At 39.6% G+C, this 72089-nt stretch overlaps 2 protein-coding genes across 2 annotated transcripts in view; one reads left to right on the forward strand and one right to left on the reverse strand.

The window, feature by feature from the left end:
• The first annotated feature begins 15484 nt into the window (after positions 1-15484).
• LOC139711177 (DNA polymerase zeta catalytic subunit-like) lies at positions 15485-55868 on the forward strand. Its single transcript, XM_071623092.1, has 33 exons — positions 15485-15625; positions 17371-17534; positions 17941-18127; positions 19568-19642; positions 20180-20261; positions 20677-20797; positions 22364-22570; positions 23482-23586; positions 24212-24305; positions 24968-25107; positions 25801-25917; positions 26383-26514; positions 27767-27895; positions 28589-28710; positions 29968-34685; positions 35169-36276; positions 36727-36855; positions 37425-37864; positions 38509-38624; positions 42050-42168; positions 43209-43327; positions 44148-44289; positions 45472-45716; positions 46766-46909; positions 48251-48320; positions 48983-49090; positions 49749-49858; positions 51050-51164; positions 51711-51848; positions 52386-52576; positions 52895-53198; positions 53578-53739; positions 55710-55868. Exons 2-33 carry the CDS (start codon positions 17396-17398, stop codon positions 55866-55868), a joined length of 10287 nt encoding a protein of 3428 aa, XP_071479193.1. The 5' UTR covers positions 15485-15625; positions 17371-17395.
• Positions 55869-70864: 14996 nt separating this feature from the next.
• Positions 70865-72089, reverse strand: part of LOC139711178 (organic cation transporter protein-like) — a 14311-nt gene continuing 13086 nt past the window's right edge. The window contains exons 11-12 of the mRNA XM_071623093.1: positions 71510-71719; positions 70865-71009 (exon numbers count right to left, since the gene is read on the reverse strand). Of these exons, the coding sequence (XP_071479194.1) occupies positions 70865-71009; positions 71510-71719 (355 nt within the window). The remainder of the gene's footprint in view (positions 71010-71509; positions 71720-72089) is intronic.

The raw sequence follows: 72089 nt of genomic DNA on the forward strand, positions 1-72089 counted from the left end.
TTGTGGTGCAGGGTCACATATATCAGTTCTTTATAACCCTATATAAATCAGACTACTTCAACCGTTCTCAGCCCCAAACTCTAAATTTGCAAAATATATAACTTATATAAAAAAATTCAAAATGACACACATACATACATACACACACACAAAAAAAAAAATGACTAACATGAGTCTCAGTTAGCAATTGTCATAACAACCAGTAATATCAAACATAACACAACTACATAAACCCTCTGATGTTCCCTATAGGGTTAAGTAAGTACATCAAATCACTTCAAACATATTGTATATAATACTATTTCAACATTTGTACTTACAATATATACCCAAAGCCCTTTGCTCCATAACCCACACAAGAGAAGGAGAGAGACAGAGAGAGAGAGAGAGGGGAAGAGAGAGACAGACAGACAGGCAGACAGAGAGGGAGAGAGGAAGAGAGAGGAATGGGTAATTTGTCCCTGGCCCATAATCCTGTTCCCTGGAGCACGTGTGTGCAGATGAAACAAAACAAAACAGAAACTTCAACCCCCCCCCCCCCCCACAATTCAAAAATGTCAAAATATGAGCTACAAACAAAAACTAACAACATCACACCGGTAAACATTTTGGTCAGAGCAATAATGTCAGACACTGCCAAATATACAAAATGTGAACAGCAGCTATACGACTGTTTCAAAATGTGAGTTACAAACAAAAACTACCAACGTAGGCACCTACCGATAAACATTTCAATCATGCAGAACAATAATGTCAGACACTGCCAAATATACAAAAAATGAACTGCGGCTATAATAGACCTGTTTCAAAATGTGAGTTACAAACAAAACTATCAACATACCGGTGAAAATTTCGATCAGGACGGTAATGTCGGGCACTGCCAAATATGCAAAAATGAACAGCAGCCAACTTAGCAGCTATAATAAAACTATCCACACCCAGGTCTCATGACAATATATCTTTACACTTCAAGCCCTACTGCAGAACTCCCAAATATCAGAATACTTTATAACACAACTGACCCAAAATTACATACATCAAAAATCAATGTGATCATTTAAAGATCCATCCAATAATCGCTCCCATTGACAAACAATACCTCCAATCAACACAACCTCATCCACTCATGATAACATAAAGCGAGTCAGTGACCTCACATAATTTCTACATTGATATCAACTTCACACACAAGTATTCCCAAAACCATCAAAATATTAATCATCGTCTAACTGACGCATTGAACATTATGTATTGAGTTTGGGATAAAAGATTGCCTAAAGCGTGCTCACAAGGGGTCTTGATTCGCCAATAAATGCACAGCATGTATATAATGGGCCAAACATCAGAGCATGTGTCGTGTGATTTGCTTTTGTGTACTCAGTTACTATGCCTCGTGCGTATTTATGTTAGATAAATAGATATTATAACAATGATAACATAAAAATACTGAGAAAATCATATGAATTTTAGAACCCCGATTTCTTTCACCTAATTTGAAGCTTTTAATCAGCCGGGTCAGCTGTACGCGCATACACTAACCGACTAAGCGTACAATGTCCGATCAGCTGTGCGGTTGACTCTGAGTGGATCTGATTGGATCGCGTCAGGTCCGCGACCGTTCTATTTAGAGTAAGGGGGTGACACGTACGGAGCTCGGTGCCTATTTACGTGGCAGGGACACGAAGGCGATTTATTTACCCGGTCACGCACTGACTGCATCGGAACTGTTTCTTTTGCAGCAGATTTTTTGGCTAAATTGCAGAATACCCCGGCAATCCTTCATTCCGAGCGTGTCTCCCATAGACACTGTGCTTTATTCCGTTAGCGTACGGCCATAGAAACACGTTATTAAGGGGAAGTACGCACAAGAGAGCTGGGGTATTCTGCAATTGCTCAGATTTTCTGGCCCGCTAGACACAGCCGAGCGAACAGCGCTCGTGCTAACGTGTGCATGCATGTATACATGCATCTCCTGCCCCCTATAAAGCTAACAAAATAGGTCCAGTTATGTTTTGTTGGTGGTTACAGGATGTTTAGATACTAGTATGTGATTAGATATGGTATTTTGTGGATATTATATTTCAAGTTTAGATACAAACAAAATAAATCATTTTTACAACAAACAAGATTACAAAAGACTGAATAGCTCAGTTGGTAGAGCACTGGACTGATAAACCGAGGTTTGCAGGTTCAAATCCCATTTCAGATTTTTTTTTTGTTCACTTTATGTATTCAAAAATGATTTTTCTCAGTTACTTTCTTTCTACTTATGTGGAATTTATTCCAAAAACTTATTGTGAGAACAGCTTTACAAAATGATCTGATCAAACCAGTCAGTCCATTGACCTGCAAATGACATGGAAATATTCATAATCTTTGGAGTTTTAGATGTTGTAATTCGTGTAGTCATTCTGTATTGTCTCCATGAATCTTGGATTATTATATTGACATGTAATCTATGAATTAGAAATGAGAAATCTGGCTCAAATTGCTGCAATCTCATTTCAAATTTCTTACCCGTATAAATAAACCTTACAATTCTCTGGGAAAAAAGAGGAATGTCTTTTGTACATAACAAATTGATATTTCCAGTGTTGGGTTCCTCTCTCTCCCACTCTTTCTCTCGTTCTCTCATAATTTCATCTATCTCCTTATACTTGTCGAAATCTGCCCCCCCCCCATCCCTTCCTCTCTCCCCCTCTTGCACACACTCTGTCTCTCTCTCTCTCTCTTGCACACACTCTCTCTCTCTTGCACACTCTCTTCCCCCCCCCCCCCCCCTTTCTCTCTCAATTGCTTTCTCTCCTCTGCTCTTTTTATTTGTTTCTTCCTCATGTTTTGTTTCTGGAATGTCTACACTTTCATATCAGATAACTCGATTTCTCACTGACCCCAAGATTGCTTATTGCTTCCTCTGGCTCTCAAAATTTTGATAATTTTAATACAAATACTACACGTGGAAGTTTGGTTTCTTTTTCCAACAATTTATTCAAATGTGATAGAATTTCAATGGCAGAACAATTTTAGGCACTAAACTGAACTACATTTGGCAACACAAGCCAATGCAATAAATATACTAACAAATTCATTATTTGCTCAGAAATAGCAATACTGAATGGAAAAATTTTACAGTAGTTTCCATAACACTAAAATTGTAGCACTCATTTACAGGGGAACTTCGTTACGAGCTCCTTGGGACCACAGAAATTTCCTCATTATATCGGGTATCTCGTTATATCGGCTTGTACCGAAAGGTTGGGTTGCGTCGCGTCGCGTCACGTTGACGCCAACGCTCCCAACGCTCCCAATGCACCCTTTCAGTCAAACCGGGGGAGCTTTGGCCGAATGGTCGCGTTCGCGTCAACGCGACGCGACGCAACCCAACCTTTCGGTACAAGCCCGTTATATCAGGGATAAAAACAAAGAGTATAAAAAGAATGGGACCTGAAAAATTACCTCGTTATATCCGAGCTTGTTATAACGAGGTTTCACTGTACATATGCAGAGATGCCAGGGGTGCTATTCAAAATTTCCCGAACTACTATCTGTAACACTCACCTGTTTATAATAATTGCAATTTACCTACAAGAATGGACGCAAATGTACTGTAGTAATCATTATTTTCTTCTTTCACAGTCTTTTCTTCCCTTCTACACTTATTATTCAGGTACAAACATTGTTTAAATTTCCTGAAGTTCTGTTTTTCCTTGGAAAAATTTCCTGAATTCAGGAAATTTCCTGAAAAGTGGCATCTCTGTATGTGGAACATATTTTACAAATAATCAAATCTATTTAATGAAAAGCCTAATTACTGGCTTCTACTTGTCAATAAGATATTAATATTCATTGCAGTATGTTAGATCAGAATCATCAGATGTGTTGAATCCATAGAGTTACATACTACTAAGTACTAAAGTGCGCACTAACCCGGAAGAGACGCCCTTCATTGAACGCGCCCTGACATTTTAATAGGGGACTGTGCAACCATTGAACTCTATGCTGAAGACAAAGCTAGCTGGCTACTACTTGGCTACTGCCTACGTGACGCGTCAGATCGCCCCAACCAATGTGTGTAATTACGCATAGGTGCACACGCTAAAGGGACTGCGCTGTAGTTCAATTAGGGCTGTTTGATAACATGCACTGGTACGCGTACTACTCACTCTAGTCTTCGTAGTATGTAACTCTATGGTTGAATCGCAGTAAACAACAAACCATGAGAAACTGATCAGAAAGAAGTAATCATAGTCATGTTGCATGTTACTGCATACTTCGATATAAAAGGTATCAAAATCTTCACTAGCAATAACATCAAGTTAAAGCCTGTATCATATAACTCATGTTGAATGAAAAATATGATCTATGGGTTAAACTTCTTTTTGGTATAAAACCAATTCCTAATCTTCTCACTCGTGGAATTAGCTGAAAAATGCACGATATAATCTTCCTATGCAGGTTTCTCATACTAGTATACAATGACTACATTTTAAGAAGGGAAGGGCATTTTTTAAAGAAAAATGAAAACATTACCATGAAATGGTTTAAATATCTTCAAAGGTGAAATTCAAATTTTCCCAAAGAATCAACCGATGATAACAAAGATGTTATTGTCACTACGCTTTTGTAAGATTTGAATATTGGATACACTGTAGTCCAATATGCCTAACATTATCTAAACTTTAGCGAAGCTTTAGAAAAGGCTTTAAGTGAAGGCCAATGTTTTCCGAATTTTGCAGGCCATTAATGTGAATAATCAGTAATGCACAACTCCACATTCACGTTTGGTTGCTTTTTGTGTTTTTTTCAGGACAGGTACGCTTGTTGTGCCCAGAAACTCCACACACACTGCATGTCTTTCTGTAACCTTCACGTTTACATGATGGTTCCAGGTACTCGACTCTATTTTGGATGTTCATAACTTGTCTCAATGCTTCAATATTGCGTCGATTTGAAGAAGAAAAATACCAGCTAGTTATTCGATCGTTCAATTTTTCAAAAGTTTGTTGTGAAAACTTGCTGAGATTGCCATGAAGGCGGATTGAGTCACTGACATGTTTTGCAAATACATGCATGTATACTGTGATATCACCTGAAGTATGGACTCGGTAGAATTTGTCAACCCATGCACAAGCTTGTGACTGGAATTCCACCAACTCGTCCTCTGTCATATCCTTTTTCATCTGGTTAACTAGCTCTCCAAATTTCGACCACAAAAACTTGATATCTTCAAGCTTAGGATTATCAGAACCATAAAAATCCTCTAAACATATGGCCTTTGGAATTTTTTGATGCTGTGGCCCAATGAAGTCTTGATGAGTGAGATAACCTTGTTTATCAACATAAAACTGCCATTCGATTCCGAGGTTTTGGACAAACTGTTCGAATTTCAACATAGATGGGCAATTCAATTTGTCAACATTCTTGTCATTCTTCGTAATGTTGTCGTTTGTCCTGATGCGTAGTACAAGTTGACGGGTCAGCTGGTCCGAGATGCGGAGATACAGATGGAGGGGATCTGGTATGACGTGAGTGACTGGAATGTGGGGGAAGATTGGAGCATGCAAACAATTGTAGTTTTCCGTTTTCTTGGTTTTCTTCTTTTTGCACAGCTGGTTCATTTCGGATATGTTCCTTGCAGTTCCAGATTGGTTGAGACGGTGAAATTCCCCTTTATGTGTTTGGCACCACACACAACAATAATTTGCCGAGCAGGCACCTAAGCCAAGGATGATATTAGTAAATTTCAAATCAGCACAAATAATGTATTTCAGTTTGATAGTTCTGCCATGAACTGTAATTTCCTGAAGTGACTGGGTATCTCGTACTATGTCTTGTAGTGCATCTGCCAATTCGTTGTACTTTTCAGGGATCTTTCCAATTGCTAACAATAGGTCATCCGACCGCCAAGAATCTGTAATTACTGTCATTCCAAAATTGGTTACATGTAGACGGCCAACCGATGTTCCGTCACCTGTGATTTTGATTACAAGTTCATCATCAGTTATCGGCCAAGCACTTTCCAAGAAACGTCTGAGTTTTACTTCAAGTCTCTCTTGAACACCTTTTTTGTTTGGAAGTAGCTGTACAGAAAATGTGGCATTTAATTCTGCCCTGCGTTGTTGAATTGCATAAAGTGATGGATAATTGGTTCGTATAGGCAGGTGATCTTTGAATTGGTTTAAGAATTGTTGATTTTCTATGGCTAGTTCTTGGTAGGCATCATCTGAAATAAGGTTTGAGTCCTTTATGTATAGCATCCGATCCACCGAGGGTCCAGAGGGCAAGTCGTCTGTTGGATAATCATGGTAGCCTACAGTATTTCCATAGTGATCTTTTACAAGCATTTTCTGGATTTTGATGTTATCTTCTGCCAGCAGGTCACGAGCAAAGTTCACACTTTCATTAAGGTTTTTCTTTTGTACACTTTTCCAGGTTGGCCCATATTTTGTTTTAGGTAGGACTTTCCTTTTGTTTGTGCGTCTTTTAAGGAGTCTTCCTAATAACACATGTGCTGTTTTTGCACTCTTCTGGCATTCTTTCGCTTGTCTTTTCTGGCCTCTAACTTCGTCTTCTGCTACCTTCCTACGTTTCCTTTCATTTTCTAGTTCATGTTCCATTTGTCTTTTAACTCCACCGAGATTTAATTTATATATGGTGCTTTTCAACTTGTCCAAAAATTGTTGACCTTGCCTGCCACCAGCACTCAAAGCCTTTGATGCAGGTCGCATAATATATCGTATTTTGTCATCGAGACGTTTAACAATGCCAGCATCTGCATATTTTGCATCAATGCTGTTCAAATGAAATATTTTCTTTAGTACAGATTCACTCTGTTTGAGTCCAGGTCCCATATCACTTTCGCGTACTAGCTGGTACAAAGTAAAGCAATTGATGTAAATTACCCACGATTCTGAATTTGTTCCAGAAGGTGCACCAAATACTGCAGGTAGAAAACTTACACTAAATACTAAGTATAGTGCCAAAGAGGAAAAAATTAGCTTCACAGTCAACAGTTTCATTTTTTTATTATTTTTTTTTTTTTGGGGGGGGGGGTTTAAACAGTAATTTTTAGCACAATAGTCATAATTCAATACAAAGTAAAGTCAGCTGGAAACTTAGGTTTTTAGATTGAAGCTTACACAATTCAGGCAGTGTAATTCTCACTGTAAGTACTGTGTGTCCAAAGTTGAATCGACCAAAATGAGTCAGCGATGAACACAATCAAAAATCTAAATCAGTTGGAAGATTTCAAAACTTCCACCCAGTTCAAACACCAGTGTAAGTTACATCATTGTACACACACAGTTTGAACTCAGATACACGCATATCTGGAAAAGTTTCAATTAAATATGAATTTGAAAGTTTGATGAGCTAAACAACCATATGAATCGGTCCGAATGTGTACTTGAATTACTTGAAAGTCACAGTTTGAACTCAGATATATCTGGCAAAGTTTCAATTAAATATGAATTTGAAAGCCTAATGAGCTACACAACCCGAATTTGTCCGAATGTGTACATGAATTACTTGGAAGTTACAGATGAGATAACAAGCCCATGCTTTATAAGGTGACCCCTACTTTGCCTAGTTCAAACTTGTTTCCTCGATCTTTCACGAAACGAAAAACAAGAAGATGTCCACGATGGAGTAGTTTTTTGTCAAGTTGTTTTGTTTCCACATTAACAACATATTGTTCCAGGCACCTTCTTTCATGTATCCATATCTGTATAGTGCTCTCCACAACATAAGCAAAGTCTCCTGCTGCATTGACTATGCGAAAAAACCAATCAGTCCCTAGAAATGTGGCAACGGATGCCCAATCAGCTGTGAAGATGTCTTTCCTTTTCAAACGGACTGGATGACCATTTATGACCTCCACAAACCTATTGAATGTTTCTACTTGTATGGGAATATGCAGAGTAACTTCGGTGTCCTGAACACGGGAAATATTGAGGTTTTCTTTCACCTTGACAAGCAAATCCTTTTTCACAAGTTCCAGAGCATCTGATTTTTCCTCATTCACATCTACAACTTCACTTTTAAGTCTCCATTCATTGTACTTATCTTCCCATCCGACATAATGGACTAAAACTTCATCACCTTTATCAGATATTCTTTCATCGAGGACTTCCAAGCGGAATAGCGTAGCTGTGGACCATTTGTCTTTCTTTTCGTGAAGACGTTCATTTAAGTTCACACTGACATCTTCAAAGCCATGGTCGTGAATTGAAGCATAATCCACACGCCTCTTCTTTCTCAGATCCATAACCTGAAAGAAATATTTACAAAAAGAACACAATTTTTGGCTCTGTGCATGGTCCCTAGTACATTTTATGAAGACCGAGGTGAAGTGGAACAGGAGGTGAAGTGGGACGGCTTAGTGCAAAAAGCGCGGCGCGTTAAATGGCCCGTCAATCAGCGCGTTAAACGGCGCGTTGCAAAAAGCTCAATTTTTTTCCGAACAATTGGTATTTGCGCTGTTGGTATTCATACAATGACATGCACTACGTGTTACAAAAAAAAAAACATTTCCCACTTTTGATCCTTAATAGTTCGAAAACTAAATCAGATAACACTGTCATGGATTTAGCTGAATAGTGTACAATAATTTAGTTGGAGTCGATTTGAATATGAAAGAATAGGTTTCATTAAATCCATGATTAATTTTAAAGTTAGGGTCCAGATTTTGGTCAGAGTGTGTGCTTACAATGACCCTGAACAATGGACATGAATACCACTTTTTCAGAGCTCTGCCGACTAGGCTTCTTGTCTCTTGCTCCAGGGCACATAAATACTTTATTATCAATTCATGTGGCTTGCCCTGGGCTCTGCTAGTCTGAATTCATGGTATCGAAAAAAAACTATAAATTTGTCAGATTACTAGTAAACAATTGTGTTAAAAAAACTTTAGATTTTAAGCTTATACCAAATTTAGTGATAGCCTCATTGAGACAAATTTTGAAAATGATTGTCAGCTGGAATGAAACGTGTGGTATGCAAGCACATGGAAACAGGGCTTACTTTTTTGTGCGTGCATTTTACCCTTTGCCATGAATTCAGGTTAGCAGTGTCTAGGGCAATCCAACATAAATCATTAATAAAGCATTCATGTGCTTGTGAGCAAGAGACCAGAAGCTTAGTCGGCAGAGCTCTGAAAAAGGTCATGAAGGTGGTATCCATGTCCATTGTTCGAGGTCATTGTAAGCACACACTCAGATACACAACATTGCTTTCTGTGTAATTAAAGATCAAGTTTTCTACCGAGAATTAGAATTTGACCAAAATCTGGAATATAACTTTAAAATCAATCATGGATTTATTGAAACCTATTTATGCTTTCGTATTCAAATCACCTCCAACTAAATTGTACACTATTAAGCTATTTCTCATATCCACGACAGTGTCATCTGATATATAGTTTCCGAACTATTAAGGATCAAAAGTAAGAAATGTTTTTTCTAACAAGTAGTACATGTCATTGTATACATACATTTAATAGCACAGCCATAGACATGACATCGTCTAAGTTACCGACCCAAAGTTAAACGAAATTCGTGGTGAGTAGCTTTTAATACTTGTTTTGCATATCTTATTTCCTTGTGAAAACCGCAAAACTAATTCAATAGAATGTCCTAATCAATTTATTCGGCGTTGATTGATTCTAATCGTCTAGTTTTAAATAGGGTTGGCCGCTCATTTCCCTATTAATTACAGACGTCCTTATAAAATAAGAGGCCAGTGAATTTCCGACAGATTTTCATTCGGTCTATCCTACTGGCAAATCAGTTGACCGATTAGCCAGCAAACATAAAATACCATATGTGGGACTGCACTGGTATTTTCACCAAAACACGCGCAGAATGGCTCCTAAAACTACAGACGATTAGAATCAATCAACGCCGAATAAATTGATTAGGACAATCTACTGAATTAGTTTTGCGGTTTTCATCAAAAAAGAATAGAATTTCCAAAACAAGTAAAGTTACTCACCGCAAATTTCGTTTAACTTTGGGTCTGTAACTTTGACGGTGTCATGCTGACTTTCCGTAACGCTCCACTACCGCCCATCAGCTACAGTGTATGCAATACCTATGGCATAATTATGCTGTGCTAATGTATATATGTATATGTATATGTATATGTATAATGATCGACATGTATAAATACCAACAGCGCAAATAGCAATTACTCGAAAAATAGAAAACTTTTTGCAATGCCACAAAAATCTATATTTTATTCATTTTTTACGCGCCGTTTGATGCGCCATTTCACGCGCCATTTAACGCGCCGCGCTCTTTGCACTAAGCCAGTGGGACAGCTCTATAACTCAAACACTAATAAACTGATGAACAGTCTGCTTTTGAAATATCCCTTAACAGGTGTTGCTAAGCACTCTTCATCTAGATTTAAAAACGTGTCCTTTTTTCACAGGTCTTGCTGCCTTCTTGAAATGGTAAGTAAATTTACAGATACCATACAAGGCTGTGGAGGTATTACACCTGAGTTACATAATGGTCTGGTAGATGTGTAAAAGAATTCACGAAATTTCTTAGGATAATACCTAAACCTCTGATTATGAGCTAATTTTTAGTATTTTTTACCAATGGGGTAAACTGACACACCGATTCTTATTGCACTCCCTGTCCAACTTCTCCCCACGATGTCCCACTTCTCCCAAATAAGTTTCTTACTGTCCCACTTTACCCCTGCCAGTGTCCCACTTCTCCCCAGGGTGTCCCAAGTCACCCCCTAATTCCCCAAATAACAGTTTGTAAAGTCATTGATTACATACAGAGGAAAGACGAAGGCCTAATAAAAACTACTGCACAATACACCGCAGTACCCATTGTCTTTGACGTGTAAACAGGAGCTGGCTATCCTAAATATTCTGGGAGTTACAGGGTAGAATTCATAAAATTGAAAATATGTCCCACTTCTCCCCAGTCTCCCCAACATATGCATAAATCAAAAGTGAAATGACAATAACTGCCAGTATGACTAAAACTATTATTGACTTTTTTTTTTTTTATTCCAAGCAAATTATACAGTTTAAGTCCTAGCCTGGCTATTCATAACATGAACAGAAACAAAAATATAGTGCATACTTTAAGTTTATAGCACAGTGACAGAGAAGTCAAAAAATTCATGCAGTGATTTTACCAGTTATAATTCTAGCATCTTGCTGTGCAGCAGGTCGACTGAACATTCGCTTGTACATCCTGGCTGATCAGAGTACAGTAAACCTCGCATGAGTCGAAGCTCTCGGGACTGACGAAAATGCGTCGACTTAAGTGAAATTCGACTCTCGCGAGAGTCGATTTTTTTTCGACTCACAGTTATGTACATGTATTATAGTACATTTGCATGCATATGTGTGTGTGTGTGTGTGTGTGTGTGTGTGTGCGTGCGTGCGTATGTGTGTTTGCATTCAAATTTGTCTGTTCTTGAAGATAATGTTTTTTTTTTGTTCTAAATTGAACATGGAATTTGTATCAATACTAGTAGTTAAACGTAGTTCTGAGAATGTCTGCGCTGTAATGTGGCAATGTGCCGATGTGCTATGTCTATGGTGCAACATCTCTGTCACCCTACCCTGAGACAAACACTCTCCCAGGCCCATCCCACCTCCATTGAACAAAACTATACAGCCAGCCAGGCACGCACAAACAAGCTCCGCCCACTTGGCCTGTCACTAACATATTAAAGCAGCGATTGGTTGACCAAGGAGTTCTGGCTTGACATGGATAAAGTATGGATGTGCTGTGTGTATGGATAAAGTACCGGGTATATGGATCGATGTGCTGTGTGTAAACATGTACTAGTATACATGTGTATGTATTCGACATGCGTGCAGAGCGGTACGGTGAGTGTGCATGCTTACCTGCAGCAGGCCAGGAACGGGGTTCTGCGACATGCCGATTTTTTTGTTCTCTTCTAAATGTAATGAGAATGCCAGACAAATCTTCTTCGGCTCAAGTGATGTAAACTACGTATATTTTGTACAAAAGGGACTGAATGTTTTACTTCGACACAGCCGAAATTCGACTCTCGTACTTCGGCTTATCCAAATATTTCTTAGAGAAAATACATAGGGAAAAATCGGGACTTTTTATTTTGCTTCGAGTTAAGTGATTTTCGACTCACTCGACGTCGACTTATCCGAGGTTTACTGTATTTCGTCTCTGGCTGAGCACCGACTGAACATCATGAGCCGCAGTAGAGGATGATGGCAGTGGAGGTCTGTCTGTGATATATAAAACAAAAGGAAATTGTTTTTGTCTATTGATGACTTTTAAAGAAAAAAAGAAAATTGTCTCAAATTCCTTTGGCTTGGGGCTAAAATCGTGTTTTTTGTTGTTGGGTTTTTTGGGGGGCCGAAGAGAAAACAGTAGATCTATAGGCTACACAGAATTTTTTCAAATTGCATTTTTAGGTAATTATTTTGCATACATGTAAATTTGCTTTGCAGCCAAATGAATTTCCTTTTATTCCCTTGAAGTGATGCAAGAAAACAAGAAAACAAACAAACAGAAAAGAAAGCCAGACCCAGAGTCTCTTTAAAACCAAAGTGAGAGAAAAAAAGGAAATGCAGTGTCAGTGCAGGCTCTTACAAGTTGAATCCTTCGATCCAAATTAACGTTAGACCCAACATTACCTTAATTTTAATCATTAGCATGGGATGGGAAGCCGGGATAAACATTTTTTTACCCCCTCCCCAGTAAATACTTTACTTACTTTACTCCAGCAATGTTACTAGGACCAGTGGCGGATCCAGGGGGGCGCAAACGGCGCGCGCCCCCCTTTAATTTTTCTGATTTTTTTTTTTTTTTTTTAGCAAAAAAAAAAAAAAATTAGAAAAATGGCAGATGACGGAAAGAAAATGTGTTGCCTATCCCCCCCCCCCCCCCCCATTGAGAATGATTTTCATTCAAGATTCTCTTGCTAGTCAGTGTGCGGTGACGGGAAAAAAGTTCCCCCCCCCCCCCCCCCCCCCCCCCCCCACTGAGCATGATTTTGGAGATTCTGCTGATGGCAGCCGACGATGGAAAAAAGTGAGCCCCACCCCCCTTTAGTTTAGGCTTTAGAGGTTTCTACTAGAATTAGGGAATTCCTGGATCCGCCGCTGCTAGGACTAAGTCTAAGCCTGTTCATCGATCAAATGAGTAAGATTAAGAAAGATGATGAATCATTAATATAGACATACAAATGCACACACACACACACACACACACACACAGTTCAATACAATTATTTTCCTTCTGTATGCATGCAATGCACGAGTTCTGAGAGTACCCAGTAAGCGCAGCCAGCTGATCCGCGTTATTGAAACCCCTTGACTTCCCCTGAGCAAGGATGGTACGACCCGGTTCGCTGGCTGCCTGCAGATTTCAGTGTAACGACATCGTACCGAAAGAATTATGGATTTTATTCAATCATCCCTTTTAACGATTCTGTGCATGCCATCAGGCTCAACATACTTTACAATGTTCCTCAAACGTTTATTTATAAACAGGTATAACTTTGATGATATAATATTAAAGAGAAACAAGTTAAACTTACCAAAATTTGCGGCTATGCCCGAGCCAGACAGGAGGCAACACAACCGGTGGGCAACGTAACACACGTAAATCAGTGCAATTCCGGTTTCCGCGGAACTCATAGCAAACTTCCCAAAATGAGACAAAGCTCCCAATTGGTTTAATCTTTTGACGGGGGTATTATTCATCCAATGGAAATGCTTTATATATCAAACTGTTCAGAATAACCTGAAGGACTTCAATCTTTTTCCGGTGATGAAAAATAGCCCACTCCCGGCAAGAAACCGCTAGATATAGTCGGAAGAGTTCAGTAAGAAAGATCGATACCACAGAAATTTTGACCAAATTAATGAAAAGTGAGCAATAAATGACGGTGCAATGGAACAACAAAAAATCTTAATTTTTACATCATCATAAAGAAGAAAAGTTAAATTTTCTAATGCTCTTTCCGGTGGTGAACTAGGCCGATCGAATCAGAAGATATGGTTGAAGAAAGGAGGAAATTACACCATTTTTACTGCTATTTACTGCAGCGCGCGGTGGGTTTAAAGAGGTTGATGCTTAAGTGTATGGGTAAAATCCATATGGTAATTAAATGACTAAAGAAATCATTAAGAATTGAAGTAAGATGAAGTGAATGAGGTAAGTAAATTAAAATGAAACGACATTTCATGAGGAAATAAAAGGATGTACGTGAAATAGAATGAGATTATAATTGGGGTATGGGCATTTGAATAAATACGGTTTAGGCCTACTTTTAGGCCTATTTTTATTTTTATTTTTCAGGCTGAATTTTCCAGTCTTGTGTATCTGGTGTTTTTTTTTTTTTTTTTGTATCTCTAAATAGGAGTTTCTGCAATTTACAAGCTTTGCTTCTCAGCAGGACTTCTATCTTTTCCACCTCATGTATATGTTAACTCTTTTTAGCTATCTGTCATGTTTGTGTAATCATTGATTTCTTGTCTTCACCCAATATTACAATTTCTGTGATTTGTTTTCTAGATGGAATTGAACAAATAGAATAGAATTGAAATTGAATTGAATTGAAATTGAATTGATCCTGTAGGCCTAAAATGCATATCAGGTAGCAATTATGGGTTAAACGAACTATTTGTATGTAATATACGAATGCACCTCATCATACGTAATCGTACAGATTGTACAAGTGCAATAATGGGCCTAAAACACACACGATTCCTATGTAAAAACAAATATGTAGAAACTAAGCAACACATGAATTGATATCAAGATGAACGTGCATGCGCCTGTATGTGCTCACCTGTATTAGCAAAGACGCTTTTTGATATAAACATATTATTATGTTTATAATAATTCATATCCGCTTTGTTTGATTTTAGGTACACAGGCGTCGCGCCGAATAAGCTCCCCCTCCAATTTAACCAAACGCTAATTGGCGGAAATGTGACGTCACCAAGCTAAAGATGGTCCGTCCCTTTGTTGGAATCTGGAGTATCAGCTGTTACGGAAGACAAAGACAAAGAAAAACAGAAACAATAGCAGCGACATCTTTCGTCCCAATCAGCGCGTGTAATGTCTACACTATATTCAACTATCTTTTTCACATTGATAATGATAATGATTTAATACAATGCGTGAAACGGTAAGAGAAGCTATATAGAAAATCGACACACACTGGTTTGATTCCCGAGAATCAGACATATTCCGACCTTACGAGTCGGAATTCACATACCCTCTACAAATTCTTCTTTGCCCATAAAAGGTAAATTGGGGTAGCTGATACGGTCTTTGTCTGAGGTTGGTAGTGAAAATTCGCATACGGTCATTCAACACAACAGCTGGACGTGTGTATGCGGACTGGGGACTGAGCTAGGCTCTCATTGCATCTTGCACGACAGATTCAGATCATATTGATTGCCCGCCATCTATCGTCGACATTTCGTCAGTAGTAGTGTGTATGACTCACAATGAACTCAGCCGGAGAGTTTGTTTTGGAATTTGGCCTGTTTTGACATGCCCGAGCATCCAAAATGTGAATGTTTCACGGCAAACCTCCAATGGATAAGCCAACTTGGTAGTTTTGAGATCATCTTGGGCTCTTAACTAAGGTAAATATGCGTTAACGTATGTAATATGATCTGGAGTATCAAGGTAATTAAAAATGCAGACTATCTTTCGTGGCCAGTCCCATATGTGCTAATACGCGTTAGAGAAATGGGTAGAATCTCTACTGTAAAATTATCTCGACAACGAAAGCCAATCGCTGATGATCCCTAACAAACTAGCTAAATACGTAGGGTCTCGTAAGAGAAATTAAAAGCAAACTGGTGCTGAGCATACTATTGTTGACCATTTTACACCATTACGAGTCGCTAATTTGTTATGCTTGTTTCGAATTTCTGTGGCCTGCCTGTAAATTAATGCTGTATGAAGACAATATTAAGTCACATCTGCTTTATCATAGATTCCAGAATCCTTTTAAATTTACTCAAATATTGAATTTTGACGCGATGCGCGATGTCGACGACATTGGTATTTGTACTTGTAATATCAATATTAATTTCAAAATGTAATCGTAAGTGTATTTAGGAGCACATTCACAGAAGATAGATGACAATATTTACTTTTAATACACCTTTGACTTTGTAGAATTTGGTTTTGTACCTAACCTAGTTTTCTATACAGGTAGGCCTAGACAAATAAAAAAAAATATGTAAATTTAAAAGTTTAAAGTTATCTACATGTACAATATTGCAATTTAATCACACCAGATTTGATTGAATGTCATAAACTTTAATATTTTCTTCTTCTTAATATGCCTCCTTCACTCCTGAAGATTCTTGCAGATGAAAGGGTGTGTGTGTGTGTCACAAAGGATGTGAAGTGTTAAGTGTCCTATAAGATGCAAGTAAAAAAAAAAAAAAAAAAAAAAATCTTCCAGTCTGATTCTATAGATGTTTAGGTTTAACCAATGCATTTTGCCAGTAGTCGATGAAATAATTTTTCCTATGGAGCCTTTACTACAGTACTGTACACTGTTCTGTATACTTTACTACTAGAAAAATGGAGCCTTTACTACTACATACTACTGCACGTCTGTTTGTAAAATTTATATTCTAGTATAGCTTGCATGTGAAATCTATGCAAGGCCGTGACTCTCTTAGCTCAAGAAGAAAGCAAAAAAAGAAAAAGAAAAAAAAAGAATTTGCAATTGTATGCGTCTTACCTGTATTTATAATGATCATTGTATTCTGGAATAAAACTTCTACAGATTATTTTTCTCAACTATTGCAAAGAGTGGAAATAGATTAATGCGTAAAGTCTTCACCCAACAACAAAGAAATTAAATTCATATCTTAATGATTACATAACACTTCAATTTGCTATGTGTTTGAGTGATGTCAAGTCAAGGCAAGTGTACGGGTACCTTTTATTGCAAGCATTTTATTGATAACATTTGTGCTATTTGAATGTCCCCCCCCCCCCCAGAATCATGTTACAATGTAAAACTGCTGTATGTTACCTGAATACTCCATGGACTATCAGTACCATTTGATGAAGGAAAAATCACAAGTTTGTCAAAAAGTTAGTATATTAACCTTCTAATAAAGTCAGCCTTGTCTTCCATGTCAAATATTAACGTATTGCTGAGGTAAAATGCAGCATTGTAGTAAAACAGCCTGTACTATCCTGAGCAATGTCTTAATTTCATACCAGAACATGCGATAATGAGGTTTGTTTATGTTTATGTCAGCACACTGTAATGATATTATAAATTATATGTGTCAATGTGGCATATACAATGCATTAATAAGGACAATGATAAACACATAATTGTTGTTTTCACACACAGGAGAGAATCGCAAACAATCAGGAAGATGTTTTCTGTGCGGGTAGTTACAGTCAACCACTATCAGTCCACTCCCATCGATGATTTGGATGTGAAGGTGTCAGACTTTAGAGGAGCTGATGTCAATCAAGTACCAGTGATTCGCGTCTTTGGGTCTACACCATTGGGTAAGATATGAAATAGATGAATGACAACACTGCTAATATGTCACATGAGCATACACTTGTACATTAGAATATAGCCTAACTGCTATAAATAAGTTAATGAGAATTCAAACCAGCAACCAAGTGTTTTTTGAATAAAACTTGACAAATCAACAGAAAGTTGTTAGCTGTTCACCCGTTGAGGACGAGTCACGAATATACTCAGGCAGGTGTCTATGAGAAATGCGTGTTGTAGTTAAATCAAACCATCCTCAACGGGTTAACTATCATGTTAAAATATGTTGTCCCTTGGCACATAAAATGTTATCTGAGTCAAACCATCTTTAATACCATTAGATATCAATCTACCCTGGTGATGTGTTTTGCATCTTGTTGATGTTGTTCTTGTCATTGCTTTTTTTCCCACAAGGCCAAAAGACTTGTCTGCACGTACATGGCGTGTTTCCTTACATCTACATTCCCTACGATGGCACTCAGCCTGCTGACCACTACATGCGCCAGATGGCCACCAGCCTGGACACTGCCCTACAGGTGGCCCAGGGCAAAGCCGCGTCCACTGTCCACCATGTCTTCAAGATCTCTCTCGTCTCCGGCTTGTGAGTATTACTCTTTGGAGCATTGAAGGTTAAAGGGGAGGAGCATTGTATTGTACATTGTTAACCCGTTGAGGACGATCCGATTGTGGTAAGACATGCATTTCTCATAGACGCTTGCCAGAGTATATTTGCAACTTGTCTTCAACACGCTTCGTTGAGCCGCTGAGTAGCCCTGAGAGGGTAATTCAGGTTTCAAAATTGCGCACATGTGCCTAAAACAAACACACAGATCCAACGTACTTGGCGCGTAAAAGACCCTTTCCGAGAGAATCCCACTGGCATAGGAAGCAGTTCAGTGAGAGCTTGAAATAGTGACCAAAAACAAAGCCAATGGGCCGAAAGCATAAAAGCACAAGCTCGTCTAGCAAAACGTCTAGCTCAAGCAATTGCTTATTAGAATCCATATGCATAACCTTTTGCTTGTGTGTATACCTTTTGCTTGTCCCGCACAAGCAATTGCTTGCGTTTTCAACAAAAGGCACGTCACGCCTGTGCGAACACAAGAACAAAGGCGAGTTTGACAGCATGTATTTGAAAGGGCGTGTGTGCGGAAACATTTCCTGACATAGCAAAGGAGCTATGAAATGAGACTCATAAATGCACACACAGACGCACACACACATCTATACACACACACACACGTACTGACTGATTCCCATCACTGCTTATAGTAGCCCGGATGTGCCAGATCGCACGTGGAGCGAGTTCTCCTAAGTTGCTCTCCACCAAAGTAAGACATCCTACCTGTTTTTCATCACATTTTGCTTGCTAACCACTGGACATTTCCGTTTTTGAAACGAAAAGGTTTCTTTCACTACTTAGGAGTAATTTCTTGTAGATTTATACCACTCCTGCACAAGTGTGGTCTTTCTTTTATGAATATAAAAATAATACTCAAAAGGAAACGTCCCAGCTAAGCAAAAGCTCGAGCTCATTTTACAGAGCTTGGAAAATCGTAAGCAATTGCTAGTAAGAACAAGTAAAAGGTATGTTTTATGCATACGTTTTTAAGCAAATGCTTGGTCTCTAAGCAATTGCTTGGGGGCAGCAAGGAATTGCTTGTGCTTGCTAGCAAAAGCTTCTGCTCACAAGCAATTGCTTGTTTTTATGCATACGGATTCAAGTAAAAGGCTAGCACAAACAATTGCTAGCGTTTATGCATCCGGCCCCATGTCAACATTCTGGAATTTGTGAAAGCACCTCGTCTATGTAGATGTTGAAATGCCAGTGCGTGAAGGTTTTTTCATTTTCATGTTTTGACATTGCATCAAAATGACTTCTTTCGGCACCCCCTACATTCGTTTTGATTTATTAGAGTGACTAGTATATCTTTTACTCTTCAATTATACTTTTGGAAAGGGATGTCCACTTCTTTTCTTGTCTAGTATGATGTGAATATGACATATATTAATTATGTTCTTCTCCTTTTTCTGTCCACAGACCTCTGTATGGATACCACAAGTCTGAAAGGCAATTTCTCAAAATCTACTTCTACAATCCTGCTGTTCGGAAGAGGTGAGACATTGCACAAATCATCAAGTGTAATTGGAATTCAACCTTTAACACTGAAGTGTTAAAAATTAACCCAATCCACCAAAATGTTGGGGTTCTAAGAAGATTTCTTTATAGTAAATGGAAAATGAATCATGTTCTATGTGTCGAAGGACTTAAGTTGAGATGTGCCTCAATATTGTAGTAACCATGGAATTCCACGTAGAACAGATTTGCAATATACAGTACATATGTGGGCGTTTTCCCTTTTTCTGTGTGTGTGTATCATCTGATTGCTCTGCATTTTTTCATGTATGAGGCACACTTTTATTCAAGCAATATCATGGCCAGCAAGCAAAGACAATGTTGATGCTGCTTAATCTGCTTCACTTCTGTTGTCCTAAAATGATCCCCCTTGGAGGCAGTTAGTACAGTACTGATCATGAACAAAACAATGTTTGTCTTGCCCACTGTAAAGATGCATTGCATTTGATTTTTTTTTAAACAGTGAGATATTCAATGTTTTTGTGTTTATTTCTTCTTGTTTATCTTCTTCAAAAGAGCTGTGGAGCTCCTCCAAAATGGTGCTGTCATGAACAAGGTTTTCCAGCCGCACGAGTCACATGTTCCATTCAACCTTCAGGTTGGTATGATGTACATTACATCTGTGATGTACGTCGATATTATCCATTTTTTAGGGAAACCAGAGAGTCACATTCTACCACAAACTTACTATTTACCTCGTTTAAATGTAGTTACCGCAATTGACTGATAATCAATTTGTCCATACAGATACAAACAGCATGTAGGTTTTTTAGTCTATCAGCACATGTTGTTGTGTCATTTTGTCGTACAGTATTTATTCTTCTTGAAACCTGAATCCTGTACTACCAAGTATATAAATAAGCTTACTGCTGTAACGCCCTTTCTTCATGATGGCATATCAGTACATTAAGCACACTTTTCATGACTTCTCTTTGCTTTTAATATGTTCTTTTCTGTGATACAGTTTTCGTTCTTTATTATCGTAATATATTACCATGCTAAAAAATGTGCAGTTCCTGATTGACTACAACCTCTATGGAATGAACATGCTCAACCTGGCCGCAGTCAAGTTCAGAAAGTCAGAAGCATCCAATTCTTCTGAGGAGAAGATGTTGTCACCAGGATCATCCACAGGTAACGATGGAAATGCTCTCCTCATATAACATCACCACCACCACCACCATCATCATCATTATCATCATCATCGTCATCATTGTCATCATCATCATCATCATCATCATTATCATCATCATCATCAGCACCCTCATCCTCATATAACACCATCAGCAGCAGCATTATCACCATCACCCTCACCATCATCATCATCATCATCATCATCATCATCATCATCATCATTATCATCAGCATCATCATCATCATCATCATCATCATCATCATCATCATCATCATCATCATCATCATTATCATCATCATCATCATCACCATTATCATCATTAATTCATGAATACTCACCAGGGATTTATATTTTCATCTTCTTCTCATGACTGTCCACCTTCTGCCCTGTGCATAGTGCACTCCACAGTCTACATCCTTTCCATCATCCTTCATCCTTCCATCTCTTCATCAGATGTCTTCCCATTTTTCTGATATTTTCTAAATTCCCACAATCATCTGCCCATCATACTGAGCCATTTCTCATCATCTTATCTTACATGCCTCCATGGGGGAATGTAAGACTGGGTCTACTTCCCTCTAATTATCTCTCTGATTCCTGTCACTGCCAATTTCACTGCCCCTCCCCCCCCCCCCCCCCCATTCTGCATTCTGTTCCTCCTGGTGACCCCTCCAACAGCTCTTGGACCCCTTCTGCCACTTCTTGCAAAATTATAATGCTGACAGTATCTAAATCTTTCCTCCTTAGCTGCTGGGCCAATTCTGTATGAATTTTTATTCCTTCAGAAGAATTCAGTTGAATTTTAATAATATACTGATACCCAAACATCCTATTACAGAGAATAAATGTTCTTAATTGCAATTGACTTATTATGTAGTGCATTTAAAAAAGCACATGGCATGTGCCTAGTATGGTTTGCTTGAATATTTTATACATCCAAAAAGAAAGGCTGTTTCTCACCATCTTCAGACAATGTGAATAATAAATTTCAACACACCAATTCCACGGAAGTGGTGTGGAGAAAGGCCACCAATAAGAGCTTGTTTCTCAATGTACGGGGAGTGAATATATTTTGTATTTCTTTGAATCTTAAAGGCATTACTTACTATTTGCAGATAAAACAAAAACATAGCTTTAGTGCTTTCAAATAGTTCTAAATGTGAGTTAGGGATAGAAACAACCAACATTCTTTTAATCAGTATAAACAATGTTAAGTGTTGTTAAATATACAAAATGTGAACAATAGATATAATAAAATTGTTTCTAAAATAAACCATCTTCAGTTACGTTTTACTCAGAAAAATAGTGATATCTCCTTATATTTTAGGCTTTATTGCAAAATTTTTATATGGTAGGATGTTTTGTGATACAACCAACCAACACATATGCATCAAATGTGATAACTCAAATATTTCTTAAATCACTGCTCCCAATGGTAAACAATACCTTTAAAACAGTCACTGGTTGGTATTGAAGTATATGAATGCAAAATCTCATTACTCAAATACTGCAATAAATGTATATTTGCTGATGTTATGGTTTGCAAATATGATCGTACCCACCAGGCTTCCAAATCAACAGCCCACCGGACCACCCAACACCTCTGCGGCGGAGGCACAGCAGTGGCAGCATGAGTGTGTGCACCCAGTACTGGGATGCTGAGGCCATCCCCGCCTCCCAGTTGCTGGGAGAGGATGTGGCCAGACAGAGTACCTGTGAGCTGGAGGTGGATGCTGTGGCAGCAGACATCCTCAACAGGATGGACTTGCAAGGTAGTAGAAATTGCAGTAAGAGTAGTAGTAGTAGTCGCAGTAGTAGTAGAAGAAATAGTAGTAGACGTAGTTGTACAATGTTGTATTAATTTTGTCAGCGGTATTAATAGAAGAAATAGTATTAGCTGAAGTAGAAGTGGTGGTAAAAGTGTAGTAGTAGTTGTAGTAGTAGTAATAGTAGTAGTAGCAGTAATAGTAATAGTAGTAGGAGAAGTAGTTGTAGTAGTAGTAGTACTAGTAGTAGTAGTAGGAGCAGTAGTTGTGGTAGTAGTAGTAGTAGTAGTAATAGTAGTAGTAGTAGTAGTAGTAGTAGTAGCAGCAGCAGTAGTAGTAGTAGTAGTAGTAGTTGTAGTAGTAATAGTATATAGTAATTGTAGTAGTAGTAGTAGTAGTAGTAGTAGTAGGAGCAGTAGTTGTGGTAGTAGTTGTAGTAGTAGTAGTAATAGTAGTGGTAATAATGATAGTAGTAGTAGTAGTTTTAGTGTCACCAGTAGTAGCGATAGCAGTAGTAGAACTTTTAGTCTGAGTGTTTTTATCAGTAGTGATGTTTAATAGTAGAGGAAGTAATAGTAGTACTAGTAGCAGAGGCAGCAGTAGCAGTAATAGAAGAAGAAGGAGGAGGTGGAGGAGGAGGAAAAGAATATTTCAAAGAAAGAAGAGCAGGAGGAGTAGGAAGAGATGGGGGGGGGGATGGAGGAGAGAATCAAAACAAGTCAATGCTAAAAAGAGCCACCAAAGGGTGCACCAGTAGGGACTGTGAAATCTTCAGAATTGAAATAGCCACTGATAATGGGAAGAGGCCCCCAACTACAAGCAGAAGAAAAACAAAACAAAACGTAGCCCAATAAGCAATGTCGGCACCTTGAGAACAGCATCTGATTTCTATGCCTGGTTTTCATCCATTTTGTCAGATAATGCGGAGACGAACCCAGGACTGGTGGGCATCTGGGAGGATGAAAGGCAGCGGCGAGAGCAGCTCAATCAGATGGACCAGCTGCTACCACCCTCTACTCCTGGTATGACTGAACTTTTTTGATCAGTGTGTCTCCTTTGCTTTGAGAACTTCATTGTGGGTCATCAAAATTAGATTGTGCATGGGCATTTTACTTGCAGTATATCATATATATATATATATCACTTGCAATATTTGCATTTAGATTGAGATTAGTGGAGATTATACAACTTGTACCAAAGTACATTGAATTTCTTATTTTATGTTGTCCTAATTCCAAATAAATAGAAATGTTTGCAATTTGCATGTTATATTTTCTTATTTGTAATACATGTGTTTATCTAATTAAAAGAGTCTTGTGGAAAAAGATTATAATTGGAAATATTTATAATGACTTTACTTAAAATTAGTTTAGATGATACCAAAGTGCATTGGATTTCTTGTTCTATGTTGCCCTAAGTCCAAGTAATTAAAAATGTTAGCAATTTGCATGTTACACTATCATAATCATTTGTTTTGATAAGGGATTCTGGATTTGAGGGTGTACAGATTTATGCAATAATTTTGATTAATCAGTCAGACATTTGGTTATGTTCCCCCACCCCCTTACCAAACTGTGTACTATTCATAATATTTCATCTGTGTGCCGATGTAACGATGAGCCAAAATCATGGTTTCCAAATCTTCAGATCGTGGAGAGATGTCCCTGTTGAATGCTGAAGAGAACTGGAACGCCAGGTTGCGAGAAATTGTTGACAAGCAGCTTCAAGAACTTCAGGAAATGTGAGTCACTGATGAATTCCGTCAAGAGGTAGCAATGTGGCCCACTTATCCCTTACTGTGTTTCGTGTGCTTATCGGCATGCACATACTGTATAAGGGGAAATTTTCGCGGTGTTGAAATTTTCGAGTATTTCGCGCAACCAGAAATTAGCGCGAAAATAAAAGCCCACGAGTATTTTTGCTTGCTATATGTTCCAGTAGTTGACATCTTGATCCCGTGGAATTAAAAACATGCGAAACTCTTCTTACCCGGCCGATTGCGAAAAATTAGTCGTGCGAAAATATCCACTTTTACAGTATAATTCTGGAAACTAATTGTCAATAACTAGAGACTACCTAGTTCCCCTATTTCCTATTGTGTCACCATGACCTTTATGTTGGACTGAGGCACATTGCTAATCGTGAATGGGCTTGCTAACTTTACAACTTGGTCAAGTTAAGATGGATTATGGAACGCTGATGAAAGAGCTTAAAATAGCAAGTTAACCCGTTGAAGACTAGTTCTGAGTATACTTGAGCAGGTGTCTATGGGAAACGTGTGTTATAGCAAAATCAGCTCATCCTCAACGGTTTAAGCTCTTCTATCGTAGTGCTTACTCCTAGAAGGAAGCTCAATTAGATGTTTGCATATCTTTGATTTTCTTTGTAATATTGACTGTGTAGGGAGAGCCAAATCATGGACAGTGATGAGGTTGCCATGGAGACTGAGAGCAGTGAAGAGGTGGGGCCTCCATCCTCCCAATTGCAGAATGTGCCCTGTACACCAGCCAATGAGCTAGAGATCCACATGTCTGAAAATCCAGGTAAAACTCTTGAATCTCCTTCTCATCTCTTCAACTTGTCTGCCTTCCATGATTTTCATCAACATAATGATGCATTTGTTTGTAGTATCGTTATTTTTTCCATGTTTGCTTTATGCAGTAGTTAATCATTTGTCCTTCTTGTGTCCTATTTCCAGTTCCCCCAGTCATTCATTTTCTAAAGCCGCTGACATTGTATCAACAATGTCCTTATTTATTCTTGTTGTTTGTTGCCAAGTATTTATTTTTCATCCCATATTTGTACTTCTCACATTCTATTCATTTCTATTATAAGTTGTTTTGTTTCTTTGCTGAAGGTACCTCAGTATTCAGTAGTGTCAATTTTTCATGTTAAAGTGTGAGGTACTGTACGTTGTACAGAGATTGAAGAGAGTTGGATACCACCAGTGTGTTATGCTTACAGGCAATGTTTGAGAAGTATCATATGTAAATTGTTGTATGACCTTCGCCCTTTTAGGCCAGCAGTTTGTATTGCGTGAGCATAATAGAGATGGCTTAAACCTTAACTATTGTGACTGGTTGTCCATCTCCAAGTAATGTTCATTTAATTGTGTACTGCTGAAAATGTAAAGTCAGATTTCTTTACTTCTACGTGGTACATGATTTGCGTAGCCATCTCTTCCGATAGAAGTACAGAGTGATGACCATTTTCTTCCCTTTCCTCACATATAGCAGACAGCGAACCATCACAGAGGCAGGTCTTTAGTGGGGATGTTTCACCAGTCGTCAATGAAGAGCTTGTGCAGTCAATTCTGGAGGCGTCCCAGAGGTTGTCCCAGTCTCAATCTCAAGGTACGACTGAATGGTTAAAACAGAGCAGATACATAAGTCTGTCATGGGGTGTCACCTTTCATCTCTAGAGTTGAAACTCCTTTTACACCAGTATCTCCTTGACACCAGTAGTAACAATCCGATCCTATGCCTACCAGAGAAAAAGGAAAGGATTGATTATAGTGGCAGGTTTGAAAAAAACAAAACAGGAAAAGTTAATTAGGATGGATCATTACAACAACAAAAAAGTATGCCATGCAGTGATGGAATTTCATGTGATTTCACAACAGTGTTGATACATGCTTTGACATTGAAAAATTGTTAGCTGTATTTTCCATTAATTAAGGTGTTTTAAAGAAATTAGACAATTTAAGGATTTTTTTTTTTCATTGGGTATACACCGTAAACTACAATTTCCACATTTGAAGTACTGTATGATAAAGCCATTTTCACACCCTATGTCATATTCTCTGTGTCATGCTACAGACACTCAAGATGAGGAGCTGGCAAACCTCCTCGTCGATCTCGTCCACGATGAGGACGACGATGTGGACTTGGCTCTTTCGGGCAGGAGGAGCATGCAGTCCTTGAGAGAACACCCTGGGCCGTCTGGAATTGGTGAGTACAGACAGCACTAATATAAATCAAAAGGGATGAGGTGACAAATACATGAGCTATGTCTTTTTAGATTGGAATATGGCACACTGTATTCGGATGCTTATTTTGAGCAGATACACTCAGCCTACTGAAAGATATTGTAGTCAAGACATCATGAAATAGCGCTGATGCCAGTGTAAATGCATTTTGCTCATTCTTTAGAAAAATATACAGTGCACTGCCATTTTAACCCATTGAGGATGGGCTGATTTTGCTACAACACACATTTCCCATAGACACCTGCCCGAGTATACTCGGGACTCGTCCTCAAAGGGTTAATGAACTCGTTAATGACATAATTTCAATATAATGAAGTAAGAAGTCAGTACTCAAGATTATTTTCCATAATCATGTGTTTTATAAACTGTAGTCTTTTTTCTGCTACAACAAAAATTTCAATATAACAAAAGAAAACTGCTGGTCCCAAAGATTTCCTTGTAATGGGGGTGACCTGTGTACATAAATTATGTACTTTGTCACTTGGTTTCTTTGGCTAAGTAGGGCTACAGAGTTATCTTCTACAGGAGAACTGATATTAGGTAGGAGCCTGAGAGACCAACAAATCGAACCCTAAATGAGCAATCTTCCCCAAACAATGCGAAGAGTCGTGAGAACCAAAGATGTATTATCCCTGGCAGACAGTGTAAATCATAATCAAAGCAGCATTGATTTTGTGACCAATGCAACTATATCAAAGTCCTCATATCAAAAGCACTATGTTATTTGAGTTTGTTTTTCTAACTTTATAAAGAGAAAAAAAAAATTGCCCTGGTTTGATTATTATTAACCCTTTTTATCATTTGCTGTAACATGCTATCTCATTGATGACAACTTTTCTTTTCACTATTAAAGTTCTTTGTCGAAAATACTTTACCACTATGAGTGATGTAAAAAGGGAAGGGCTGGGAATTATATGCTTGTACGTTTTTGTCAACTTGACTTGTCAAACTTCAAACTGAGGTGACTTGGCTACCTGAAAAGGCTTTCTTCAAGAAATTCCACTTTTGATGAAATCCACATATGCACGGATCCGGCTTGGCAGCAGGACCCGCCATGACTCCGTTGTCCCACGCCTGTGGTGAATGCATGATAGATATCGCGGCATGGCGTGACCGGCTCGCGGGACGTCGCAGTAATGTTGTACACAAATCGATCCCATGATCAGTGTACACAATTATTATCATTATTATTTTTTTTTTTTACTTTGTCACAGAAATCTCAGACTCGGAAGAAGAAGACAGTCCCGAGCTGGAGGCTGAGGAGGAGAAGGAGATGTCGCAGGCGTGGCTGGGTGTGGACAATGAGTGGGAGGATGAGGAGGATGAGGATGCTGCTGTTGCTGGTAGCGACGATGAGGATGGGAGGATGGGGAATGGGGAGACGCAAGCTGGAGAGGATGTTCAGTAAGTTGGAAGTGCAGAGATGCCACTCTATGGGTACTACCACCATCGTTCTTGCCTCTGTGGTATCTGTCGTATTACTTCTCTAATCCTTCTAATTGGAGGCAGTCTTTGCATATTCACAACCATGCTAATTTCTTCCTCAGGGGTGTCATTAGGTTCCAGGCCAATTACCCCCTGGACAATTACCCCAAACCCTTCCCCTTCCCCTGTACCTAATCCAATCCTTAACCTCTAACCTTATCACTAACCAGTATTTAGCAGGGGGGGAATGTAATTGTCCTCTTTGGGGGTAATTGCCCTGATACGATGACGAAAATGTTTGGTGACACGACATCACTAACTGACCTTGTTTTTCTATGTTTTTCAAATAATGTTCAGAATTGAAATGTGGGATAACTTTGAAAATACCCAGGGTTTTCACATATGCATGAATAATATTTGTAGCTTCCTAAATCTAATTTCTTCTTTAAATAATGTGATCAGATGGCAAGATGTAATTATCATCGGACTGTGCCAGGGAGAACCACCTCTGATGATGTGTCAGTAATGATCGAGGTAAAATGCATTCATGAAGGCTAGTGAAACCTTTCTATGATATTCTTTGTGTTTCTTGTTCTGCGCTCACAGGCTAGAAAGATTAATTGGGGACATTGAGGATGTCGGTGCTGGGAGATCTCAGAAGTCAATGGAGGAAGAAGATTACTTGCCCCAGCTGGATGGAAGCTCTGATATACCACCAAAGGAAGGCAAGTCTGCAAACGACGCTCCTTTCTTTCATGTTTCTGCGACCAATTTTACACAGTCTATTTTTTCTACAGACTGTGTTCATCAGACAGAACACCTTTTTAGTGTTTTACCTACTTGTGTTTTGTCTGCTTTTTGTCATCGCAATGATGCAGTCTTATCCCGCAATTCTTGATCTTCAATCCTTGTTATATTTTCACTTTTACTTTTGATGGTTGTGATGTGTGGGTATTTTTGCTGCAGATATTTGAGAAGAACTGAGATTAATTGGTTTTCCTACTCATTTCTTATACTTCAAAGTGAAAGGAAAATGTGCACTGCTAAATCTGTTCTGATGAAAAACTGAGTTATATATATCACATAAATCCACATTAACTCATAGATATGTCTTGCTTAATACTATTGATGCAAAAACTAAAAAATATCTGCCTGAGTCTGTTTTTGCCCATTCACTTACTGTATACGCCATATATTTCGCGAGTCTAAATTTTCGCGAATCGGGAATTCCCGATGATTTAGCGAGTAGTTAAATTCGCGATCGTGGAGTCTTGTGCTGAACGGGGAAACGTACACGCGGACGTCACATCCACATCGGGATCAGAGTCAATATTTTCGCGAGTAGCACCTGACTCGCGAAATTCGCAAAAATAAAAACCTCGCGAAATATACGGCGTATACAATACTTGATGACAGTCTTGCACATTGAACTTACAATTTTGTAACATGTAGACAACCTCATTGTGTGCACAGACTTATTGTATGAATGGTCTGAGCAAGGAAATAGAAAAGTAGGCAAATTAGAAATGTTTGTTTGTATTTTGTCCCATGTGTGAATACTGTGCAGGCATTATTTTTTTCCCCCATATGTTCTTGATTTTACAGAACTTTCAAGTTGGCATGTCCTCTTTGTACAGTATGGAGGGGCGTTGATCCATCAAATTAATGATATCAATCAAATTGCTATAGTGCTGTCCAATTACAACGAACTCGGTTTAACAAAAGTCTTGTTGCAATGAAGTAAAAGTTCAGGCTCCAAAATAACCATTTATATATCCTTACATGCTTTACTGTTTGGTCATACCAATATTTTGATATCTCTAAAGAAACTACTGTTCCCAAGAACTTTGTCATAACAGGAGTGCTCTGTATTGCCAACTGTGACCTATATCATACCTTATGTGGCATGTTAAATGAAATTTGTATATCGTTCATCTGTCCCATGTCCTCCTGACAAATTTGTTTCACACTTCACTTTTCAGACGGAAAGAAGTGTCAGACGAAGTCGCTGGTTGGCAGAGGAAGGCTTGGTGAGAAGAGTCCCAGGAGGGCACAGAATGGCTTCGTTCACACCAGACCACTAGCCTCCGACAAGATTGCCAGGACTCCCCTCAAGCATGTGGATGGTCCCTTGAGAGAAATTGGAGATGCCATCGAGGTCTTGACAGAGGGACCTTGCAATGGGGCGGTGTCCAAAGAATCGGCATCCAGGACCAAAGGCAGCAGGCAGAACAGCACTGCAAGAAGTCCGAAGACCACGATGAATGGTAGTCACAGGGGTGTGCCATCCAACCTCGGAGAATCTTCGAGGAGGCCCAGGCGATCAAACAGTGTTACCTCAAGGTCTCTCAAGGGCAGGGGGAAACAGTCTCCTAGTTTGAAGGGAAAGAGGAAGAAGATGGCAAAATTCTCAAAACGGGCTCCAACTCTTCAGATTACGATTCCTGTAGGAAAGGGAATGGGAGGAATTAAAAGTCCTCGAACCTTACAAAAGCAGGTAGACAAGCCATTCTTCACAGAAAAGATGGCCAGAAGCCCCCACAAAGAACTCACAGGCCCGTTAGAGAGATATGCCAATGCTATTGAGTACAATATAGCTCCCAGCTTTCAGTATGCCGAGGCAATAAAACCCAAAAAGCGTCTACCTCTGGCAACAACTGCTTCATCAAGGACGGCCTCTATGGATGGTGGAAGGTCGTCACCCGAAAATGTGAAGAGAGATTTGTTTAGGCACAATTCAGTGAACCAAAGCTGTGATGTTCAAGAGCAAAGTGATTCTCCGAGTATGGCGAGGTCAAGGAGGAACAGTGCCAGGTCAGTTGAGGATGATGTCAGCAAACCCAGGAGACGAAGTAGTCAAAGGGATGAGAGCACTGCTTTGAAAGGCACAAATGTTTCAGATAGTCCAGGAAGACTTCGGAGGAGCAAGTCTCTGACAGCTTCTGACGTATCACCACAAGGAGAGCCTTCAGCTTCAGACAAGTCGGTGAAGTTTGCAAGGCAGAGTTCATTCTCAGCTGTATCACCTGTAGCAAGGGCCTTGAGTGCAAGAAAACCATCTGATGATGACTTCAAGGTCATCCAATCTCCAGTGTCTTCAAGGAGAGGGTCGAAGTGTGGACAAGCAAATGTTAAGAAGAAACCAGCATCTGGAAAAGCTGCAAGGAAAATGTCACAAGGTAAGAGATCTAGGAGAAGCTACTGCCAACATGAGGAGCAAAAGGAAGGAAGTGATCCCATGGAAAAACAGCTCAAAGCTCAAACCTCTCCTCATTTTGCTGGCTGTGGCAGGAGTGGAAAGAAAAGCCCGAGGGGATCAGAAGCCAAAGATCGTGGAAAGCCGTTTGTGTCAGACAATATTATTCGCAGTCCTCACAAGCCCATGGAGGGACCCATAGCTGTTTACAATGATGCAATAGGATTTAAGATGGCCCCTAGATTTCAGTATGCAGAGTCTGTCAAACCAAAGCCCAAAGTGATCCTTTCTCCCATAGACATTTCAGCAATTGCATCAGTCAGCGTGTTGAAGAGCCCCAAGACCCGTGTAAGAAGTACGAGTACAGTTGCCAGCGGCTCAGCAGAGTCCAACACGTCCCCTGCCAAAGTTCCAGTGAGAAGAAACTTGTCAGTGCCAAACAAAACTAGTCCAAAACCCAGGAAAACCACAAGAGTCCGAACAAATACCAAGCGCTCATCTAAAGATTCCATGTCGAGTCATGACCCTACTCTCATCATGGAGCAATCTTTTGTTTTCGATGCGGTTCCTCCTGCCAACTGTACACTGGGTAGAGGGCACATGGGCTCTAGGAGTCCAAAGGATTTGACAAAGTCAGAGCCCATAAAGGACATACTGAGCTCATCAAAGTTGGCCAGGAGCCCTCTCAAAAATGTGCATATTCCTGATCACCAAGTTAGTCCTTGCCATGACAAAGCAGCTGGGGAACTCTCAGAGTTCAAACACGGAAAGAAAAGAAGTGCCCAATCCCTAAGCAAGTCCAAAGCTCGCAAGAATATTCCTCAGTGGCTTGAAGCAGAATTCCCTGACAGAGCCAAAGTGAAAAGTGTTTCAACAAAGAGATCTAACAAAGTGGCAGGAGAGACTTCTGGTGGGACCAGGAATCAGAAAGGAGGAGTTGCTCATGGGAGTGAGAAGGGGAGCAAGTCAAAAGTTAAACATGAGAAAGGGCTTGAAAAGAAAGCTAGGCAACAAGCACGAAGCAACGGAAAAACCAGCCAGAAGGATAAAGTGAGCAAAGCAGTCACGAACAAGAAGGGTAAGACTGAGGACAAAGTTGAGATTAAGCCCAAGAAAGGAAAAAAGCCATCTCCTCTGCAGTTTGATCCTGTCTCAATGCCTTACTTGAAGCTCAATGCATCCAATCTGGTTAAGCTCAAGCTGTGCAAGGAGTTGAATCCTCAGCTTGTTCTCAGAAAGTTGTGTCTGGATGAAGAGAGCTGGGGTGAGGTCATCAGGAACGCCCTGTACCGAGACCTTGATCGGCAGGTGAAGAGGAAGCTCAGTGAGGAGAATGATCAGACGGATGCCAAGAGGGCACGCATGGATGACACACCCCCAGGATTAAGAGGAGTTCAGAGGGTGTCTCCACGAAAAGAACAACTTAAATCTCGCATGGCGGCAAAAGAAGCCAAATACAAGGGGGCATTGCAACCTTTCAGAAGATTTGATGTACAACAAAAGAGGAGAACCAAAATTGTAGATGTGTACGGTGGGGGTCCAGACAATAAAACTTGGAACTACGTTCCCCCAATTAAACCCCCTATCGAAGAAACAGCGCAGAATCCCATTATTGAAATCTGTGAGCCTGGCAAGGATGAGTCAAGAGATGTGATGTGGAGACTTGCCTGCTACTCCCCTCAACGTCCAGAACAGATAAGCTCTCCTCCAAGATGTTGGTCCCCACTTGGCAAAATTTCTGATGCAGAAGAGGAAGAGGAGGAGGAGGAACAGGAGCAGGAGGAGGATGACAAGAGGGAAGAAGAAGGCAGGCTAGCTGTTGAGACTATTCCTGAAGAGGATATTGAAGAGGATATTGAAGAAGAGGTGAAGGGAGAGATAATGGAAGAAGTGGCCACTGATTCCACCAAGAAGGAGGAGACTGCTGCTCCTGGCCCTATTTCAGATAATGAAATGGACATCATTGAGAGAAATCTGGGACAAATATCAGACTTCAGCGTGTATGAGAAGATGCTCCAGGTGACCTCCGATGGCAAGGCCAACCAGCAAGAACCAAAGTCAAGACACGAAGAGTTCACGTTGGAGCACTTTCCGGAAGATGTCTCTGGGATCGATGACCACTTGCATGGAAACTCAGATCTTGATGCAATATCCAATGAGTTTGCTAAACTGGATAAAACTGACCAGGTCCCTGGGAATCATGGCCACGTCATTGAGAGGTGTGGTAAGGAAAACCAGGAGCCGAACTTGCAAGGGCAGCTTAGGGAGCAGCCAAAGATTGCTCATGATTGGAGTCAAAGTGACACACACACCAGTGTGGACCTTCCTTCTCATCCTGTCCCTAGCAATGACTTACATCCACAGGGTCAGCACCAGCTCAATCACACAGGGATACCCCCAGTTCCTGACAATGGTCCTCTTGTGGCGCAGAATGCTGTTCCTCAGGGGACATCTCACTCAAATACAAGTTCCCAGGTTGACAGTAATAGCTCACCTGGAATTGCTCCAGGACAGGGGAACCAGGCATACTTATCCGAGGTACAAATATCAAGATCTTCCTCATATGGCTCACATTCACAAGTCAAATCTCACTCTTACACAAATTCTCCAGACGAAAGCAGCAACTCGCCCCAAATTACACCAGGGCAAAAGGCCCAGTCTTACTTCTCTGATGTGCAGATTTCAGCACCTTCCTCCTACAGCTCACACTCTCCTCAGTACCAGAGAACAGACAGCAGCAACTCTGGCACATCTTCCAGCCAGTACCCTAGCCAGAGGCAAGATGCAGGATCTCAGGGAGCTCAGGAACCGACTTGTATACCAGAGACAGACTCTGAGCACAGCAGTGACTGCAGTCCACCTCAGGTCCAGTACAGCATGAACCACTCAACACCACCTTACCAGAATGACCCTGTTAAAGAATCTGTCATGCCAGCTGGAACCAGCAGGCAGAATGAGTCACTGTACTACCACAGCAATCTGCAGGCCAGCCAAAGCATGTATGAAATGTCTAACCATTCCTTCAATCAGTCATCGGTCTATGGAGGGGAGAGACTAGTTGATCAGAGCCAGGGGTACAACCAGTCTGCCAACCATCTTCCGTATCCGTCCCCAGGAAGCAACCAGCGTCAGGGATACCCTCCGCCATACCCGTCCCCTCAACCCCCTTACCCCTCACCAAACCATCACCACCCTTCCACCCCGAATCAACACCACCCGCCAACTCCGAATCAGCACCACCCATCAACTCCAAATCAGCACCACCCATCCAACCATGAGCACCCTTCGCCATCTGGGCAGCCCCCCTACAGGGTGTCCTATCCACAGGCACCGCACCCATACCCTGACAGTGGCACCACCGCCCCAGCAGCGAAACCAAAGATTTGGAGACCAGTTGCCATGCCTCCGACTGATTCCATGGTGCGGAGTAGTCTCCAGGAGTATGGCCTTCCAGAAGTTCATCATCAGTGTGCATACTGGGGAAATCCACAAGATCATGCAGGAAGGCAAAGGTATAACCAGGAAAATGAGTTCCTAATATCGTGTGCTAAGGATAAAGTTTGAAGTGTTTGTTAAATATTTTGTACTTAAACAAATTTTGCATGGAATTAGAAGTACTTCTACAAGTATGATACTCCATGTGTGTGATGTTCCCTGGGGTTGCAGCTAGGAAAACATGACTCTGTTCCCAGGCATAATCTCGGGGTTCAGAAATGAAATTCTCTTATATTGAAGTTTTATATAGCAGCTGCTTGATTCATACAATTAGGCCTTTATGTACATTTTTTTATGTGTGTGTATATGTGGTTTTTTTTTTTTTTTTTTTGCGGGCATAGTCTGTTCTCAGTTTTCTGCAAAATGTCCTTTACAATAAGATATTCCAATCCAAAAGGATGCCAAGTCTCAAGAGAATATACTGTCGTATGTAATGTTCAGTACTCTCTGTGGCACCTGTGCAAGAAAATAATGAGCAGCTTTCCTCTCTTTCACCACAGGGAGGGACCCAGTCAAACCCATGTGCAGAGCATGCTCCCGTCCACCTTGCAGCATGCTGAAACCCCTTGTGGCAACATGGGTCTGTCCCACTGGCAAACAGTTGTCCAGTCACAGGGGGATACCCCCACCTCTCAGGGTTATTCCACTGTGCACCAGGGGTACAACAGGGATGCTGTGTGGATGCCGTCCAGATATCCCCCTCCAAGGGATGCAGTGACCAGCTGGATGAATGAAAAGCAGCAGTGTGGGCAGAGGCACCACTTTGGTCATGAAGGGTCATCCTTGCCACAATACCAGCAACCTCAGCAGCCTGATCAACACATTGTACCACCACCTCACCAGTCGCCAGGGCGAAGCATGCCACTTCTGCCATCTCATCACAATGGAAACTCACTGGGCGTTCCTACCAGCCCGTACCCTGCCACTCCCAGCCAATCAAATACAAACAGTAATATGAGGTATGCTGGGGAGAAAGGGATCTGTGGAACTGCCCAGGTAGGCAGAGCTGGTGGCAGCAATGCGCTGCAACCGCTGCCGCACAGTGACCAGCGGGTCTTGCAGTGTCAGCAGGAGTTGGCATCGCCAATTCAGCGTGTGCTAAATCCTGCCCACCAGCCCTCGTATCAAGTGCAGCAACATCCCGGGCCCACTCCCAATCAGCAGTCCATCCCCGCAACTCAACAGCTGCAGCCACCTGCCCCCAAGGGTCCAGGGCAGGACAATAGCCAGGGCACTGCATCGCCTCATAGCAGTGATGGAAACAGTCACCCAACAGCAGGACAGGTGAATTGCACCGAGCCAACAGCTGCTATACAATGTAACCCCAGCAGCAATCCCCCCACACCAACAACCGGTCATCACTTGACCGCTCTGATGGCCACTCCTCTTCAGGCAAGCGGGAGCACACCAAAGTCCAGCAGGCTGGCAGAGAGACCAGGGGATGGCAACACCCCTCCAATGTCCAGCACACCACTTCGTCCACTGACCGTTTCCCCGCTGGCACCCCCTCAGCCAGGCGTGACCCCAATAGCTTCGCAGAAACCTGGACCTTTGTCGGATGTGGCGAGACTGAAGAAAAATCCTAACCTTCCCAACACTCCAGCACAGGTAATAAAAACTATTCATGGTCCATACTATAACAGTCCAAAGATATTTGTACAGTTTGTGTAAAGCTCGGGTCACGATCCTACAGTTGTGTAGTATAATATGTGAAGTTTTGAGTTTTCAATAAATCTTACTTTTTGGGATGTACTTTCCTTTCCTTCTTTTGATCATGCTACACTGTGTCATGTGATTCTTAGACAGAATGAAAATGATTTGTGCTTTCAAATGAAAGTGGAAACATGTAAGTACTGGGTTCATTTCAGCATTATTAGAGTTTCAATCATACGATTACCAAAAAAAAAAAAAAGAAGAAGAAGAAAAAAAAACTGCTGTGCGCACAAACTTGAATTGCTTATATAAAGAAGCAAGCAGAGAAGAAAATTTTATGTGGAAATTCTTATCAAAAGTTGCTCAAATCCATTTGTTTGACTCTCATGTTTTCATCTCTCTCAGTCTTCGCCCGTCACCCCTCTTCAGAAGAGGAAAGCACTCACCTCTCAGATCGAGGGCCCAACACCAAAGAACATGTACGGCTTCAAGGTCAGCCAGGGCAATGTCCAAGATGCAAAGGCCCTTCATGTGGTGAGTACAAGATGTCCAAGGTACATGTACAGTAGTCAACACCATCGCAGCATTTGCTCCAGTAGACCAGCACCAGATGATATGTATGGGACTGAGTGTGCTTTACCATAATATGTGTATCTCTCCGAACCTTTCCATGTCTGATTGTAATGTTTTGCCTTGTTGATTTTTCTATTGCAGTTTTCTTTTCTTTCTTTTTTTCCTTTTATAAGGCAGTAACAACTTTTATTACTGTGTGGTGATTATGTAGTCCTTGGCCATTTTGGATATCTCAGTAGGGATTAGTATATCAGCTGCAAGTTTGGTGACACTCGCTTTGGCTCTGAAAATGATTCATAGGAATACTACGTTGAAATGCATGCAATAATGAAAGCATGTCTGTTTAGCATACAACCTAATGGAAAGACGCCATGTGTATGTGTATATTGCTTGAATATTATTGCTTGTTTTTAAATAGTACAGGTTGAGTTGTATTTCAACAGCATCTTAGTAGCCAGGATCAATTTTAACATAGACTAGATTAACCACCAGAACCACACCCTTTTTTTGATCCATAAATCTTCGTTAAGGTACAACACGTGACCACCATGAGTCTGGAGATCCACACCCGCACCAGGAAGGACTACCACCCAGACCCGGACTTTGACCCCATCCGTGCCATCTTCTACTGCATCCACAAGGATGACCCCGGTGATGGGAGCCCCCACAGCCCGGCCAAGGGTCGTCACCACGGCAACCATCAAGTGGGCGACCAAAACGGGGACCATGGAGCCGGGGAAGATGGAAAGGGACAGGGACGCCATCAGGTCGGCATGATCATGGTGGACCTCTCCAGACCGGGGTCAAAGGTCAACAATCCAGGCACAGCAGCAGTGACGGGGAACCCAACGGACTCGACCGTTGTTACCCAGCGAGACTGGCTAGCAAGGTCAGGGGTCAGCGGGCTGGATGTCACCTACGTTCAAGATGAGAAGGCCATGTTTGAGGAGTTTGTCAAGCTAGTCAGAAGGTTAGTTGCAACAAAACATGAATGCTGAAAGCTTCTCCCTACTATTTACAAGAGAAGTACATTGGTAAAATGGATATCCTGATCAATCAGGCAAAATCAGACACAGTTTAATTTGAATCTCCCTTCAGAATTTGATTACAAGGTAGATGTGAAAGTGAACCGTTTTTTACAGTCTTAAAATTACTTTTACTGTTTTGAAATGTGTCTGTTGTTCCATACTTATCTTCATCTGCATATTTTTCTCAATTGCTATAATTATTTCTTTGTTTTTAGGTGCAGTTTCAGGGCAGCAAAGATTTGATTGATAAATAGATACTGTGTAAATCTACAGACCTCACAACCCGAGTATATCAATCATTCTGTGTGTGTGTGTGTGTGTGTGTGTGTGTGTGTGACTAATTCACAAGAACAACCTACTATCTACGAGAGAATTACAGTGAGTTCAGTTACGTGTCTGGGGTCTGACTCTCCCAGACACAGAACCGATGGCTGTAAGTCTCCTCCAATGATCCAGCAGTGTTTATTAAAGATACTACTGTGAGTCAAGAAGAGGAAATGACTGTAAGAGGAAGATTGTGGAGCAATGTTTATGCTGTTTATTTTCTGGAGGATTTTTTATCTTTTCTTCTTCTTTTGTTTTGTAGGCATGATCCTGACATTTTGGCAGGATTTGAAATCCAGCAGCTGTCCTGGGGCTACCTCTTCCAGCGAGCGGCTTTCCTGGAGGTTCAGCTGTGTCAGCAGATATCGAGATTACCAGGTATGCTATCACTGTCTTAAAGGGATGGTGCAGTTTTGGTTGAGATAGAGCTTCAGGTTTCCAGAATTTTTTGATGATAATTCTTTGATATAATGAAAAACCTCTTATGAAATATGAAAGAGCATGTAAATTTAAGAGGAATTCAAAGTTTATTTTATGGAAATTGGTTTTGAAATGGCTGAGATATCCAAAACAAAGCGATCCCAATAAAAGGTGTTACCCATCTTTTATTAGGATTGCTTAATTCTTGATTTTTGTCTCGCCCACCGGAGGTGAAGGCGAGACTAAGGGATCCAAATGGCGTCCGTCCGTCGTCCGTCCGTCGTCCGTCGTGTTATGGTGTTGTCGGAGGTCATGTGATGATGTCAAAGGTCATTTGAGGTCATATGTTAAAGAGTATGTGCAAGACTCTCTTTTCTACGTTAAAGTTTACCTGCAAGACTCTCTTTTGACAAATAACTTCACATAAGTTGCTTGGATTACAACCTAACTTGGGTCATAGATGCACTTGGGGTACCTTCATGTTATGGTGCCGTTGGAGGTCACAGGATAAGGTCAAAGGTCATTTGAGGTCATACGTTAAAGTTTACTTGCAAGACTCTCTTATCACACATAACTCGACACATGTTGTTACAATGGCAAACTTGGGTGATGGTAGATGTCTCTTTGGAAGTTGAAGGTAACCACAAGGTCAAAGGTTACAGACAGGGGTCAACGAACTTCTAGGGCCCAATGTTAAGTTTTTAGGCCGCATTTCGTTTATGGCTCATAACTTTTGATCCCTTTGTCCGTTTGTGACCAAACTTGGATGGAAGATGTTCCTTGGGGAGGTGAAGGTCGTCACAAGGTCAAAGGTCACAGACAGGGTCAACGAACTTCTAGGGCCCAATGTTAAGATTTTAGGCCGCATTTCGTTTATGGCTCATAACTTTTGATCCCTTTGTCCGTTTGTGACCAAACTTGGATGGAAGATGTTCCTTGGGGAGGTGAAGGTCGTCACAAGGTCAAAGGTCACAGACAGGGGTCAACAAACTTTTAGGGCCCAATGTTAAGGTTTTTAGGGCGCGATTTGATTGTGGCTCATAACTTTTGATCCCTTTGTCCGTTTGTGACCAAACTTGGATGGTAAATGTCCCTTAGGGTGTTGAAGGTCACCACAAGGTCAAAGGTCATAAGCAGGTCAATTAACTTCTGGGAGTTATAAAAATATCAATTCCTTGTACGCGAATGGGCGAGACACAATTTGGCGATTGCCTTGTTGAATATCTCAGCCATTTCAAAACCGATTTTCATCAGATAAGCTTTGAATTCCTCTTCTGGAATTGTATGTTCTGTAACACTTCGTAAAGTTGCTTCTAAGTATCTCGCAAAAAAACAAAAGCTGAATCCTCACCTCATCCAGTACTACATATGTTTACCATCCCTTTAACCTCAATGATTGCAGCGAGAGTGTCATGTCCACCCCCAAACTGATGCCGCTATTTTCTGATTTACAAATTAAAGAAAGGGGTATTGCAAGCACAGTTGCTGCAAGACAATTCATGTACTCCCGCCCAGATTGGTCCAACTTTTGTGATGTTGCAGTAGAACAGATTCTTCTTCACCTCAATGATTGCAACGAGGGTGTCATGTCAACCCTCAAACTGGAGCTGCTATTTTCTGTTACGCACTTGAAACAAAGGAGTTACAAATCAGCCATTGCAAGCAAAAATCTCAGCAGAGCAATTCACCTGCTTGTTCCGTCCAGATTGGTCCAACTTTCATGATGTTGCATTAGAACCTGAATTACTGATTAATCTCTATGCATGCACTGGACTTGTATTATAAAATGGGCTTTAGAATCTCTGCAATCTGATTGGTCAATTGTCATGCATTGATTTTTACTGATCCACACTGAGCCATGCGTCCGGTAGAATCCGAACGCATGGCCATGCGTCCGGTAAAATCCAAATGCATGGCTCAAGTCTTGTACAGTGTTGTAGGTGTACTGGACGCATGATGGGGAAAATGGTTGTATTTCATCAATTTACGGACCCATTTTATAACACAAATGATGCACAGGCCTATTTCGTAGATCAGTGAGAATTGGACGCTCTCGTTTAAATTTGGAACAGTCTAAAACCCACTGGCTGCACTCATGGGTTTAAACAGTTCCAAAGTTAAACTCACGCATCCAATTCTCACCGATCCACTCTGTCCTGTGCATCATTTGTATACTGTCACTGCCTGGCTATTTGTATATATTTCATCTCCTATAGTGACCAGGGATGACTTCTTATCGCACTTTGTATATGTGACCGTGCACCTCAAAACGAACATAAAGTCGCACACACTGATTTTGCGTGAGGACTGAAAATAAGTGAAATGGGTCAACCTAGCCGAACTTGACTTTTTCATATTTTCTGAAAGAGCAGGTCTTCTTTTACATTATGCTGAAATTTGGTATCATAAAACGGGAGGAAAGTGTGTTTTTTAGCAATTTATCTCGAACATTTTTGGTAGAATAGTGTGATTAGGTGTGTCTTTAGAATCCCTTTTTCATTTCTGAAAAACCTTGTCCACACTCTTCACTTTCAACTCTAATAACTTTTGAAAGGATTGTGCTACTGCTTTGAAAGTTGGCATTGATTATGAACAGAATGTGTTAATGAGGCATGCCTAATTTCAATTTAATCTAATAATCCCTTCATTGTTGTTACTCCGGTGGTTTACTTCCTGTTTTTTGTCCCATTCATCGCACAGCCAGCACGGTTTGGTAAAGATTAAGCGCTTGAATAGACACTGTACTTCAGAGCCTCTTTTCTCAGTTCACACTTTTCCTGAGTTTGTGCTTTCTTTCCAATATTTAGATAGGTTAGGAGAGTCCATTTGGTTTGAGTTATACATCATTTTAAAGCTTAAAGTCTGCTCTTTCAGAATATGGTCTTTACTAAAAATTCATGTCTGGCGACTTTTTGTTTGTTTTGAGGTGCAGGGTCACATATAGTGAAAAAAGCGCTATAGAAATAACAAATCATTATTATCAATTGCAGGTATGATTTGAAAATAGCCATTAGTTCAATAATAGGATAAGGTGTGTGTATGGTTCTCAAGCCAAAATTTTGGTTTCAAGCTGTGTTTCCAATCTACAAACCTTTTATGTGATAATCAACCAATTGACCGTGGTGACTGGATGGGTCCTGTATATAGTCTATGGGAATTTCAGGGGCTTGGGGAAAATGTGTTTGACTAGAATTACCTGGTGAGTTATGTGGACAACACAATGGAAAGGACCAAAATCCAGCAATCTCAGCCACACCCAACCCCTTTTCTCTCTCTGAGGACCATTGCACCACCATCTCTGACAACCTCACTCTCTTACAAGAGATACTAATCTTTGCATTATGATAATGCAAACTCACAAATTTCATTGGTTCTCATGGCAGATGATCCTCGGGAGAGCCATTTCTCTGCTGACAAGGATGCGTATGGCGCCGATCACATGTCTGAGATAACCATCGCTGGGAGGATTGTTCTGAACCTGTGGAGGATTATCCGACACGAGGTGACCATTCAGAGCATGGACGCTTCTCTTTTTGAAATAGACTACGAATGATGTTGATAAAGATGATAATGGTGATGGTGATGGTGATGATGATGATGATGATGATGATGATATGATAATGATAATGACAATGATGGTGGTGGTGATGATGATAATGATGATGCTGCTGCTGCTGCTGATGATGATGATAGTCATGATGATGATGATGATGGTGATGATGATGATGATGATATGATAATGATAATGACAATGATGGTGGTGGTGATGATGATAGTCATAATGATGATGATGATGATAATGATGATGATGCTGATGATGATGATGCTAATAATGACAGTCGTGATCATGAGTTACAGTAAGATTTGTTGATACACTGTACGTACAAGGAGTACAGATTTTTTAGTCAGACTAGATCGATTTTGACAGTAAGATTCACTGGGTAGTTCTTTGGTTTTACTTCAAGTTTCAATTGTTGGGGATAGCTTTTAATGAGAATCTTTATTAGCCAAGGAGAGAGAAAATAGAAAATCAAACACAAAACGTGACATGGGTCAAAGTGTAGTGAATTGATGCGGAGAGGAATTGGTAAATTCATTATAAACCCTTTTACTGGAACCCAATGAGCTTTATACGAAGTCTTAGGGATTATCCAGTTCTCATAAGGAAAGGGTTAATGTTTGCAGCTATGCAAAAGAAAGGCCAGAGATTCATTTCATGATCAGGTGTAGGGGGATTGGTTTTCCAACAGGTGGCTGTAGTAGATGGGATTTCCAGTGGAGGCAACTATTGCCTGCCACTTTACAGTTTTGAAATTGAATATGATGTGAATGAATACTGTGTTTTTGTTCCAAATAGTAGTCAAGCATCTCTGCAACACTGTCGGTGAATCTTGACATCTTCTCGTTTTAGGGTGTGGTATGCCAGAAATGTGTTTTTTTGTGTGCATCTGTTTTTGTTGTTGTTGTTGTTGTTTGTTTGTTTGTTTGTTTGTTTGTTTTTTTTTAAAGTTATACCCTCAAACATTTCTGCACCACTTACAGGTAAATCTCAACATCTACACGTTTGAGAATGTGGCTTACCACGTACTGCACCAAAGACTTCCCCTCTACACATTCCGCACTCTGACCGACTGGTTCGACCACAACACGGCTTGCTACAGGTATCTACTACAATATTCCTTGTGTGTTTGCAGTGCTATAGACATCATGATGTGTTATGCTTTTTGTTTTCACTTTTCATTTCTTGATTGAAATAAAAACAACACTGAAACCTGCCCCTATCCAGATGTAGAATGTCCAACCTACAACTGCTACAGTATATACATCTTGAATATCTGTTTAATGCTAAGTACGTTAAAAAAACAATGATTAATGTTTTATGACAAATTTTGACAGTGCCATTGCTTTTTACTGGTGAACACAATCCAAAATTATATAACAATCAAGCATCTTAGAACACAATTCAGATAATTTCTTCTCAAAACGCTATCCCATATATGATGCAGTATTTGGTACCCTGGGGTACCCAGGGTACCAAATTTCGTTGAATTTTTTTTTTCCATCACTGTACTCTGAGTTACCAAAAATGTGCATTAAATGGTTTTTAGAATTATTATACTCACAAATGTTTTCTTGTTTGTGATTATGCAACAGTTAATGCATGCAAATAATAACTTTTTTCTCTCATTTACAAATTGTACATCCTGTTTGTAATCTTCACTATGTAAAAGTTGAAATGGAAGGAAAATCGGCATTGGGATCGTTATTGCCGTGCCGATTTATGTCAGTGCTGATGATGAGAAAAAAGTTGCCATGACAATATTGCACAAGTGTGTGATAATGGACATGAGATGGCACTACACAACGCTATACCCCGGGTTACAACGGTACCCCAGTGTACGGCGTGCCGAATCATATAACCAAAACCAGTGTAAAGGCTTAAACTTTGTTCTGTGTGAAATACATCTCCATCCACAACAGGTGGAGAACAATTGAGTACTATGCAACCAGGGTCCGGGGGAACATGAGACTGATTCAGCAGCTTGACCTGATCGGAAGGACCAGTGAGCTGGCCAGGCTCTTTGGGATCGAATTCTATTCAGTACTCTCCAGGGGATCTCAGGTATGTCAACAGTTTTCACTTGCTCACAGGTCCAGTTTAGTTTGCAGGCACAAACTCTTGTTGACTCCTTAATGACTAACAAGGGTTTGTGCCTGCAAACTAAGTCTAGTTTGTGTTTTGTGTTCCAAACTTCTACATGCTTTACCTTTTTCCTAATTGCTGTATTTTGAAAACAAACATGTAAAACCTTGTTAGGTTTATAAAACCTCCCCCCCCCCCCTTACACCATGAGGTCCATTTTGAAGTGAGTATTGCAAATTTGTAAAGAGTGGCAAATCTCTACCAATTTTCCTTTTTAGAAGTGCTCTGACTAAGCCAGTTTACTTCACATTTGTACACAGGCAGAACTTGGAGGCATTTCACGAAGCATTTTGTCAGATATATTTTATGACAAACTGTTATAAGCTACTGAAATCCTTGCATCTGATTGGCTGAGATCAGTTTTCATTGCAACTGATTGACAAATTGCCCTACATCGACGTAAATAAGCACTGAATTGATCAGTGTCTTGTAGTAGCCATGATAAAAAAATTCATGGGCGTACATACTCGAGCAGGATTTGAACCTACGACCTCCTGATCACCGGACAGGCGTCATCTCCACTAGACCACCGAGCTTTCGCCCGAAAGCAAGTGTTGGTTCTAATCCTTATAGCATGCAGCAGGTACTGCTTTGTTATTCAAATTCATGATTTTCTTCCGTCGAGATGTTTTCATTGCAACTGATTGACAAATTGCCCTACATCGACGTAAATAAGCACTGAATTGATCAGTGTCTTGTAGTAGCCATGATAAAAAAAATTCATGGGCGTACATACTCGAGCAGGATTTGAACCTACGACCTCCTGATCACCGGACAGGCGTCATCTCCACTAGACCACCGAGCTTTCGCCCGAAAGCAAGTGTTGGTTCTAATCCTTATAGCATGCAGCAGGTACTGCTCTAGTGGAGATGACGCCTGTCCGGTGATCAGGAGGTCGTAGGTTCAAATCCTGCTCGAGTATGTACGCCCATGAATTTTTTTTATCATGGCTACTACAAGACACTGATCAATTCAGTGCTTATTTACGTCGATGTAGGGCAATTTGTCAATCAGTTGCAATGAAAACATCTCGACGGAAGAAAATCATGAATTTGAGATCAGTTTTGTCTGACAAATTTGTTATCTCTCTGTCTGCAACAGTACCGAGTTGAGTCTATGATGCTCCGACAAGCCAAGTGCGCCAACTATATCGCTGTCTCGCCCAGCGTCCACCAGCGCTCGCGGTCCAAGGCGCCCGAATGCATCCCCCTGGTCATGGAGCCAGAGTCGCGCTTCTACGAGGACCCCGTCATCGTGCTGGACTTCCAGTCCCTCTACCCGTCCATGATGATCGCTTACAACTACTGCTTCTCGACCTGCCTCGGACGGGTGGAGCACATAGCCCAGTGAGTTGGCAGTGAAGGGTTTAGCCTCATCCATCACCATGGGCCACCTGCTTTGTGTGCAAAGTTACTAGCATTTTGAGAAAGTAATCTTTGGTAGGCTAAGGTTGAATGATGGATATATGTGCATTGATTGTGTATGATGTGTGAAACAGTCACAAAATATCTTTGCAGCATGAGAAGATGTGCAAAATGGCAGACATACACTCATATGACTTTTTTATCCTGTCATGCCATGACAATAATTGAGTGGCAATGGTTGTCCTTGAGAACTCTGTGTGTCACAAACTTTGCTTATGACTCTCTGTTTTTATATTTCTAAGAGTATATTTATTGATGTAGCTCTGCTAGTTCGGTCAGGATGACAAACATATTCTTGCCATTAATCTTAGGAATTGCAGTTTACTCTGTGGTTAGAAATTTGTCATAAACTTGTTACTTCTCGTGAACATGAGACCATAATGCTTTTCAACCAATAGTGTAGTCTTGCTGTGTTTCTCATATCCCCCTTTTCCTATCTTTCATATTTATTTCCCTTTTGATTTTCTCCTTCTTGTGGAAGGAAGACAAATTCTAACACAAGGAAAGAAAAATGCCCCTGTCATGAAAAGAATGTAGTATAACCTGTCTCTTTCAGAATTTCCTTGTCCTTGTACTATTAAATGATTTTTAATGTCAAGTTGCCCATATGCATTCTTTTCATAGCCACCATCATAGTCTGGCTTACCCTTAAGATGGTGATCTCCTACATTTCTGTGTACTAATTTGATTTAATTTTGATTGATTTACAATGATTTACATTTCAATTGTTTCTGTCTATTTGTATATTGTATTATTATTTTCCAATGAATGAATGCACTTGAATGGACTATTTCTAATGTTATGTTTAATTTGTGAAATGCAGAAATCAAAATCAAATCAAATCAAATTACACCAACCTAAAACCCAAACCAAATCCAAAACCAAACCAAAAACCAAAACCAAAAAGCAAAACCAGAACCCAGCAATGTAAATAATGTTCCTCACCTTTGTCACTCTTTACTCCATCTCAGGGGAGGGGAATACACCCTGGGCTGCACCAGCCTCTCCTCTCCTCCCAGACAGCTGGAGCACCTCCTCACCTCCGACGGTCTCCACATCTCCCCCAACGGTATCGTCTTTGTCAAGCACAGCGTCAGGCATGGGGTCCTGCCAAGGTAAGAGGAGCCAGGATCACAAGTGACTTCCAAAGATGCAGGAGCTTTAGATCCTCTTTTCTTTTCTTATTTTATTAGGTGACATCATGTTAAGCTGAGTAACTGAAGTGCTCATTTCCAAATGTGATAAATCCACTTTTCATCATTTTTCACCTTTTTTTTCCCTTTCCCACAGATTTATGCTTTGTCACCATGCATGCAATAATTTACTTCCAGTTGAATATATTTCAAATTTAGAAACATGAAAATTTAAAGGCATTACAGGCATAATTCACCTTTTGCAATGAAACAAAAATGCAGCATTGGTGCTTTAAAATAGTTCTAAAATGTGATTTAGGGATAGAAACAACCAATGTGAAAATTTGAACCAGTATAATCAGTGCTAAGTATTGTTTAATATACAAAATGTGCACAATAGTTATAATAAAAATGTTTCCAGACTAAACCGTCTGCAGTTATGGTTTAATGAGAAAAATTGTGATATCTCCTCATATTTTAGGTTCTATTGCAAAAATTTCATATGGTAGGATGTTTTGTGATACAGCTGACCTACACATATGCATCAAAAGTGATATCTTGAAAGTCTTTTAAATCTCTGCTCCCAAAAGTAAACAGGACCTTTTAGCTGAGTAATTGAAGTGCTCATTTCCAAATGTGATAAATCCTCTTTTCATCATTTCTCACTTTTTTTTTTGTCCCCCACAGAGCTATACTTTGTCACCATGCACACATTTATTTTCTTCCAGTTGAATAAATTTCAAATTAGAAACCTGATAATTGAAGGACATTAAAAGAAAAGAGTCTATGTCCAAATTGTGATGAATCTATTTTTATTTTCACTTTCCAGAACATGATGAATCCATATTCATTTTCAAAATAAGATTATGTACAAACTATGAAAATTAAGATCAATATTTAAAAAAGAAGTTAAGGAATCTAGTAGATCTCTTGCTAAAAGTTGTTTTGTGAATTTGTGATCCTCTGATGTAGATGTATTTTGTGTTACCGTAACTCTGCATTAGAGAATTTGCATATGTATGAGAAATTTTGTCTCACTGTATTTTTATCGATGTAAATCAGACGCAATTCACCCATTCTGCTGCGAAGTTTGATGATCAATAAACCATTAATTAATTAATTCATTTATTCATTCAAATAAAAAAAATCCCTCTGTTTCTCCATTTTGACTCAAATGTATTTAACATGTTTTTGACATAAACTCTTCAATGTTGATCCAGCTGTTGATAAATTATGTTATTATTAGATTATTAGATTAAATGATGGTGTAACAGTCTGCTTGTTTTGTTTCGTTCCTTGTGTGTGCTTGCATGATTTTGACAGGATGCTGGATCAGATTTTGAACACTCGCATCATGGTGAAGAAAGCTCTCAAAGATCACAAGGGAGATAAGGTAACCAGCCATCCTCTACTTCTCCTTTTAACCTTTAATATCTCACTCTTTCCTTATTTTATCCTCATTTGGGATGGCATTCTGTCCTTTCTTATGTACCAATGATTCAAACTTGTATGTCTTTTTTATTCATTTGCTGCTTATGCTGCTTTCATTTCCATTTCTTTTGTATTGTCATTACTGTCGTTTTATCACAATCTTTGTCTGGCCCGGAGGTGATATCATAAACCCACAATTGAACCCACAATTGTCTGCTCATCTTTACCCAGTGTTTTGATTGATTCCACTTGTTCTACCTTTATGCATACATACATACATACCAGAAAACACACATATAAACACACACTCTCCTTCTCTTTTCTCTCTACCTATCTCTCAACACTGTGCTTTTATGGTAGTATTTTACTTGGAATGCTTTGGATATAAATAATGCCCCTTCTGATAGCATAATCCTTTTCATATATTTAAGAAAACAATCCTTCAATAGAAAAAAAAAAAAATTATCATCTATGCAGAGTAATCTACTCATATGCTTATGACGGTGCAAATTTATAGCCATGTAAAAGGGAGTACACCTCCGATGTCTGCTGTGGTGCTTTGACAAGTTTTGTAAAGACGCCATCATCCCATGGTGTTTGTTTCTGCGTGTGATATTTTTCCAGGTGCTGGAAAGGATGCTGGACAACAGGCAGCTAGGTCTGAAGCTGATTGCTAATGTGACATACGGCTACACGTCGGCAAACTTCTCTGGCAGGATGCCCTGCATCGAGGTGAGTCTTAGGGTGTGAGGCGACGTTGGGTGGTCCAGGTCTGTGCCTGATTGTCCCATGCTATAGGTTGAATGATGATGCTATCATGCAGTATTGCGGACACCACGACTGACAGTAATGTTTGCCCAATTAACCTGTTTTGCTAGTTAATTTGTGTTTCTTATTGTGTTAAATTTGTCTTTTGTTCTCATTGTTATAAGGAACGGCACATATGCATGAATGACAACTTGTCCTTTTTTCCAATTTTTACTTTTGTGCCTCAGAAGAATAAAAGATTGTGTTCACCCTGGCATAAAATGATCATTTTTATTGACCAGCTATGTAGATAGCCAATTAAATTTGTTTTAACATGGTATATAAAACGTTAATATTTAGCCAAATATTCTATGAGAAATGTGAACTTGAAAAGTGCTTACTTTTTTTTTTTTTGCTGAGTGTATATTCCTGAAATATCAGATATCCATTCCAGAAAATCAGAGTCTCAAACGGTTGCAAGTCGCAAGTTTTCATTGGCTGGATGCTGAAAAGTTTGATGTCATCGACTTTGTATAGAGATGGAAATGATTTGTCATCCGTGTAAAGAGGCATAACATCATTCTGGTTGAAAAACATTATGATTTCATTTGTATTTGTGATTGATTAACCCTTACCCTCCCAGGTCGGTGACAGTGTGGTGAGGAAGGGCCGGGAGACACTGGAAAGGGCCATCAAGATGGTGAACACCACCCCAAAGTGGGGGGCTAGAGTGGTCTACGGTGACACAGACAGGTTAGTTCCTAGTCCAATTCTCTTTCCTTCTCTTTCTTTCCTCAATGTGCCCTAGTAGTAATGAGAGAGAGAGAGAGACGGGAGTTAGGAATGCACAGTGATAGCAAGCTAGATAGATAGATTGATAAATAGTTGGTTTAGGTAGATAAGGGACAGAGATTAAGGTAGATGCATAGTAGATGCAGTTATAGGTAGAAAGATATAGAAAGATAGATAAATAGATGGATAGATGATAAGATAGATGATAAGATAGATAGATAGAGAGATAAAATGTAGATAGATGTGTAGATAGATTTAGATAGATAGATAGATAGATTTAGATAGATAGATAGATAGATTTAGATAGATAGATAGATAGATAGATTTAGATAGATAGATAGATAGATATATAGATAGATAGATAGATAGATAGATAGATAGATAGATAGATAGATGATAAGATAGATAGATAGAGAGATAAAATGTAGATAGATGTGTAGATAGATTTAGATAGATAGATAGATAGATTTAGATAGATAGATAGATAGATAGATAGATAGATAGATAGATAGATTTAGATAGATAGATAGATAGATAGATAGATTTAGATAGATAGATAGATAGATAGATAGATAGATATATAGATAGATAGATAGATAGATAGATAGATAGATAGATAGATAGATAGATAGATAGATATAGATAGATAGATAGATAGATAGATAAAATGTAGATAGATTGTAGATAGATAGATAGATAAATTTAGATAGATAAATAGAGAGAAAGATAAAATGTAGATAGATAGATTGTAGATAGATGGATGGACAGACAGATAAATAGATTGATGGATGGATATATTGCAGATTGGATTGATGGATAACTAGAGGGATCAATGAAAAGAGAGAAAAGTGTTTTTGATACAGACTTGGATAAGATGCTGTATACATACATTTCAAATAGTAAAACATAAATGAGCATGAGAATGACTGTGCTTACGTGAGACCGTAATTGATACTTGTGAAGCCAAAATAAAATTGTAAAAGAACAATGCGTGGTCAAAAGTAGTTAGGACCTTCACTGTGTCAGAACTGAATGCTATTCTATGGATCCCTGTACATGCAACTTGCCTGTTCTGTAGAAGTCGTTCCTGCAGGATACTGACACTCATTACATTATCATCCTATTTCACTCTTGTCCTCCTCCTCCTCCTAGCCTGTTTGTGTTGGTGAAAGGTGTCACAAAGTCGAGAGCCTTCGAGATTGGCCGGGAGATAGTCGCCGCTGTGACAGCTGAGAATCCCAAACCAGTGAAGCTCAAACTGGAGAAGGTATTCCTTGTTGTCTTATTCTGTCTCAGAGATAATTTGTGTAGATTTTTTAGCTTTGTCTTGGATTGAAATAGAATATGAATGCCAGCGTACATGTACATGTACATGTAAGTGAGGTGGTTTTCCTATACATTCTTTACACATGCTAGGACCTTCTCTTTTTCTTGTCAGATTTGTGTTTTACTTGTAGAAGGATTTACTAGAAGTCATATTGAATATAAGATTTGCTGCAGGTCACTTCAAATTTGTTAAATCAATTTTATCAATTTAATAGAATCATATCAGGGCTAGATTCTCCCCTGGCCAATTACTTCACTGTCATTGTGATTATATGGTAGTCCTCGGCATCCCACTTATATCTAGTCCATTAGAGGTGAAATAGGTGCACATTTGATCCAATGGCACAGGGAGGGTTAAGAATGACTCGACAGAGATTTTTTCACTAGATTGACATTATAGAAATACTCTCCCTTCATTTATGGACATACCACAAAGCTTTAATCTACCCCCTCCCCCATTCTCCTCTTCCTTTCACCCTTGTCAAAGGTGTACAAACCGTGTGTACTCCAGGCCAAGAAGAGGTACGTTGGCTACAAGTATGAGTCACCTGATCAGGCAGAGCCAGACTTTGACGCCAAGGGCATTGAGACCGTCCGGAGAGACTCCTGTCCAGCAGTTGCCAAGGTAAACAGGATAAATGCCTTCTCCACTCAGTGGGTGCTGTTGCTGAATGCATACCACTGTTTCATCTCTTTCTTTTTTTTTAATTACTCACAGAAGGTATTGAATATTATGTAAAATTATAAGAGATCATAGGCAAATTAGTAGAAAGTTTTTGATCTATTCAGCACATATGAGTCTCAAAGAAATAAATTTTTGATAGATGAATTCTGAAAGGCTCTAGGACATATGCATGTCAAATGAATTTGGATGGTGAGGAATCTTTTGGGTGTATGAACTGAATATAATGATAGTTGATATTGCTCCAAAGACATTTCATTGGATGTGGATTGCTTGTATTCATGATAGCTTGTCTCATAAAACCTACGGAGGCTAAGGGTTACCAGCGATGTATGTATGAACATTTCAGGTAAAAAAAAAAAGAATAAATACGAAAGGACAGGCCAAATATGCTTAGACCAGATAAGCTTTTGTCCTGCACGAAATGGATTTGAAAACTAATGGGAGGTTGAACCACTCTGCGCTCTACACCCTCTACAGATGTTGGAACGCTCCCTTAAGATCCTCTTTGAGACCAAGGACGTGTCAAAGGTCAAGCGATACGTTCAGCAGCAGTTCCAGAAGCTGAGCGAGGGTCGTATCGGTCTCCAGGATCTGATGTTTGCCAAGGAGTATAGGGGCCGTCAGTACTACCGGCCCGGTGCCTGTGTGCCTGCCCTGGAGATAGCCAAGTGAGTCATGCCAAAGCTTACTGTAAATGTCTTCATTTCCCCACGATTAGATGTGCACACTGAGCAGCTTAAAAGCATATTCACAGCCTCTTAAGTTTGTTCACCTTGCTCAATATTGCTTACTCATATATTTTCATACAATTCACATTTCACAAAGAAAATTCACAAAGAATGCAGAATTTTATTTGACATTTCCATGTATAGAAATAGATCGACTGCTTGATTGCCCTGAAATTTAAACATTTTAATGTACAAGAACTGTTTGTAGAGGGAGCAGACTCGCTAAAACCAATGTCTGTTCTTCCCTTTCCAATTCAGGCGAAAGCTGTCCGTTGATCGTCGTTCCGAGCCCCGCGTCAGCGAGCGCGTCCCCTACGTCGTGGTGCACGGCAGCCCCGGCCTTCCCCTCATCCAGCTGGTCCGCACCCCTCAGGAGTACCTGAGGGACCCCTCCTACAACCTCAACACCCCCTACTACATCACCAGACAGATTGTCCCGGCCCTCAACCGTGTGTTTGGGATGATGGGCGTGGACACTCTAGGATGGTACCAGGAGCTGCCCAGGGTGATGCACGTCAACACCGCCCCCACTAAGGCCAAGTCCTCCGGCAATACCAGGAAGGTGAGAAAGCCCTGTGCCACACCCCTCTCTTTGCCACACCCCTCTCTGTGCCACGCCCCTCGTTGTGCTTCCACCCCCACATCCCTCTTGCTTGAGAGACATAGAATTTCCTGCACCCGCTCAGTATCATTTCATTAACATATTTGATAGAGTTGTGGTCCTGTTGTGATCCATCACTGACAAATGCTCAGGACCTCTGTGAAGACCATAGTTCTTTGAATGTGATATGCTCATTCCTAACGATACCAGACCTAGAAGATATGACAGAGATGTTTTAGATTTCATTTGGCTTGTGTATTGATTAAGTATCAATATAGAATTTTTTTTAAGATAACAAGACAGAATTCATATTCATTTGTCTTTGTTTTTATGCTGTCAGGGAACCATATCCCAGTATTTCTCCAGTCTGAACTGTGCTGGCTGCGATCGCCTGACCAAGTCCGGTCTGTGTGAGTCCTGCAAGGCAAGTCCCCAGACCACAGTGACCTCGCTGATGAGGAGAGTCCAGCAGTGGGACCGGGCCAGGGTGCAGATCAACAAGGTGGGTGTGTCCCTTTGTCCTTGGAGGAATTTAACTCTTTATGCACCACGTTGTAAACCCCCTGTGTGCCACATTATTCTAAGACAGCAATGCAGGCATGCTTAACAGGCTTGTAGTGAGCAAAGTTGTAGAAAAAATGTCACGCTTTCCTTTGGTGCGTATTTTATGACAAATCTATGATTGTTTGTCTTTCAAATGAAGAGTAGCTACATTATTGTAGAAGCATGATTTCTGCACACAAATCAGTGATAGCAACTTAGAATGTACTAGAAGCTCAAGCAGGGAACACCGTTTGATAGCTCATTACCACATATGTGACCGTGCACCTCAAAACGAACAAAAAGTCGCACACACTGATTTTGCGTGAGGACTGAAAAATAAGTGAAATGGGTCAACCTAGCCGAACTTGACTTTTCCATATTTTCTGAAAGAGCGGGTCTTCTTTTACATTATGCTAAAATTTGGTATCATCAAACGGGCAGGAAAGTGTGTTTTTTTAGCAGTTTATCTCGAACATTTTTGGTAGAATAGTGTGATTAGGTGTGTCTTTAGAATCCCTTTTTCATTTCTGAAAAACCTTGTCCACACTCTTCACTTTCAACTCTAATAACTTTTGAAAGGATAGTGCTACTGCTTTGAAAGTTGGCATTAATTATGGACAGAGTGTGTTAATGAGGCACGCTCAATTTCAGTTTAATCTGATAATCCCTTTATTGTTGTTACTCTGGTGATTTACTTCCTGTTTTTTGTCCCATTCATCACGCAGCCAGCACAGTTTGGTAAAGATTAAGCGCTTCAATAGACATTGTACTTCAGAGCCTCTTTTCTCAGTTCACACTTTTCCTGAGTTTGTGCTTTCTTTCCAATATTTAGATAGGTTAGGAGAGTCCATTTGATTTGAGTTATACATCATTTTAAAGCTTAAAGTCTGTTCTTTCAGAATTGGGTCTTGACTAAAAATTAATGTCTGGCGACTTTTTGTTCGTTTTGAGGTGCAGGGTCACATATAATGCCAGCTACATGTGACAGGAATGGAATTGCGAGAGAAGCTTTCATTGTACTGTGGCATTTGGCGATTTATCAATCGGTTTGGGCAGATTTGTTCATTTGAGCATAATATGCAAACTCGGCATGCAGTCTGGCATGCTAACATGGTACATCAAGAGTTGAAGGGTGGTTGACATGGTATCGCCTCTGGCTCTGTCAAAGAATATAGTGATTGTCATGGTGATGATGGTAGTGATTCATTTGATGCTTCCTTAGAAGATGATGAATGTGATGATAAGAACTATCTTAGTGATAATGAAGTGGAAGAGGCGTGCAAGGAGAATGATTACCATGATGATAAAGATACAGGTGCTCAGTTGGATGGTTTTATTTACCCTGCTGCCATGCCGCTGGAGAAGATGATGATGACACCAGTGGTGATATGATGGTGATGATGATGAGGAGGAGGAGGAGGAAGAGGATGTGATGATATTTTGTGATGAAAGTGATGAATACAAAGATGGGCATAAGGCTGCAATTAACCCATTGAGGACGGGCTGATTTTGCTACAGCATGCATTTCCCTTGGACACTTGCCCGAGTATAGTAGGGACTCGTCCTCAACAGCTTAATGTTTATATATTTACCATCCTGATGAGTGCCACAAAAATATTTATGACAAGAATGATGCTACTGATGGTGTAAGACTGTGACAGATATGATATGAATGATCATAATGGTCAAGCATTTAGAAGTTTAAGTAGAGGCAATTAATTTGAAAAAAGCTATCACTGTAACTCATTAAAGACTAGTATCTCGTATACTAGGGGCAGGTCTCTAGGGGAAATGCATGTTGTAGCAAAATCAGCACGTCCTTAGTAGGTTAAGGAGAATACAGTTGAGTAATTTTTGTCTGATATCTATACTTGACTGTCAGAATTGTAATCATCTTTTTGTATCTCACTGTTGATGCCCCTTTTGTAGGTGTGCTCTTCCTGTTGCGGTTTCCGCGACACCAAGCAGCACTGTGCCACCATGGACTGCCCCGTCAGGTTCGAGCTCGTCAAGGCCGAGCGCAAGATGGACCGGGTGGAGCACTTCATTTCCCTGGTCCAGTCCATGACGGCCCAGGCGGCTACGTAGGCATCTTCACCATCACCGTCATCCATGCCATCGTCATGGTAACTCAATCATCTCTAGTGTGCCAAATTCAGATGAGTCCTCCAGTGTTTCTCCCCCTCCTTTCTTCTCTCTAACATCTCAAAGATTATTCCAAGTATTAGCGAGCTTTAGGTCTCCGGCGCAAATGCTAAGACGACGCCTCCTCCCGGGTTGGACAATGGAAACAACTGCCATGCGCAAGTGCAGAACACTATTTTTTTGTCTAATAATGTCGCAGATTTAAGCTCGCTGTTTTTGTCACGTGCAGGACTCTTGCGGAAAAAGTGAAATCAGTGCAGAGTCTTTAAGATTGCTGTGATGCAAGTGGATGACAACCCAGCGTGTCAAGCATTTTTTTTCAACAGCTTCAGTGCTGTTTGTGCTCTTGAGCCTTGACAGTTTGAATTAGATGTCAGACATTCATAATACAGAAATTTCAGCAACACAATGTACATTTTTGTATTGAAGAATTGCACAGTCGATGTAAAATTTTTTGTACAGGGTGGATCATGTGATTTTCATGTGGAAACTCAAGTGACATGAATCTTGTTTGATTTTTTTAAAACTGTAAATAGTTTTTGTAATAACTGAGCACATTTGAATATAGTATGCTTGTGTAAAGAGTATGTTTGTGTTTGCATTGATGGAGAGTTTTGATAATCCATGTGGGAACATATCAAAACATCACCATTGGCCCATAACAGTTTCAACCAGATTGAAAATGTTGAGGTACAAGAAGTGGTATCTTCTTTAAATACTCAAATCAGTGGTTCGCCTTTGTGCATTTGTGCAGGTGTTACGATGGATTTGTGTTTTCCATGTAATGGTTTCAGTATTGCATAGGTTGAGATTAGTCAATTATGGTTGAATTTAATTACAGTGAAAAGGAGGCCATGGCTTTGCAGTAACAGTGAATAGTGTGAGAGATGGTAACTGCCTGAATTTGCTTTCTGGTTGAATTTGTGACCACGATAAAAGCAGTAAGTTGTCTTGCCTGACCAAATACTTAGTACTTTGCTTGCCAATCAGACAGTGATGGGCTGCTTTCTTTCTTTTCTTTCCTGCTTTCATGTCTGAAAAAATGTCATGGCATTCATCAAAGTTTGGGGTTTTTTTTCCTCTCCCAAGATGAAGTAAACATTAATTCCTTTTCCATGTGATATCAAATGATGGGTTGAAAACTCTGTACGAAAAGTAATACATGTCGGAAACAAAAGCACCTGATTGTACATCTCAATTGCAAATTAGGGAAAAATCAGGAGGCAGTAGGCAGTGTTGTGGTACTCCATACTGGACAACTCATAGTGTGTTCTATTTTGTTTTGATTTATTTGATTTCTTGTGTATTGCTGTGAATGGAGACTTAAGTTCATACTGTTGCTTGCCATCAGTGGTGTGATTGTTCTTTTTTTTTCTCTCTCTCTCTTGAAAGATGGTAGACAAAATATTGTGATGATGTTGAAGAGCAGATCTGTGATGGTACATAGTTGTTGGTGTGACCATGGTGAGTGGCACTCTAGTGAAGATGAGACATTACTGTTAAGTATATTTAGTCGGTTGAGAAAGATAAGGGTGCTATGGTGCCACTAACCATGGCATTAACACCCATATCTTTCTCAACGGACAATTTAGTAATCTGACTGTTGAAACATCTCAGAGATTTTAGTAAATGACAACAAACAAAAGAAAATGATATGAATGATTAAATGGTGTCAGGAAATGCTATATATTCAAGTGTGAACTCTCATACCTGCACATTTAGACATACCAAGTGACTAGGTGAGATAGTTTCAACTCATTGGCTGCTCGTCCTCATTTCCTTGATGTATTCCATACATTCTGACACATGAAGTGAATTGCTGGCTATGTTGCGGGATACATAGATGCACAACCCATTGAGCAATATATGTCGCTGATTGCTTTTTGTTGCTGCAACTCATCTTTTGCCAAGAAAAATTATATTTTGCAGTGGAGACTCGCGGCTCTCTTCTTCCATTTGGTGGTCTCAGCAGGATACAAGTATCACGCTATAATCAGAATCACTGCTTTCACCGCATAGGTTATGAGTTGACTGATCAGAAATACCACAAGCAAGAAAACAAGAGCGAGTGGCATACAATGTAGGCTCCCCTGGCTCTTCAGACCATAGCATGTGTGTGTTGATATCTTCATCCAGTTACCATGGAGATGGAATATGATTCATCCTCATCATCATCATCATCATCATACCAGTTTTTCTCCAGGTCTGTCCCTGATAATGGGGAGTGGCTGGAATTACCTCACATGTTTTCATAGCAATAGCTCTCATACCTTTTTTGAAATTCAATATTCACAAGAGAAGTTCTCTCCATTCTGGTATGAAATATTTGTTCAAGTGAGTAGAGGACTTGTACCAAAGGTCACAGATTACGAATTGTACATTATATGCGGCTAAATACTTCAGGTTTTGTGCCAAGTTGCCAAACAATTGTAAAAAATGCATGTATGCAATATCTTGTTACGAATTCATTACTTTGCAATACAATCATATGTGTTGTGTTTTACCTGGTATTGCTTTTTTAAAGACCACCGTCCAAAAGAATAATATGCATGCTGGTAGTCAGTGTGCGCATGCTGCATGGCTGATTTTCATATGATGTAACTCCCACATCATCCTTTTTTTTTTTTTTTTACGAATGGGTGCTTGTATATTATTTTGATTTCATAAATCATGACAAACAAAAAGGTGCTGTTACTAGCAGAAATATTCCTGAAAGTAATAGTCTTTGCAGTGCTGACATTTTCACTCATATTTTTGTCTGGTAAATGCTCAGATATAGAATGCCAATATTTTGCAGCACAATATTCAATGCTGAATGCCATATGGCAGATAAATATGATAAATTTTTACTGTAGTTGATATTCAGTTGGTTTGTTTACCAAAGATCATGCTCGAATGAATTGACATCATTAAGAAATTATTCAATAGTTGAAACTAAAGGGAAGTTGGGTATGAGATCAAGTCTTCACATCTCAAAGACTGGTGAATTCTTTCGTTATGAGAGCCTTGTTAGAGAATTACTGGATTGCAAGTTGAATTCTTTTATCATGAGATCATTTAGAGAGAGAAGTGATTACTAGTTGGTATTTTTGTTTCATTCATATCCACGAAAGAAGATGAACTTTATTGGTGTTTTATAATTTTGTTGTCTTGATACATTTTGTGTTCTAGAAAGAGCATAACTGGTGATTCAGTGTTAGGTTTGTGGGTTTATAGTAAAGGAAGGGAAGAATCAGCACGACTTATCATACCACAAATCTCTTGTCAAAGTTATAAACCGACCGCCGCAAAATGATAGTAGAGCACACTGTGTGGAGATGGGAAAAGAGCAGCCGTCCCCTCCACACAATGCTAGGTTACCGATTAGGACTTCTTCCTCGATTTCATTTGTGTTCCATTGTTTTTTATTGTCTGCCTATTCTTTCACGATCAGAGCGCTTCTTCATTTCTTCATTATTTCTCAGAAAAGAGAGTACACATAGTGTGAACCTATAAATTTAAGAAGGATATTAAATCCTTGACGTTGCAGCAATAAACTCCTTTCCATTGCACTCTTCAAGGTTGCTTTCATTGCAAAATACAAGGATAGCAAAGAAAAACTACATTCTTGCCAAAATCAGCAAAACTGTAGTAGAGTATTCTTTGTCTCTCAGATATTTTCTTGTAGTTTGAAAGTTTTGATTTTTTTTTTCATTTCCTATTTTCAGTATTTTTCTCTTCCTGATGAAGTCTATGTTGAGTTTTGGATTTATTCTTCAGTCTTGTGACTTCTGTTGTGCAAAGTTGTTTGGTTTAGTCTTTTTTTTTTCTGTGCCTATAACGATACCAATTACAGTGGACTCCCGTTATAACGAAGTCCTTGGGACTGGCAGTTTTCTTTCGTTATATCAAAATTTCGTTATAACCGAACAAATAAACAATAAAAAACATAGAGCGGATAATGTTAGGGCCTGAATTTTTGTCGTAACCGGAATTTCGTTATAACCATGTTCGTTATAATGGGAGTGCACTGTACCACATGGGAATATACTTCTATTCTGATTTACTGGCATGTGCGACAGTCATGACTGTTTCTCGTATGTTACTGACAAAGTGTAAGGACTATATTATGTTGCTGTTGTGCATGCATACATTTGCTCCATCTGCCCATGTTGGTGCAAGGTTTTGCACCAGTCACCTGTTCAAATGTCCTGGTGTTGCTGAGTTTTGCTCATCGTTCTGTGAGGTTTATTATTCCTAGATGACATTAAGTGTAGGCACCTCCTTCTGCCGCTATGAGAAATATACAGTACCATTTTTCTGCGTGTATATTCAGTGTCACTGCACTTTGTCGTAAGTTATCCAATGTTGTGTGCAAGACGGGGCAGACTGAACAATTTTGTGCGTCTTCTATGTCTTATATGTGGAACTACACAACTTAACACTACTACCATGGATTATTTTTTGAAGATGTTTCAGTGTTGTTGTTGTTGTCTGTGGACTCTTTCCTTCTATGGACTATCTGTATACACTGGTGTTTATGCAACAAGTTTTGTGAGATGAATTAGGCCTGTGAATTTTGTCTCAGAAAAACCAACAAACAATTGTTACATATCATGAGCAGACCGAACATACAAATTTTGTATCATGACGATCGGATGCGGAGGTGTAAATATGTAATATATTTTTCCATGTTGTGGGATGGTAGAAGGGCCTCAAGAAGGGTTGTTGCCAATTTGAGGATGATGGAAAGGATTTCAGAGAGAGATGTGGCGACGCTTTGACGTTATCAGGGCACTCAATTCTGATCGTGCGTACCTCTTTTTAGCCCCCCTTTAGCCCCCCGTGCCCTGGCTTCTAAGAGTTAATGGTCACAGCACTGTATTCAGCATGTCAGTACACCTGTCACTTGATAGAGCATTAGGTATGTGCCCATAGAGAGAACAATACAAGGTCAGCATGTTGAAGATGATGAGTCTGTACTGAGAGTGAACATTTGACCAAATGTTACATTTTTGAAACAATCTGTTACTCCCTACCACATATGCACATACTATAAAAATGATATTGGTAACAATGTTTTGTGTTTTGATTTGGTTTTTGTAAGGTTTTTGTTTGAAGTCTCTCTCTGGGCAAGTAAGCATGCAGCAATTGTTAGAGAGAAATGTGTTTGAATGTTGAGTAGTGAAACCAGTGATATTATCTCTGAATCAAATTGTGTGTGCTCTTAAAAGGCTTTGAGGCTCCAGTTTAGGTGGTTGCAGAAGCCAGCTGGGGTGTTTTGTAAAAGAAAAATGCACATCTCTCCATCCACTTGTTTGAGAAAGATAAACATGTAAAAAAAAAAGAAAGATGTAAAGTGTAAAAGCACGTTGATATGATGTACACTTTTAGTGAATGTTTGTGATCAGTTGCTATGGCAACAAGGGATTAGAAAAAAAAAAAGAAAATGACTGCATCATGACATAGTATGTGATGTCATCAATATCATGTTTAGTAGACCATGTGTATATTTCAAAGTCATTTGCTCGGTAATGACAGGTGAACAATTTATAAGTGAGTCAATACACGTAGGAGGTGCACAACTCTCTAAAAATTGCCATGTTTATATTTATACATATGTATATGGTAGTACCGTTGGTTTTGTTAGTGGTTTTGTATCTTTTCTGTGTACTTGTGATCATGTTATTGAAGAATAATGAATGATTATTCTTCGGCCATCATCGTGTCACCTCGGAGACCAATGTGTATCATGCCACCCCTTTTTATTTCGATATGCAAACCATGAATAGTGATACAGCTGTAATGTTTAATGCTACCGTAACTATGACTACAAGGAGATGTACATCATGTTGTTGCCGATGTAGTACTGACACCTAAATTACCTCACTCCTGTGTAATTATCCCATGACAGTATATCCGCATAGGAACTGTCCATTGTCTTTACGGTGGCATTGGTGCCACATTCGGTAGCAAATGATTGGCATTTGGCCAAATTGATGTACTTACTGTATGCATTTATGGGCAGTCAGTTCGTGTGGCTGATTTTAAAGCGACTTGGTGTGCGTGAATTACGTCATCCTTTGCACAAAGACCCTCTACAGACGATGGTGGAAAACATGAGGGAGACGATCCATCAGCTTCATGGCAAGTTACTGCTACAGCAACTCATGTACACAATACACAATGGAAGTAGACCAAACTGATACAACGACTCTGAGTTTGAGTTAGAATTATGATATCGTTTGATAATACCGAAACGGAATTAATGTTGCCAAAGTATTTTCCGTACAATGTAACATGTTGATAAACGTACTCCAATTCTTTTCTTTGTTCATTCACCAAAACCTGTTACGGCCGACTTTGATAATGGTGCAATATGAAGACATAGCTTGGACAGAAGTAATCTGCTATTCCCAAAATTCGATGAATCCCGCATCAGAGTTATCACTTGTTAAAAGCATGTTGATTCTACTTTTTTTTTCTTTTTTTTTTTTGGTCATATAATGGTTTTGAGTAGGGTTTTCTTTCTGTATGTATAACTGTGAATGTACAGTATGGTGTATTTGGAATGTAGCAAAATATGATTGCGCTATTCAGTAGCTTGTATTTTATTCGAATGGCCTAATCGTTCTCTCTGAATAGTATTTGTGTAAATATCATTTGAAATTGGGAGTTCTGTGAAATTTGAAGTAGGATACTAGTATCTATTTTGTTTTGTTTTGTTTTGTTTTGTTTAACTTTATGTGTTGCTATAGTGTAGAACCAGTCTATGCCACACGATGGATTCTAATACATGTGTACATCTGTTTTGAACTCACCACCAAATTCACGTTTTACCCAGGTACTCATATGACCATATTAAATAACACTTTATTATTGTCTTTTGTACAATACAGCTGGTCACAAAAGTAGTTCATAAGCAAACAAGGAGAGAGAGAGAGAGGGAGAGAGAATCGCACATTTACTATTAAAGCAATCACATTCTGAATGCCCGAATTGTACAGTCATGATGATCTTAAACTTTTACCTGACTTTTTCTTCTTTTTGTTCTTTATTCAAATGAGAGCAGCATCAAACTCATTTTTCGTGCCAACGTGTAGAATGAAAATGTATTACTTGTTGTACGTTTTTGTTTTTGTTTTCTAAAAGCTGTAACAGTTTTGTATAACATGGAAAGTTAGTGAGCTATTCAAATGTTTGAAAAATGTGTTCATGTGTTTTCTGTTGAATTCTTGTAAAGTGGTTAATAATTCACACATCTGTATTTCGAGTGACGAAATCCCACGCATTATTAAGGCAAACACAGCGGGATTACATGGGCGGGATTCTTCTGAACGAAGATGGTTGTTGTTGTCGTTGTGGTTCTTGTATTGTGCTGTCATCCATTAAGTTTTTACGTCACAATGTGTCTCGATGGTTGTGTAGATAATGTTTGGCTGAAATAAAAGCTGCCTTGGATCTGCCAACTCAACTTTTTGATAAAGAGCTTCAGCGTTATTCATTTTCGAGTTCTTTTTCTTCCTTGCCAACGGTCTCTAGTTCGGCTAGACATACACATGTTTTCCATCACTGGCCACGAAATCGGGGGAGGGAGTCAGCTCCCGTCCCCTGCCAGCCCCTCCAGCCTCTAAGCCCGCCCACACACACACACACACACACTCACGCAACACTCACGCACGGGCACCTGTATGAAAAACTTAGTCATTATAATGAATTAAAAAAAAAAGAAATTCCGGGAGTTTCCCCTTGACTGCAAAACCAGTACACTGAGGCGCCCCCAACACCCCCCCCCCCCCCCACCTCTTGCCCCTTTGTCCTCTCCTTATGGAAAAGTGCCCCCCCCAAAAAAAAAACAAACAAACAAACAAACAAACAAACAAACAAACAAAAAACAAAAAAGCAAAGCAAAACAAAAACAAAACAAAACAAAAAACAAAAACAAAAACAAAAACAAAAAAACTTAAAAAACAAACAAAAAAAAAACCACAAAAAAAACACACAAAAACACAAAAAACCCCAAAACAAACACAAACAAAACAAACCAAAAAAAAAAAAAAAAAACCGGAAAAAGTTTCGTGCCTCCTGTGTTTCAAACCATACATGAGTATGACGATCGTGATAACAATTATTATCGAGAATTAAAATGATTTTTCGAATACACACGGTGTCAGAGCAAATGAAAAACCCGCCGAACAATATCAAACACAGCTTTACTCTGATGTGTAGATGTACACAAGATGACAGAAGTTTACCTGCATCTGCAGAAATTTCCTATTGGACACAGAAAGCCTCGACCAAATCATTGTCCAAAGCGGTTTTACGCACACACGCGATTCAAGCACACATCAGCATTAATTTTTATCAAGAAATCACACAATGCTGCGTACGTGTCCACACGGTCTGAATTGAAGACACACAGTCATAAGCTAATATGGAACAGCAATCACAAGATTGGTACGGCATGACTTTTATTAGTACATGCCTCCGTGATGAATTGATAAAACAGCAAAGCCGACTTTTATAGCCAGAGGAATACCGGTCAAGTAAACACCTATAAACTAATGATCATGCATTTTGCCATTTATGGAAGAACGCACAAACATGTACAAGAACCTATTGGTGTGAACCAGATTAAATGTGAACCAGATTAAAGGAAGCTCTTAAAATCTGACCCCGTCAAAGATAGTTGTGAACCCATGAGATGCTAACATGCCCTTCTGCACCTAATTTGACATTGTGTTTGGTGTCCGTGTGTGCGCGTGTGCTTACAATAATACAAATATTGATCAGTCCATTTTCCACAGTGCTGTTGAACAAAGACGGCTTGCTTTCAAAAGAGAATGAATCCCAATTTCCTGCTTGAGTGATCAATGCAGCAATATCAGTAGAACAAATCAATGAAGTTTGAAGAAAATCGGACAATCCTTTCAAAATTTATGAGTTTTTAAAATTCCGGTGCCGCCATTGCTGGATTAGAAGACTACAACGTTTTGTGTGTTGTGTCGCCACGCATGGACAGAACTTTATAAAGAAAATGTAGGCCTAAAGTAATTCAACTATATTTTTCTAGCATAATGAAAAAGCTCTCGACTTACCTCTTCCAGAAAACACGGGAAATTATATCAGCCTAAACATATGTCAGTATCAAGAGGAGCTAGGGAATATTTACTTTTCAAGAAAAATGAAGCTTGTGAAAATCTCCTTTATATTTTCTTTATAACAGGTACGAGAGGAGCTAGAAGAACACACAAGGCAATTATAAGCTTACATTACAGAAGGGGCATATTTTATATGTAACCACTGAGTGATCGTCAGCCTTTCCCTTCGCACATTTCACTGAAAAAAAAAAAAAAAACTGGTGATGAAGTTCTCTTTGTGACAGATCAAGAAAAAATTTCACTCTTCCAATCCATGTAAGATAATGACTGATGAAAACGAGCAATATGAACGCCTTCGAACTGATAGGCCTAAGTGGATTCATTTAAAAGGGGGATATGGCCGGCATATTTGTGATAGTATTTAACTATATATGTGACAGTGCACCTCAAAACGAACATAAAGTCGCACACACTGATTTTGCGTGAGGACTGAAAATAGGTGAAATGGGTCAACCTAGCCGAACTTGACTTTTTCATATTTTCTGAAAGAGCGGGCCTTCTTTTACATTATGCTAAAATTTGGGATCATAAAACGGGCAGGAAAGTGTGTTTTTTAGCAGTTTATCTCGAACATTTTTGATAGAATAGTGTGATTAGGTGTGTCTTTAGAATCCCTTTTTCATTTCTGAAAAACCTTGTCCACACTCTTCACTTTCAACTCTAATAACTTTTAAAAGGATTGTGCTACTGCTTTGAAAGTTGGCATTAATAATGGACAGAATGTGTTAATGAGGCATGCTTAATGTCAGTTTAATCTGATAATCCCTTCATTGTTGTTACTCTGGTGGTTTACTTCCTGTTTTTTGTCCCATTCATCACACAGCCAGCACGGTTTGGTAAAGATTAAGCGCTTGAATAGACACTGTACTTCAGAGCCTCTTTTCTCAGTTCACACTTTTCCTGAGTTTGTGCTTTCTTTCCAATATTTAGATAGGTTAGGAGAGTCCATTTGATTTGGGTTATACATCATTTTAAAGCTTAAAGTCTGCTCTTTCAGAATATGGTCTTAACTAAAAATTCATGTCTGGCGACTTTTTGTTTGTTTTGAGGTGCAGAGTCACATATATATATATATATATATATATATATATATATATAATAGAGAGAGAGAGAGAGAGAGAGAGAGAGAGGGATACATATTGTCCAAGACACAGGTGTACACATTGGCTCTGGGGGTCTAGTTTCATCTTCGTAAATAGAATGATTACAATTGGTATTGATTTCATCCATATTAATTTCATAACAAAGTTTCACTTTGAACTTTTTTCTACCAAAATCTTACCTAAAATAAAGAAAGACATACAACCTCAGGTGACTAAGATAATGTTTTTGTTAATGTAGATAACAGAAGTAGTATTGATAGTAATAAATAATACTAATGATAATTTGTATTATAAAACAAAAACAGGGATACTCCCGCTTCTATTACCACCAAATATTATCTGTAAGATCTAAAGCATGGATGTTGGTGGTCGTTTTCGCAAGTTTGAATACAACTTGATGTCAGATTGTCAGTCAAATACACTGTACTCAGAGCCTGTCAGCATTATTTAGCTGTTCATTCAGGTGCTCTTTTTTTGTATTAAAATGCCATACTTCTGTCGAAAAAAGAAACATTCATACCATTCAACGTCGAATATCTGGAGAAAAATTCAAATCTTGGAGAGCGCCTTTTCAGCTCTCAATTGATGGTATATCAGGCATCTGAGAAGACAGAAGTTGTTCAATTTAGCATTGACATCATACATCTGTGGTACTTCCCCAACTCTGAAACATACACGATTGAAATGGAAATCGAGGGTAACGTATCCTGTCATTCAAAGGTACTGAATTCTTTAGTATTTAGTTGGTATATGAGGCCCTCCGCCCCAGAGAACTAAGGAAAGATAGTTTGCATTTTCATCGACGCATCTTTTCCACTGCAACAATCGAAAGCGTTTAGTCTACTGGTACTGCGTATCTCTCTTGCGCTATTTACACTATGTATTGCATTGTATGTGCGATAACATATTTATTGCGAAACTAACATCAGATGAGAAAGGATGTATGACAGTTAAAAAACATTTTCTGCCATCAGAAAACCCCTTGTGAAGATAAGGGATACACGGGCTCGTAATATACTATGTCTGTAAATACATGCCTTTCTGAACATGAAAGAATATAGAATAGACAATTGCCTCCACCTATACGAAAACCCTTAAGCAACGGATGAAAAATAACTTCAGAAACACTGATTAATACCAGTAGAGACAAATACATTAAAAAACAGGCATGGTGCTAATTCGACATCTAATATGTTACACTGGATGCTCAAAAACGAACGCGAATGCTTCGTCGACAACGGTATCTTTCAATCACATAAGCGTCTCTCACTTCATTGGATATCGACTTGTCGATCATGGTGAATATTTTGAAAATATGAATGGGAAAATTGTCCATGATTTGTATTCCTATACTACTCTGATTGATTGTAAATGGAATTTAGAATACTAAACTGCTGTGTATTTAAGTAAAAACAGCCCTACAAGAGAAACATATCGGAATCAATAATGGACTCAATAAGATGGAAGTTAATTATATTTTAAGTAGTCATTTTAATAAGAAGTGGCAAAAAGATGGGAAGAAACACAGTCCCCTTTAAAAGAAGTACAGAAGTATGTATGTGGAAAATATGAATGCAGATTAAAAAACAGGAAAGAACAAATCTTTATTGATCAAGTCCGTGTGGGTAATATTGGACTGAATTATGATAAGTGGAAAGTAAATTTGCATGAAACAGGCAACTGCTCCCAATGCCCGGAAAAGGAAAATTTAAAGCAGAAATTTATAGAGAATCTAGAAATATGACAAGTTTGATATCTACGGAAAGCTAAGAAGCTAGTTAACAAAACTGGATATCTTTTAGACGATGTAACTTTACCCCAAAACTGTTTTTGAGATTGAAAAACACCCAATTTCCATGACCACGTAGCTCCGTTCGCTACAAGAAACATCGGATTTGAGTGACGTCACCTAATGTGTATGAGCTGATTTGCCGTACGGCTATTATGAGACCCGCTCTGGCAAAACCCGAAACTTCTCGGCAAATGTGATTTCGCGCTATACAGTCCGAAACAGGTCAAAAAATGACCTACCTCAGGGACCAAATTGACATTTTGGTATCACATTGTAGGGGAAATTGTCTATTTTCTGATTGATATCAATAACATTTCGAAATACAACCTACAAAATGTGGAATTTTGAAGAGAAAAGTGGGATGTCAATCTCAAATGTTGGCCAAAATCTTACGTCTAAAGACCAAATCGCCTTCGCTTACGGCGATAAAATACTGTTCTTTTGGCGATCGTGTCTTAGATATTCTGCGTTGAACCATGACAAATTTGGTACCTACAGAAAGCTCTACCTCTACTTATTCCAAATATGGTCATGGCACGATGTCATGCTGCTCACTTTCATTCATAAATTCGTCTGAAACATGCGTAAGTTTATGCAAATCGTCTCCCAGACGCGTAAACAGCCTTGTTGCTTACCGAGACAAGTGATCGAAATACGTGTTCACGATTGGTCAACTGCGCCGAGGACCCCCTTGTTTACAAGCAACCTACGTGTTATACTATGGGGATCGCTGCAGCAGCGGTGCATGCTTGCATGCAACACGTGTATCGTGACTGCTGCTCAGCACGGAAATGTTGCAGTTTCCCGCTTTGTTAGACTGTTTTTTTTAGCAAGTTGAGGTAGAAATTAGAATTTAAACCAACACACAAGAGAAAAAGAAGGTCATATTTATCTAACAAACCTTCATCATGCCATTTCGAAGAAGAATCAAGCTGAAATCACGGCATCAAGGAATACCTCTTCACTGCCGATTCTGCTGGTACTCGGCTGTTGTGCGTACACCTGGGTCCCGTTGCATACAACTTTTTAGCAACCTTAGAAAATTCAGGTTGGGATTTGCCCAACCTGAATTTTTTAAGGTTGCTAATCTAAGAATGTAAAATCCGTTGCATAAAAACTCTGGTTGGGAGCTTCCAACCGGAATTTTGTGATTTCAACCGGAAAAAATCCGGTTGGAGTTTTATGCAACGGGCCCCTGATCACGGCAATCGCGAATCGAGCTGATTACGGTAGGTTTTGTGCTTTTCAAACGTCGTATTTCCGTAAATTTATGGGTGTAAAATGATTTCCAATCAATTACAGCTCTTTGACTTAGTTATCATCCTTGATGAGTATGTAAGATTACCTCAGCTATACGCAATTCCCCCACAATGATCGATTTGTTGTGTCGATAATAACAGCAAATTGTGGTTGTACGAAGGAACAGCTGATCACGGCAATCGTGAATCTTGAGCTGACGATAGCTTTTGTGCTTTTAAAACTTTGTTTTTTCCGTAAATTTATGGGTGTAAAATATGATTCCAATGAACACAAACAAACAAACAAACAAACAATTTCACGACGTGAATATATAGTTTTGGCGGACGATTTATTCTAGATCGACAACAAATTACAAACCAATTTCCTGAAAAGTGCACACAGTTTGTCTATAGATACGTAAATCCCACTGGGTTGCATACACACGTGGTGACGTCACAGATTTGGCACTTTTCGTAGCCGCATCGAACTTTTTCCAGTGCTTAAATTTGATAAAAGTCAAAATTCTTTTATTCAAAGCAGAGGCAACTTTATTGCATGATTTATGTCAGAAATTAATCAAGATAACATTAAATGATGGAAAACAGTCAATTTATTTCCTATAAATTTCTTCTTTAAGTCATTTTTTATACGATTGTCCGAAATATTTGATACAGAGAGCCACGTTGATCGCAGACATTGGAGGCAAAGATCAACGGGATATAAGAAAAGTATTATCCACAGAAAATGTTGACCATTTGAGGGCATTAATCTCATATGTGAAGAGAACAAGAAGGTTTTCCAAAAGATTTATAATATAAGTCTTATAGAGTTATGCAGATGATTATCTTTTAAGTTTTGTTTAATTTAGATTTGCACACTGCTCAACCGGATGTTTGCGTGTTATACATAATGTAAAATCTTTGAATTATTTGTAAATATATTATGTTTATTTATTGGAAAGTACATATGAAATAATTATTTTTAATGTTTATACATCGCATTCGGGAGTCTGCTTGTGCACCATTATAATTACATGCGTTGGGCAGAGGGTCCTGAGTGCGGCAAATGAGGGATCTAGGTCTGTGTGCGCGACCGAGAAGCCTGCTCAATGTAACGAGCCGGGCTGATCAGAGTTTGCTATCACCATGCACCAGAACTTATTTGCTCCTACCGTATAACAGTAGAAACATAGCGCGCATAAAAATAATTGTAAAAAGTTATTTTTTGGGGGGAGAAATTAATCATATATAAAATAATTATATTGTAAAGATAAAGGTGTTAATATTCATATCTGAATGACGCGCCTTAAATACAAAATTAACAACAACAACAACAACAAAAGTGTGCCCATTATGAATGCAGTGACTGGCTGACTTACCAATCCACCGCAAAAGTCTCTTTCAATATCAACAGTCACATGAATAACAATACTACAAGCAAAGAGTTCGATCGTCCTTGGTTACAATCGAACAGTTCAAAGAAGGCAGGCATTATTTTTGTGTCCTGCTTGCTCTATGGAGACGATAAGTTCTTCATGCCTAATTTCTGCCAGGCCCACCTTCCTTTAGCAAGCCCCGCCCACCACTTTAGTCGACGCAGTGAAGATGAATTTCGCCCAGCGAAAGTGAAGGTTAATGAAGATGAATTTTCAAGCAACGTGGTTTATTACGCACGACTCGGCGGATCGTTCTGAAAGGCTTCGTTGTCGATTCCGTTGTGGTATTCTTCCATTGGTATCTCAATCACTTCCGTGTCCTTTCTGTCACGTGACTGGAAAGCCGTAGGCCTTACCTTCTCATCATATTCCCTCCTTGAAACGACACAAAATAACAAGGAATTGATGTTTGTAATGGGATCAATACGCTATTAAAGGACTAGTAATACAGCAGCGAGACAATACGTTACTCAAGAACAACACAACCCGTCTTTATCATCATCTAAGATTGTTATTGTTGTTTGTTCGAGTTGCGGATTTTTTAAATGGATAGTAATTCCTAGATTTGGCAATGATTCAGATTTAAATTGGCAACACATGCTCGGAGATTAAGGTGTTATTGGTTTTTTTCTCTCTCTCTCCCAAACTTAACAATTTTTCTAAATCATTTACTGATATTGCGGCATTTTTTGTTGAATACATGTATATTCAGTTACATCTACTGTTTTCCCAATATGATTCGTGCAGTGAGGTTTAAATTTGCCGATTTAAAGGCAACAAGGTGATCATTTCCGCAACAGGATTTCTCTCTGCTTTAACTTGACGGTTAAACCTTTGCATAACATTTCTTCAATGAATGGTTGTCAGTGACTTACGTTCCGAATAGCTCGCCCTCCTCGATGGTCTCCGGTAGTTCCTTGCCCTTGGTCTCGGGTAAAAGCAAGGACAGGAAGCCCGCTAAGACAGTGGAGACACCGAAGACAATTTGAGGGGCGGGTGTGTAGTAATCCCCTAGGATTAGGATCAGAGGGGACATGATCGCCCCCACGCGAGCCATCATGGAACATAGGCCCATTCCAACGCTCCTATTGCGAAAGAAGATGAAACAAGTTGTAACCGAATAACCGAATGGTGATGAACGTCTTGTTTTGGCAATGGTTCCATATGACATTTGCTCCTGTGACAACACTGCTCCCATGAAATATCTGTACACTAAGCCAAACACAGAGTCTACCCACAAACATAACCCTAATCCTAATCTTAATCCTCACATCAAGTTAAACCTAAAACCTATCACAACCCTAACTCGAAACCTAAGTCCTCGGAGAAAAGAAGACCAGAGCAATTGTAGCAGGAGCAAATGTCGCGTCACCGTTGACAACATCTTCAGTGACCGCTTGTCCTCCCAAAAGGGTAGGCCTATGCCGTCCTTATTACTCCAGTATCATGAGACAT

The sequence above is a fragment of the Diadema antillarum genome, unplaced genomic scaffold, assembly GCF_040938485.1.
Source record: "Diadema antillarum isolate AM-2024a unplaced genomic scaffold, OU_Dant_1.0 seq00001621_RagTag, whole genome shotgun sequence".
Classification (NCBI taxonomy): domain Eukaryota; kingdom Metazoa; phylum Echinodermata; class Echinoidea; order Diadematoida; family Diadematidae; genus Diadema; species Diadema antillarum.

Excerpts from the sequence above, each read along its gene's own strand:
- LOC139711177 (XM_071623092.1), top strand. The coding sequence starts at position 17,396 with ATGTTTTCTGTGCGGGTAGTTACAGTCAACCACTATCAGTCCACTCCC. Across the intron at positions 20,262-20,676 it reads ATGTTCCATTCAACCTTCAG|TTCCTGATTGACTACAACCT; the intron begins GTTGGTATGATG and ends AAAAATGTGCAG. Across the intron at positions 45,717-46,765 it reads CGGGTGGAGCACATAGCCCA|GGGAGGGGAATACACCCTGG; the intron begins GTGAGTTGGCAG and ends ACTCCATCTCAG.